Source organism: Xyrauchen texanus, chromosome 8, assembly GCF_025860055.1.
Source record: "Xyrauchen texanus isolate HMW12.3.18 chromosome 8, RBS_HiC_50CHRs, whole genome shotgun sequence".
Taxonomy (NCBI): Eukaryota; Metazoa; Chordata; class Actinopteri; order Cypriniformes; family Catostomidae; genus Xyrauchen; species Xyrauchen texanus.
The window spans coordinates 26,169,405-26,225,126 of record NC_068283.1 but is presented as its reverse complement, the minus strand read 5'-3'; the positions used below and the strand labels follow the sequence as shown (position 1 = coordinate 26,225,126).

At 38.3% G+C, this 55,722-nt stretch overlaps 1 protein-coding gene across 1 annotated transcript; it reads left to right on the top strand.

Moving 5' to 3' along the window:
• The first annotated feature begins 22,464 nt into the window (after positions 1 to 22,464).
• On the top strand, positions 22,465 to 45,045 carry mylk5 (myosin, light chain kinase 5). The gene is made up of 17 exons (XM_052131310.1): positions 22,465 to 22,747; positions 27,812 to 27,961; positions 29,359 to 29,511; positions 30,594 to 30,803; positions 31,193 to 31,228; positions 32,813 to 32,940; positions 33,314 to 33,467; positions 33,550 to 33,861; positions 38,980 to 39,079; positions 39,634 to 39,837; positions 40,412 to 40,629; positions 41,688 to 41,811; positions 41,911 to 42,063; positions 42,187 to 42,319; positions 44,000 to 44,084; positions 44,191 to 44,313; positions 44,651 to 45,045. The coding sequence occupies exons 1-17, from the start codon at positions 22,564 to 22,566 to the stop codon at positions 44,869 to 44,871; spliced, it is 2,688 nt and encodes an 895-aa protein (XP_051987270.1). The 5' UTR covers positions 22,465 to 22,563; the 3' UTR covers positions 44,872 to 45,045.
• The last annotated feature ends 10,677 nt before the right edge of the window (positions 45,046 to 55,722 follow it).

The window sequence follows — 55,722 nt, the reverse complement described above, 5'->3', positions numbered from 1 at the left end:
CTCATGTTTGTCTCTCTGTTTCACATTAAAGTTGATGTAAATAATAAGCTCTCCTCTGCTATCTCTCCTAAACCTTATGCAGTAAACCATTGAAAGAAAAAGCCTTCCAGTGTTGTCTATGTTGCATATAGATTTGGGATAGAAGTGACAGATTACTGTTATGCACATATGTAACTCATCTGTATGTAATTTACTGTTATTAAGATTTCCGTGAGATCCTAGACCCTGTGTATCAGAGGGTCACAGTTCAGGATGAGTTTGGAATGTGTGTGTGTCAGAGAGAGAGAGAGAGTAATGTTTAAACAGACCTTATTTTGTTTCAGTGTGGTGTGGAGCAAGTAGTCGTCGAAGAGCAAATGGTTCTCGCATGGTCCTGAGAGCTAAGGCATGTGAAGAAAAAAAGCACATGATAAAATGATTCTGTGTATCTAGGTCAAAAACCTGCTTTATAAAACTTTTATTACACTCTTAAGTTTAATATCATGAAAACCATCTGTGTCAATGTCTCATCAAGAGAGAAAATATAAGTATTGAGTATTGAGATATATAAGTAAAGGAAACCATTACAAAACCATTACATCATCAGGCTATTTACATTTTAGGTATACCATGCTGAATTCCTGTATGTGTTTGTTTTGGAGAAAGGGTGAGTTCCTACAGTAGATATTAGTCCAGATGTTATAAGCCTGTTATAGGAATCAAGCTTTGTCTTGAGTCCAGGGTTTTACTCTACTCAATTTCCTTGTCTCCTTTTGAGACCATGGTTTGGCCTGTGAGTGTATGTTTGTGATATCAGATTTCTAATCTATTGCATGCCCCTGGGCAGCCAATTTCATGCTCAGCCCTTCATACAATGTTTGCCTTCTCCCTTTACACCAAATCTCATTCAGTTTACATATACCACTTTCCAGAACTCAAATGTTCATGAAATTTCATACTCTTCACAAATGTTTACTCCAAGCATTTATTTTTTGTATGTCAAGGAGGTTTTTGAGGAATTTTGATAAGCCTGACATTTATATTCATGTTCTCAGTAGATTCTTTCTTACTAAAGTGAATAAAGAATAAAAAAATCACATAAGCTGAGACATATTGAGCAAGGTCTTAAAATCCAAGAAGCCCGCCATATTTGTGAATAGATTTGGGTAGCTGAGAGCAGTGTTCTGCAGTGTGTCACACAATACTTAATCTTAAAAAAAAATCATTGTATAATTGGTATTACCTCATATTAATTGAGAGTTCATTTGAAATGTTTGTTCTTAAATACTGTAAAAAAAAAAATAATTTAAAAGTACACTAAAGGGTTATGTGAACTGCAACCAAAAATTGTGGTTAAAAACTTAAAGTGGTGACCAGTTGCAGCAACTAAAATATAAGCTTTCTCTTCAGTCTGAGGTCTGGCATAAGCCTTTTTTCTTATTACATTCCATTTATTCCTAGAATAAAAAAATTAATTAAAAACAGAAAAGTTTTGACCTTTATCGAAGAAAAAATATTCAACATTCTGCACGTATTAATTGTGAGCGAATTGTGAAATATTTTAAATAAATAAAAAACACCTAAATTCTTGATGTTGAGGAAAAGGAAATTGAGATATTAGCAGTGATTCCCACAGGATTTTATGAGATTATTTTGTACATTTTAAAGTTAAATACTTCCATCTGGTGTAATTTTAGAGCAAAATTAAGAGGCTAGTGTTGTGCTCTTGTAAACAATTTTGTGTTCTTAAAGCTACAGTAGGCAACTTTGAAATAAGAAACAGCTCCCCCAATTCTTTCCCATATACATGATACTCTTCACCCCCAGCCAGGGTTTAATTGACAGAGCCAAGTCCGGCCTCGCCAAAAACGATTGGCTACAATTTTCTGGATTGACACTACCCGACCCACAATTTTTACTCAGAGCTAGAGTCTGTGGTGCTAACTAATCTCTGACAGGGCCTCATTTAACTTAGACACCATGTCTCTTCCTCATCTGGGGTTTGACATCTCTTAAAATATTTTTGTATGCTCATTCTGAAAAGCAGAGTAAAAACTAGGGATGTCAGTTTAAGCTTTTTATCTTTTAATGTTACCTCAGACTGCTAACGATAGCTAGCTATTGAAGCCATAAGTAGTGTAATGTTATGCCAATTAACCTAGTAACACATAACGTTAATTTACATTAATCATCATGATTGTAACTTCGGTAATAATATTATCTATTTGCTCTTGTACACTGATGATAAATTGTGTGTGGAGTAGTGTATAAATGCATTGGATACATTTAATGTTAGTTAACATGAATAACCTCAAAGATTACCTCCTCAACCAAATAATGTTAGACGGATCCAGGAATACTCCTGTGCAGATAACTGCGAGTGTGTGTGAGTGCGTTTACAGCAGCGGATGAGGAGCTGACTGGTGCGCGAGAGAGAGTGCAAAACACAACCTTTTATTTTATGTTATTATGAGACTGAGAAGTGCAAAAATATTTTAGATGTGAAGTGTAAAAATGTTTTCAGTTCATTATGAGACTGGCGGGCCGCCAGAGACTAGTCAATTAATGGGAAACACTGTATTAGATTAGATATTATTCTTATCAGCTTCCCATTAGGCAACTAATGAACCTTCCAAACTAATACATACAGTACATGTAAATATGTTACAGCCATTAAGCTACAGCACGGTACATATAGTTTTTGTAGATGAGTCTCCAGAGATGAATCAAGGCAACAGGCTCAGGGCATTTGTGGTAAAGTTTTAGAGATCATTATTTTTTGTTAAAAACATGCGTTTCATTTGAGGTAATAAAGAATATTGCCTTGAGGATGTATGTGTGTTCCACCAAATATTTGCTGTACATCGATAAGTTTATAAACTCATGCAGACAGCTCGAAATGTACTCTACACATGCACACCCTCTTCATTACATGCATCTGTTAAATACACACACTCATAATTCTGGCTCCACAGATGATGGAGAGCACAGATACCTGAAATAGTATGGTGGCAAACTAGAAGACCCAGTGACGACTGTGTGTTAATGGAAAATGTTGTGTGAAGATATGTGTGTTACAGTAAAATGATATGCTCTCTCCCTCACAGAGTAATCTCTCCAAACGTTTAGTCAAGCACAGACACATATATATACACACTCTCAATGCTGGAATCCCCCTGGAAGATATAGAACAGTAATTCAACTCCCCCTGGAGATGATGTCATGACACAGATGAAGGGGAGAAGAAAGTAGATCCACCCTAAATGCTAAACAAGTACAGAAATTGTGCCACAGACATTTATAAAAGTAATGATCCATCATCAAATTCACCTTTTCTCTGTCCACAGCAACAGCACAGAATCGTGGTTTAGAAAAGGGCTACTGTCCTTATGTACATACATTTTATATGGATTTCAGAATAAAATCAAAATATGCATTTATTGGCCAGGTATGATTGCTTTTATGAGGAATTTGACTTGACATTTTGGTGACACTGGAAAGACATTAAATAAGAAATGTAAGACATATAGGACAGAAGATGACATACATTCTCATGTACTTCAATACAAATGCATAAAAAATAGATATTGAGGTTGCAAAACAGTCTCATTGACAACTCGTAATAATCCGTACGAGATGGTGAAATCATAACATATTGTACAACAAAAAGTACGACTTATTCCTATAGAGATCAATTAATCAACAAACAGTATTTAAAATTGATAGAATACAGGCACTATATTTTTGCTAGCATCCTATACATCACTTTATTTTAGGAAAAGATATTACAGTGAATATGGAACAGTAGATTGAGTCTGACATTTCTTGAGTTAAACTCGGTCTCAAAATTTGAAGCACTTCCCCTTGTCACTGATCATGCTATGCAATTACTTCCTGGTTTCAGCCAACACAGGATGAGAATCCAGTTCTCCCATGCTGCTAACGCAACGTTTTACCAGTCGCACAACAAGAGAAGGTAAAAACCTTTGAACCGATACATAAATATCTGATGGGAGATGCCGCTTGTCAGTAGCTTGGCATAATGGGACTGATGTCAGGGTAATGTACGCTGACTTTCTGTGAGATCATGTTGACCCTTTCCGTATTGAATTATGCTAAATAAATAACTGCTTTGTGTTGATAACAACGCTTTCCCTTTCACATTCCAAACCGTGATGTTTGGTACACAAAAGTTACTTTTCTGTTAAAATTGTGTTTTGATTTAGGGTTTTGTGTAATGGGGTAGGTGTAGGTGTAGGAGTGGATTAGGGGTTACATTTAGGAAAAAAGCCTAACATTCAAATTTTTTTTCAATGGGAGTAAATCTGCCACCCAACTTTTTCTTACGATTTTGCCGTCTCATATGACTTGTCATATGACTGGGTCAGATAATGAGAAAAATAGAGCAGATTCCCTGGGAACTGAACCCATTAACTTGGGGGGAAAATGGCAAAATACCATTTGAGCTGCATGAACTCTATATTAACATTATTTTTAAAGGTCCTTGCAACATGGGATTGTGCAGGGACTCACCTCAATACCCACTTCTTCTCTAAACCAATCAGAGTTGCTCTTTTGTTTTTTATAGCTGACTTCTCCGAAATTCTCAGAGATTTGTTGTTATAATGTTGAAAGCTCCACAGTACTTTGATACAGATCTACGCAGAAGGTATTCATATCTGTCTGAAGATATTTGTGCAGAGTCTGTCATCACTTTCATTCTTCTTGTAGTAGATGACTTGATCCCTCAGGGGAGTCGGAAGAGATGTAGGTTACATAGAACAGATGTACCAGATTTGTTACTGGTAATATAGAGGTGTCTTATGACAAAAAAAAATTAATTCCAAATGGTAATGCTATGTACATGCTCTTGTTTTGTGTTAAAATCTGGATAGAAAGTTATGAATACCCTTGTGACATTTTTATTATTTTATATTTAAATGGCTTTCCTGACTCACCTTAAATTGCAATGCTCTCCCAACTCCCCCCTCTCTCTCTCTCTCTCTCTCTCTCTCTCTCTTTGCTCAGATGAATGCAGTGAATGCAGTGAGCCAATGGCCAAGTATAGAGCATTGCAATCTATGAATTTGGCTGGCTCAGGGACAGCTTATATCCTGTGTGTTTGTGTGCATGAGACGGCTGACTTGCCTAGGGGCTTGCTTTGTGAGCATGGTTCAAGTAGATGGCAATCCCTGTTTGGATTTTCTACTGAAAAAAGCAGAGGAAGGGATATGTGTGTGAAAAAAAATTACAAAAAAAACAACCAGACAATAGAGTAATAAAAAGTTTGAGATGGATTTGGAGAGGAGGTTAAAGTGTGCTTTCCATGATGGTTTCGTTAGATGTGAGAATTGTTTAGAGTCAGCTAATGTGGAAAATTCATTAAAACTGTAAATTCTTTATATATTTCTTTCATGTAGTCCAGTATAGACAAGCACAGAAATCTCAGGGAGAAGAAAAGGGGATTGTTGTATGCTAAGTTGAGAAACTGTGTTGTTTCCAAATTGTCTGCTGAACAAAACATTGTGGCATTTTGACCCAGGGCTAATAATGAAAACAACTACCAATGCCTTTCATTTGTGCAACACTGACACACCAGGCACTTAACCAAACAGCACTAGAGTAGCTGACATGACATCCTTTTGAGAAGGTGACCTGTCCTGCAGTGAAATGTTCAAGTAGCATTAGATCTGTGACAGTTGGCAGTAGATCATGTAGTTCCTGTAGTATGGTGCTAGCATGGTGCTAACAATGCCAAGGCAGAGATCTTTTATACTGACATAACAACCTCTGTGTTTTTACCATTGGAGAGCACGTACGGTTAACTACCATGTTCCGACAATAATGCCTCCTACACACTACACAACTTTCAAAGACATCGGATTGTGGTACTACTCATATAACACAACTGTCTGTCTTGTCATATAAGTCATAGCGTTTTCAAATTACACAAGGAATCGGCGACATGGGTGAACACATTACAAGACATTTCACTGTTGACGAATCCCCGACAGCTCTGCCTGGACTCCAAAGAAGTGATACGAGATAGAAAACAAATGCATGATCACATGTTATGCATTTCAGAATATTATGTGTATGTTTTTAATCGCCTAAAGGCATCATATATTTTATTGGTTACATTATGAAAAAGTATCTGAAAAAGTTTACCTGACTGTCCAAGAGAATTGCCAATTTCTCTCCAACTCTTCTCTTTCTCCTCCCAGTTGTGGTATAGTTCTGATGAAACATCAAATCAAACATCAAATCAAATTTTTCCTCCATTGCTTCGGTCCAATGTGACTTTCTCGATACCACAGCCTGTTGCAGGTACATCTGGACTCACACTGAAACTTCCCGTGCCCCTTCTTGCTCTCTCTTTGGCTGTAGGTCAACGCTGCAGTTGTATTCAGTCAAAACATATTTCACATTGGGCGATTGTCTCCGATCATTTCTTTGATAATTCATACATTGCGATCGTCGCTCACAGGAGCGAGCTCTGATTTGACTACAATTTCGGGCTTTTTTCGGCGATCACCACAAAACTGTCGGCGAGCAAATATCTGGCTTAAAATCGTGTAGTATAAACTCTGCATTAGTAACTTACAAGGTCATAGTTTGGTTCCCAGGGTCAGGGAACACTCATAGTAAAAATTTTAAATATTGAATGCACTGTAGATCACTTTGGTGACTGCCATTTGTGAAAAGAGATTTATTTAAAATTAATTTTCTTCATTCTTATTCTGAAGAGCTTTTTATTTGACAAATATTTGTGTACAAATTTCTCTTGCTGAGAGAATAGAGTCATCAGTATCTTTGGTCCATTTTCCTGGAAGAGAAAATATTATGACTGTGTATTTCTGCTAAAAAGTCTATTTAGTAAATGGCTTAATAAAGATGGCTTTAAGCTAAAAAAAAACAAAAAGGAATAATGTCTATAAAAATCAATGATTTCATGGAGATTTTAATTTCAAAATGATATTACTGTGACAAAAGTCTTCTGATTTAGCTCTTCATGCTGTAGAAGTAGAGGCATATTGAGAGAATTGGCTTCATGTACTTGACAAAATCTTGATGGATTACAGTGTAAGAGTTTCAGCTCTAGTGTCAGTACTAATCTCCACTCTTCCCAGAATGTCTTTACCTTCAGTCCAAGCTTATGTTAAAGAAACATGCAGATCAAAGCATTTTCACAGCACATCTGATGTATGTCACTATTGTCACGTTCAGTCTGCACCTTTTATCAGGACTCTTATTTTGAAGTTCTCTCCCTCACTACGTTTCCCATAAGCCACTGCCCTGATCACTCCTTTATTGTCCCCACCTGTTTGTCATTCCCTCGTCTAATCCTTTGTGTATATATACCCTTCAGTTTCTCCTAGTTTCTGTCAGTCCTTAAAGTGTTATGTTTAGAGTGTTTGCTCCTACTCCAGTGTTTGCTCCTACTCCAGTGTTTGCTCCTACTCCAGTGTTTGCTCCTACTCCAGTGTTTGCTCCTACTCCAGTGTTTGCCATTAAAGAACTTAAAGTTCCTTCTCCTGCATCTCCTCTTGACTCTCCAGCACACCAAGCGTTACAGAAGGACTGACCCAGTACTATGGGTTTATCTGCTGTGCAAATCCTCCTCCTCGAACAAGGAGATCGTCCAGTCGAGGATCACGTGTGTGAGTTTCTCCATCTAGCGAATTTTTTGCACTATGAGGACAACTCTTTAGTATGTTTCTTCAGAGCTGGTCTGAATAGTGCACTGAAGGAGCAGATGCCTCCGGCGGGTCCTCACTGGACGCTCTGCAACTTTGTGGAGATGGCTCAAACTCAGCGGCTCACCTTTTACTGTGGGTGTGGAGGATGAGGACTTGGGATCTCCTCCCACAGTGGACCTTGTCAAGCCTTCCACGGGCCTGTAGCCTCGACTGTCCACGTAACCACGCTCCCTGTTGGCCAAAGGAGAAGTAGAAGGAAGAGGGCACCTTCCCCCCAGTTTCTGCCAGTTCCACCTTCTGCGGCTCCGCCCCCAGAGTCCTCCATGGCTCTGCCTTCTGCGGCTCCGCCTCCAGAGTCCTCCATGGCTCTGCCTTCTGCGGCTCCGCCCCCAGAGTCCTCCATGGCTCTGCCTTCTGCGTCTCCGCCCCCAGAGTCCTCCATGGCTCTGCCTTCTGCGGCTCCGCCCCCAGAGTCCTCCATGGCTCTGCCTTCTGCGTCTCCGCCCCCAGAGTCCTCCATGGCTCTGCCTTCTGCGGCTCCGCCCCCAGAGTCCTCCATGGCTCTGCCTTCTGCGTCTCCGCCCCCAGAGTCCTCCATGGCTCCGCCTCCCACGGCTTCTCCTGTCCTGTGACCATCTCTCAGGCCTCCAGAACCTGTCCCTGCCCTGCGGCCGGCTATCAGGCCCCCTGAACCTGTCCCTGTCCTTCGGCCGCCTCCCAGGCCCCCTGAACCTGTCCCTGTCCTTCGGCCGCCTCCCAGGCCCCCTGAACCTGTCCCTGTCCTGCGGCCACCTCCCAGGCCACCTGATCAGTCCCTGTCCTGTGGCCGCCTCCCAGGCCCCAATCATCCTCCTGGGATCATTCTTCCCCATTTCCTCACCCTCATCTGTCTTGGGGCGCCAGGAGTCACCCATTTAAAGAGGGGGGGTAATGTCACTTTCAGTCTGCACCTTTTTCCAGGACTCTTATTCTGAAGTTCTCTCCCTCACTAAGTTTCCCATAAGTCACTGCCCTGATCACTCCTTTATTGTCCCCACCTGTTTGTCATTCCCTCGTCTAATCCTTTGTGTATGTATACCCTTCAGTTTCTCCTAGTTTCTGTCAGTCCTTAAAGTGTTATGTTTAGAGTGTGATGAACTCCAGTGTTTGCTCCTACTCCAGTGTTTGCTATTAAAGAACTTAAAGTTCCTTCTCCTGCGTCTCCTCTTGACTCTCCAGCACACCAAGCGTTACAACTATGTTGTTGCAGCTTTTTAATGTAGATGTTTTTAAACATGTAATGCTAAGTTGCATCGTGAATGTACGATAGAGATAGAGCAGACATAGCAAAGGGGAAAACTGGACAAAATAACTTTTATCAACTTACGTTATAGAAGAAGGCAATGTTGGGTTTAGATCTTCTGATTTGATTATATGTAAATATAAAGTAGATTGTGTTCCTGTGTCCACTTACATCTGTGAGAATTACTTCATGTGTGGAATCATTGAGGTGTGTGCGGGTGGGTGGTTTATGAGGACATTTTTTTTTAGGCTGCAAACTGGTATTTACAAGGGTATTATGCTATAAATGTGTTTTATGAGGAAATTTCTAGTGTCTCCATAATTCAAATCACTTAAACACTAAAAAAATGTTTTTTTGAAAATGTATTAATCTGCTGAAAGTTTTTTTGTGAGGGTTAGGTTTAGGGGTAGGGTTATTGGATATAATCTATAGTTAGTACAGTATAAACATCATTATGTCTATGGAGAGTCCTCATAAGGCTAGCTGCACCAATGTGTGTGTGTGTGTGTGTGTGTGTGTGTGTGTGCACGTGTGTGTGTGTGTGGGGGCATGTTATTGTGGTTTACAAGGACAATATTTTAGGTTACAAACTGGTAATTACAAGGGTATTATGCTATAAATGTAGTTTATGAGGACATTTCTAGTGTCCCATAATTTAAATAGCTTAAAAAAACATATTAAACGATGTTTTATTGAAAATGAAAAAATGCAGAAATGTTTTTGTGAGGGTTAGGTTTAGGGGTTGTGTTAAGTTTAGGGGATAGAATCTATAGTTTGTACAGTATAAAAATCATTATGTCTATGGAAAGTCCTCTTAATGATAGGTAGACCAACATCATGTCTCAAAATACACCTGACTCTGCGGGTGGATTTACCAAAGGGAAGTCTTGTGTGTATGCATTTGTGTGGCAATAGCATCTTCTGCTACCAACTGCTGTTGAGAAAAGTGACGACAGCTGTGTTATGACTCTGTGTCAATGTGTGAAGGCTATTTACAGATCAGGACACCCAGCAAGGATAATGATGGCCTTCTGTGTGAGTGTGCAAGTCTGTGAGATGAAGATGGAGACTGACAACAGATTGAGAAATGGAGATCTGGAGATGATCAGCAGATTTTAGTGAGTTCACCATGGTGATTAAAGTAAGTGCTGGATAACAACAGTGTAAAAATGACAGTCAGTTGCAAAAACTTCTAACATTCTTCTACACCTCTTAATTAAGAAACAGCATTATTGCAAGTATGACATATCCTTTTAAATACAGCACTTTAACAAAATAAGTAAATATTGAGTATTTTATTTTAAATACAATATGGCCAGGTTTTCTTGTTTGCTCCGCTAATGAAAATAGTTTCAAACGCAGCCAAAGTAGGATCAACCATATTGTATCACCGTGTCAGGTGTGGGAGTAGACAGGCGAGGACTCAAGAGCAGATTAAATGATGGGCTTTTATTAGATCCAAAAATAAACAAAAATACAAGAGAAACCACCCCGTAGGTGGAAAACTATGTTCCACAGACACAGGAACTTGGTGGCAGGTCTGGAGAAGGGGAGCCTTGAGGTCTGTGCTAAAAACAGGAATCTCCAGTGGCACAGACAGACAGACAGACAGTCAGACCGAACACCTATACAGGGAAAACTTCCACAATGAACTGGCATGGGACAGAAAAACAGGGAGGTTAAATATGGAAGGAAATGAGGAGGGTAATGGAAGAAGGCAGGTGAGGAAACTAAACTGGTGACAAGGGGGCTGGGGTGGCACTCATGACTGAACTGACACGAGTGCACATGACAATGAGAAAACACAAAGCCAAGTGCACTCACTCAACAAATGACAAGACACAAGAACACATGGCAATGAAAACCAAACAAAGCCACATGTTCACAAAACATGACACAAAACATGTGTCAGAATTCCAACAGAAGTGGCTGAACCCTGACACATGAGCAACACACAGACACAGCCTGTCTGGAATATAGAGAAGTAGATTTATACAATGAACTGTCCCAGTGCTGTTATAAGAAATATCAGAAATTTAGGAACGTTGCTCGTCCAATCAGATTAGAGGACCGGAAATAACTGTTGTTTAAAAAGAATCATTAAGGTTTGCATTATTTTATCCCATCTCAAACTCAATCCTATGTAAATAACTGAACAGCAAGTTGATAATTTTGTTAATTATTGTGTCATAAATTTGATATTTTTTCGAACTATTACTTTAAGCATTGGCAGTGACTCATTATATACAGTAATGTTAAGTGTAAGACATTGTTTATGCAAAATGCATGCATTTGCTACTAATCTATGACAAATATGCAAAAAGACAATGACTAACTTCGATACCTTTGTAAAATCTATTGATCCACGTATTGTTCATAGTACTTAGTCTATAGAAATCTTAAATCAACTATTTTAAATAGCTTTATAATTAGTAGTTTATGCATAACAAAAGTTTTTCAGTTTGAATCAAATTTATGCTTTCACTTCATTTTAAAAAGTCCTACATAGTGCCAAATTATTTTTTTTTAAGTAGAAAATATTCCATGTAGTTTCTCAGTTAATATGGGATAGTAAAAAAGCATAAATAATTCTAAGAGAACTAGCAAAATACTGTTTAAAATACTTTACTTTTAGATGAAGCTTAGCATGTTGCCAAGCATGTGAACTTTCCAAAAGTACTTCATGTCGCAACCCAAATGTCAGATATTTTCTTTCTTTCTAAGCTTATGCATACAAATACTATACATTTTCCTGAATGGTGTGACCATAAATGTTTGTTGTTTTACTTGTTGTCCTCTTTGTATAAGTTGTGGTAATGGTACTCCCCTGCACAAACAATAAAAGTTACTTGTGAAAGCTAGATAGGATTTAGATAGATTTAAAGAGTTTTTGGATCATTCCGCTGACAAAACATTGAAAAATATCTTTCCAAGGTCATTCAGTAGACAAAAAAACTCTAGACAACATGAGTTTTGGAAAATCATATGGGATCTAGGAGCTTTATCCAGCTTTGTACCATTTGTAGAAAGTCTATCCCTCACAGCCTCATTTTCATTCCCATTTAAAATCAAAGATGGCACTACTGTGATTAAAGTCTATAGACTGGCACAAGCTATCCTGGGGTGGAGGCTTTGGCTTTGGGTGGAGCTGTAATGCGAGTTCTGGGTCTGCAGGCCGGCAACCTTCAGGTAATGAGTTACGACTCTGGCTCCTGACAGGTTGCTTTGCATCAGGACTTTAATAGAGGCCTTTAAAATGGTTCATCCTAAGGAATTTACAATCCTGCTCCCACCCACACACACTCACTGAGAGGAGAGTATGAGAGTGGGTGAGACAAGGTGGCTAGCATACCGCCACATTGTCTCGACAGAGACTGGAGCGGAAATATATTGCTGGAGGCAAAATGACAGCAGTGATAGCATACTGTTTGCATGTCTGTTTGAGTGTGTTTGTGATTTTTACCGCTAGAGAGAGTAGACGTTGTTGTCTGTCTGTGTGTGTGTGTGTGTGTGTGTGTGTGTGTGTGTGTGTGTGTGTGTGTGTGTGTGTGTGTGTGTGTGAGCGTGTATTTATCACTTTGTGGGGACCAAATGTCCCCATAAGGATAGTAAAACCTGAAATTTTTGACCTTGTGGGGACATTTTGTTGGTCCCCATGAGGAAAACAGCTTATAAATCATACTAAATTATGTTTTTTGAAAAGGTAAAAATGCAGAAAGTTTTCTGTGAGGTTTAGGTTTAGGGGTAGGGTTAGGTTTAGGTTTAGGGGATAGAATATAAAGTTTGTACAGTATAAAAACCATTATGTCTATGGAAAGTCCCCATAAAACATGGATGTGTGTGTGTGTGTGTGTGTGTGTGTGTGTGTGTGTGTGTGTGTGTGTAAAGCTGATGTGCTTTACATTTGCTCTGTAATTTCTCCCTCCCAGTGTAATCACTTCCATCTGGGACCTGCCCAGAGAAAGAGGCCCCAGATTGTAGGTGAGGGTAACATACACACACGCAGAGGCTTACAGTATGACTCTCTACTCACAGATCGCTGAAATGTAAAACACATTTATTCAGACTGCATGATTAAATGAAAGCTCATATTTTAGTTATTGGAAAAGCATGAAAAGACATGAGGATATAAGTTACAAATAGAAGAGGGAGAAAGTACTTTAAAGCATAAAGCAAGTTCATGTACAGGAATTGAGCACAGGAAGAAAAAATCCTAGCAACCCCTCGAAGATATTTGTGGAAAGATTGCAGAAAACATGTCAAATGACCTGAACTTCCTCTCCTACTGTACTTACAGTAGAGTTAACAGCAACATAATGCCATCTGCTGGACACTGTCATTACATACCTGCTTCTCTCTGCAGGCTTAGTTGTGACTCACAGAGTTGAGGGAGGTGCCTGACCTTTCATTATGTCTCAGGAAGTTCACATTCTTCTGCTATTTATTAGAGAAAAGATGTTTTGGATCAGGGTTGAATCCATGTGCTGTGTATCAGTTTGGCATGTCTGTTTAATACAGTATTAAGAAATTAAATCTGAGTGAGCACTTTTTCATTCCACAACATCTTTGATCAAGTTGCTAAATACACAGGCTGCACACAGGTTAATAACTCCTGAAGACTAGGTAGCACAGGAACAGTATATGGCACCCACTTTAAAGGGACTGGTTACTGACTACTTAGAGGTTTTATCATGAAATAAATAAATAATAAAATGAAATAGTTAATAGTAAAGAAACAACATGTAGCTCCACAACTACATTAGTACATGTAAATGTGGACTCAGTAATGTTTTGTTTGTGCTGGCAGTCATCTTAGAATGATCCTGACACCTAGTGGTGCAGCTGAATAAAAGCAATAGTTTTTGGTAACTTTGCCTTTGGTGAAGAAATGTGCTATTTGCAGTCAGTTATTCCTTTTCTTCACCTGCCATATTGGGTGTTCAAATTTCTTCCATTCATTTCAATGCAAGTGGTCTCTCTCAGCTAAACTGTCTCTGAAAGCATTCAGCTGGTCATGTGATCTCAACATGAAGGCCCACATCAGGCAGCCCTTAGGCCACTGATATGACTGTAGACTAGTCTACATCTCACGTGAGTCTACATCATTAAAAAATTCCCATCAAAATTAAGAATCAAAAATACAATTAATATTTTTAGGGGTAAAAGTCACATGACCCTGAAGCTGCGAAACAAAATATAAACATTGATAAAGCCACAATAGCAAAAATTGATTGATAGCAAATATTATATTATATTTAACACTACAAATAAGACAACATACAGCACTTTCACAAAATACCTGAAGATGCAGAGAATTCAGATAGATTTGTTTCCTTTTTAAATGTGCAAACAAGGCGAGCCCAAAGGAACACATCACTTTATTAATTTCGATTTCATGCATGCACCTACAAAGTCAATAAAAGCTGCAAGAGAGACAATGATGCCCACAACAATGAGCACACAGGTGCATGCTAGATAGTTGTAATGGTATGTGAACTTTACTTTGAATTAATGAGTACTTTGAATTTTAATCCAGGTAATCCCTACAAAGGGTCCCTACATTATGAACAGTACAGGTCTGAATTTTGGACAAAGGATTCAGAGTCTCAGAGAATAAAGATTGCACACATTCATATGCACGTACACAAATTATCAGATCATCTGGCTACATGCACTACAACTGACACAGTGCTATATCATCACATACATTCATACATACATACAAATGATCTTAGATGGTATTAAATAAATAGTACAAGTCGTAATTTACTCACCCTCATGATCTTTCCAAATTGTAAAAGGATGTTTTTTTTTTTAATGAATACTACGGTCTGTTTAATTATTATTTTTAAACAATATGGTACTGGATAATGCCTAATTTTAAAGCTTGAAAAAGGACCCAAAATATCATCAAAGTAGTCCATTCAAATCTTGGTAAACAATAGATTTTGGTGAGAAACCACCTGAAACCCTTTTCAGTTAAAATCTTGACATCTGTTGCTTGTTCATGAGTAGCCTACTATGAGAGAAGTTTGCTTTTTCATTCATTTTATACAACTCAATTCACATAATCTTTTGGACTTGTTAGGAAATGTTCAATGTAATTTAGGTTATCTTGCTTCCCTCTGAAAATGACCTTGAACTATTGAAGTTAAATTTACTGTAAGCACACACATAGCCCTTTTCCACCAACATTGCGATGGTTCTCTTGCCGAGCCTGTGCTCCACTGGAGCCTTTTGTAATTCAGCTGCGCTTTTCCACTGACCTGAGAGCCGAAAGGTGACGTAATGGGTTACAGTCTACATGGTAGTTTCACATGACAACCTCAAAGATAAACAAACATGGTGTGTCTCAGTGTGTTTGTATACAGGTTTTCCTCTTGTTTTTGAGGACATATTTAAACATACAGATTAATGCAATCCATCGTTATTACATTGCTCAACAAGATTGCCAGAGACAACATCTACGCTAAAGATAACAGGTAATGTAATTACACTATATGGTTTGATCTATGGCTTATCTTGCTAAGTTCTGTAAACTGTTACAGTGGAATCATTATTAACATTGGTGTAGCAGATGGTTGTATTTGGATTTTTGCCATAGCATATTAGATTATTGATTGAGAATCCCCTAGTTTTACTTAACAGATAGCTGCAATCTTCCAGACTTAGTGAGTAGCCCGTCAAATTCCCCTTACAGAACAAAAAACTGCACAAAATATGATGACAACAATGTAAGAAAAGCTAACAAAGTTGGCAAATATAACTACTTACTGAGATCAGCTGCAAAGGACTCCGGCAGTTCACTGTTTATCACGAGTGTTACTGGCATGAATTCAATGTAAGTTAGCAGGCTGGTCGGTGTCTGGATCCAAAACATTGTCGCTCCGTCCACTGTCGTTTTGCTTATGTCCTTCATATGGTCCCTGTACTCCCTTAAGCATTTTTCAATTTGATTATGATTTGGTCAACTGTTGGAGCAGAGTGCATCATTTCATGCTGTATCTTCATTCTCGTAGAGTATTTTCTTTCCTTTGCGATCTCTCTAGTTTATCTCGGATCTTCGTTAATACCATATCGCAAGCAGAGTAATCTTTTCGTCATGTTACCTGAATGCTTTTGATGTCTGATAATTCTGTGTTTTTTTTTATTGTTGTTATAGAGCGAAGAAGTACTCCTTGCTGCAGACAGTAGCTACTGTTGTTGTTTGGGAAAACTTTACCATGGTGACAGAACATTATCCTGCCCTCCTTATCCTGATGTAATCAGTTCCTTCGTAGAGACCATCAAGCTTTTGGGGCCAGCGGAACGAGGTTTTCAGCCCCGGAACGGCCTTTTCTGCAGTGGAAATGCGTGGAACAGTTCAAGAATTCGCACCGGCCCAGGAACCTGAACCATGTTGGTGGAAAAGGGCTAACAATGTGTCAGTTTTACTATGTTATTCCTCATTCTTTCCACTAGAGTGTGCAAACATCTCACTCAAATATAGTGAAAAATTCACTGATTGTTAGTTTGGATAATGACAACTTTACAATGGAATAGCAACATTTCCAGATTAAAATAGCTGAGGGTGCTTCTGAAAATAGTGGGGGTGCTTTGCATAAAGTGAAGCAACATTTTGGGGGAATGCAACAAAATCACATAATTCACATGATTACTTCAATTCATATTTTTCAAAGATTCAATGCCATTAACTTTGCAAGCTTTGGCAAATCTAATAAAAAGTTTTAGACTAGTGCTTCCAAGGCTCTCATTGTAGCAGTGTGGTAACTTTTAAACAAAACGTTGTTACCCGATGAACTGATAACGCTTGTGTCTCACAAGAGTTGCCTAAAGCATAACAGCCAGTCAGAATGTATTTTCTTGCAAAGTGAATTATACTTGCAAGTGAATGGTCTGTGGGCATTCCATAGGCAAGCTGTATAAGATTACCTTTAGCATTGAGTAAATTAAAATGTCCTTGAAACTTCTTTGTCTTAATTGTGATGTTTGGTGTTTTACAAGTATAGCAACTACAATATATGGGAGAGCAAAATACATTATCAATCACCTTTTAATTAAACCCATATCCATAGTATATTTTGATATATTAATTACATATTTTATAACTACTATTATACAGGTTAAGAGAAATGATGTGAGTATCTGATGGACTGAACTCCAGGAAAGTGTCACTGACAGAGAATGCTTGCAGGTCCCCAACCCTCTTGATGGAAGCAAGCACTATCAGGAGGGCCGTCTTCAAGGAGAGGGCCTGGAGCTCAACTGAGTCAACCGGCTCGAAGGTGGGACTCTGAAGGCCGAAAAGACCACCAAGAGATCCCAGGAGGGGAACAGGCTTGGCCGGGGAGGATTCAGCCTCTAAGGAACCTGATAATCAAGTCGTGCTTGCCCAAAGACTTGCCGTCCACTGCGTCGTGATGGGCTGTGATAGCGGCTACATACACCTTCAAGGTGGAGGGGGACAGCCTCCCCTCTAACCTCTTTTGCAGGAATGAAAGCACTGACCGAACTGCGCATCTCTGCGGGTCTTCAGACCGGGAAGAACACCAATATGCGAACAAGCGCCACTTTAGGGTGTAAAGCTGCCTGGTAGAGGGAGCTCTGGCTTGGTTGATCGTGTCTACGACGGCAGGTGGTATGTCACACAGATCTTCCACGTCCCGTCCAGGGGCCAGACGTGGAGGTTCCAGAGGTCTAGGTGTGGATGCCAGAGGGTGCCCTGTCCCCTGACTTGTTCCTCGTCCTCCCTAATCTTGCACAGCAACAGTGCAAGAAGGCTCACTGGGTGAAATGCGTACTTGCGCATCCGGTGGTGCCAGCTGTGTGCCAACTCGTCTGTCCCGAGAGGGGCCTCTGTCAGAGAGTACCAGAGCAGGCAGTGGGAATTGTCTTGTGAGGCAAAGAGATCTACCTGTGCCATGCCGAACCGGTCCCAAATCAGCTGGACCGCCTAGGGGTGGTGCCTCTACTCTCCGCCGGGCGAAACCTGTCGCAACAGCACGTCCGCTGCCGTGTTGAGGTCGCCCGGGATATGAGTGGAGTGCAGCGACCTGAGTCCAAAGGAGTAGATGGCGGGCAAGTTGTGACTTATGACATGTCGAGAGCACACGCCGCCATGGCGATTTATGTACACTACTGTCGCGGTGCTGTCTGAACAGATCAAGACATGCTTGCCCCGAATCAGTGGGAGAAACCTCCGCAGGGCAAGGAATACAGCCAGCAACTCTAGGCAGTTGATGTGCCAATGCAGCCGGGGACCTATCCAGGGCCTCGGTCAGGGAGTATCCAGGTGCCAGCGGCTGCGTGCCCATTGAACACGGTGCACCAACCCCGTTGAGAGGCATCTGTGGTGACCACGACACATCTGGACTTCTGCTGTTGGGGGACTCCAGTCCGCAAAAAACAGAAGTCTGTCCAAGTGTTGAAAGTCTGACGGCAGGAAGGGGTGATTAACACACAATATGTGAGGTGAGCCGCACTAACCTCGAGCCTGGATGGAAGCCACAACTACAAACGCTGCCTCAGTGTGATCGCTATCCAGGCACAAGAAGCAGCGTCTATGACTGTCAGTCTTGGAGAGATTTCGACCGAATCCAGGAACCACACAGAGGCGGAAAGACATCTTTAAAAATACATGTACTGAAAAGGATGTTCAATGCCTGCTGTGTATTGCTCTTTTGTGAGTAAAAATGAAACTCTTTTACAGAAAATAATCTCTTTTAGGAGAAAACACTCTTTTAGACAGAAGCGCTGTCAAAGCACCCAGGGGCGTGGCCTGCACAGCGTGCAGAGAGGGAGAAAGCCGCTGGTAATGCGCCGTAGATGCAACAGCAGTGCTTTGCCAACAGAGGTGAGTGGAACAGTAGTGAACTTCAGCTTGCTGCTGCACAACCGCTTGGCTCTGAAGAAAAAATCTGACTGACAGACGCATGCCCGCTTCCCTTTATACCAGTGGGGATTTCTTTACGACTGCAAGGGAAGCTCAGCTTCCCCTATAATATCAAAAAAATAATGGTCAAATATGTACTATTGTGTAAACAATTTATTGACTAAAAATGCGTTAGAACACGTTCATCTCGAAGACGAGTTCGTTCAGAATCAGCTACATTACATATAGCAGGTCGGCTGACTCGATTTACTTCTCATACATTCCCGTAGCGTCAGTGCATTTCCCTGTTGAAGCCGAGCGTCCATTGACTTCAATGGGGCTGCTCTGAACAGTTTTTTTCAGTGCTCCGAAAATAGACGGTCATTGGATAAATGCTGCGATTATGTCCCGCCCACGGACACTCAGCGTCTCTGGGGGTGAATGAGGAGTGGGCTGGCCCGGACTCCGGGCTTCCGCGTGATGATTGGAGGATCTGTCGAAAGACTGCATCTCCTTTTGATTGACAGCAAATCTGTACTATAAGAAGTCACTGAAGCTATTTCGCGCTCAGTCCCATCGTGGATTTCTCAAGTGTAGTCTAAAGACAAACTGCTGCAACCTATTTCTTTATATTTGTTTGGCGAAATTGCTAGTCAATTTGCATAATACATTTCACACAATTATACACCACATTCCTTGTTTCAGTTTTACCAAGTTTAATATATTTTGTTTTAGAGCGTTCGTTCGTTCGTTCGTTCATTCATTCATTCATACAGTAGGCTAGGCTAGCGTCGTACGGGTGAAACTGCGCACGATGGCAGACGGTGCTAATATTGTCGACCTGATTTTGGCGAAGCCATTTGAAAGTCTTCCTTACGAGGAAAAAATTAGAATTAAACAGCAGGGCAGATCAACACCTAAGATTGATTTAGTGCAAAAAATAGGGTAAATAAGTTTATAATGTAGGCCGAAAATGAGCTTCCCCTCTTTGAAAGACCAGCAGCCGCCACTGCTTTATACGCTTATGTCCGGGGGCGGTACATGCAAATTCTGTCTGCCAATTTCTCATAGGCCTTTTCTCAAGTTCAGAGGTACATAAGGCTCTCAAGAAAGACCCCTTGTGTCACTACATTCGACACAACGTCGAGTGAGTGACAGAAGGGGAACCCCATATCTGTCGACCACTTATATATAAGACTAATTGCACTAATTCTAGTCCTAATACATTGAATCATTGTGCATGTTTTTATTGCAATGCTCTTAATAGGCATCACATTTGCAGATTTTCCAGTATTCAATATTCCATATTCAACTGAGGGTGCTCCGATGTTCATTTGAGTGTACTCGGCACACTCAAGCACCCATGTAGAGCAACGCCTGCACATGAAATCCATCTTTATTAGCACTCATGTCATGAAACATTCAAATAATTAGTTAATTTGATCTATTAATATATGATGCGTGTTCCAGTGTTATATTGTTTCGATTTTTTTTATTTATAATAATGCTATTGATGATTATGATTATTATTATTGTTTAATTATTTCGAATTACTTTGTTTGCTCATATACTTTTGGAGAAAAAAGTTTAGTATTTTCCAGGGCTTTTTTTTTTTTTTTACTACTATTTCAACCACATTCTATAATCCTAAAGTAACAGAAATCCTCCACCAACTGTGATTTAGAAGTCAAATGTTTAATTGTCTGCAACAGCTGATTTTTGTTTTTTGTTTCCAGACATTCATGAATTGTTTTTCCAGGATCTTCCTGTCCACATTCCAACCATAACAACATTTACACACAGATGTGTTGTTAATGAATCCCTTGATGGGCTGATTGTTCTTGACTACCTCTTTAAATAGTTATCAAACTGTAATTTGTCAAAATTACCTTATAAAGAATATTATCTAAAGATTATAGAAAAATTTATTATTATCTTTTTTTGTCTATTAATCAAATTACACATACAGTAATGGTGTTTTCCTGCATTATTGATTCTACATGAGCCAGTTTCCATTTTCAAGGTCTTTAGCTGGATGTTAGGTTATCTCTTCAGACTGGCATGTCCAAAGCAAACAGCTCCTCTCTGCACATCACTGCACACACACAAAAAGATGAGACCATGAATCGTGTTCTGCTTACCTGTCTGATTTGCACATTAATTATTTTTCATTGCACTCTTAGCAAAATGTTTTGGTAACACAAATGCAATTCCTGCTGTTTAAATACATAAAAAGCCTTATTCTTTAGCATCCTAGAATTCTTTAGCCCAACATGCCATCAGTGTTACAACTACACTAAAAAGTGGTAGGCCTAACCTGCAATTGTTACCTTATGGCGCTATCTCTACCTGATCAAACCCTTTAAATTAGTGTTGTTGGTGTAACTTACAGTAGGATGGTAGATTCAAAGTTCAGACATGTTAAATAATATTTTTGACTTGAATCAAACCAGTTCATTTAAATGTTACCACATGAAACACATACCTAGGCTAAGTCACTAGCTAAATAAGCTCTGGGCTTTTCTGGTTCAGGCACACATAATAAGTCAGGTAACAAGCTGTTTAAGCCATTTCAGCCAAGCAGGCCAATACACTCCGTGCACATGGCACTTTGGAGCAGCAGCAGTACACAAGTCTTGGCTGTAGATCTTCTTGGTAGGGAATACAAAAATAATGCATTTATGCAGCATCCCTGCTTTGTTGGGGGATTGTATTTATGTCTTAATGTGTAGCATTATGCCATACATGCTTATTGCAGCATGTCTTGTGTTTCCACATGCTTAATTTTGTATCTGTTCAAGCAGAAGCAACTCTCCGTACGTGCTCTGCAGCAGCAGCACTCCACATGAACTTGCAGGCTCAATGAGATATATTTTTTAGTCCATTGAATGTGTACACTTTAGTCAGGTAACATAAAAACGTTCTTTATATATTATAAAAATATATTTTATAGTCTCACTATATCAGCCAGACAAATTAGAATACACCAACAAATGTCATTTTTATGAAAGAAAATAAATAGGAGTAGATTCTTGAAGTAACAATTGCATTTTACCACTTTTTTCAGTGTAGACACAATGAATTACAGACATTTCTCTTGAGCGGGTACAGTGGAATACAAACACACACAATCAAAGTTCAACTGATAACATGACAGCAATCACAGAGGGAGAGGGAAGGGGAAATGCCTGAACTTTGACTCAATTTATAATCACTGTTCTGTTTGTATCTTTCTTTTCTTCTCCCTCAAAAAAAATAAATGTATTGACATGATACACAGTTAACATTCCCAAAGATTTAATACATCTAACATTAATATATATACCATCTCCCTTTCATTAATATTCTAATTTTCTCTCTAGTTTCTCTCTCCCTCTACCAAAGTCACAGTAGTTCTGTGTGAAAAAGAAGCAAAGATAGAAGGTGTAATGTTGTAATTGTTGTGGGTGGGGCTGAGGAGGTACTGAGACAAACCCAATGAGAAGATGGCATTCTGCAAACCAAATTAACAAGGTAGCCAGGGCTTAAGTGGCTGAAAAATAAAAAAAATAAAAAGGAAAGAAAAAACCCCAGCATGGGGTGGAGTCAGATTCACGCAAACTAATGAGAGATGCAGAGCAGAATAGAACAAGAGAGAGGACAGAAGTCATGTGTGCCTATAAGGAAAGACTGTGTGGCAAAGGACGAAAAGGAGCTGTCTTATAAGTAGTCTGGGAAATGAGTTTGATTTTATGAAACTCTGCTCAACAGTGACAGGAAAAATGAGTATTAGTGAGGGGAAGACACTTTATGTGTCCACTTTCAGGATGCAGCTGTCAAGTTCCCAGTCCAAGTGGTCCAATGGACAAGGGCCACAACCTGCACACAAAACCACAGCCACAGCCGTGAAGAAGATTGAAGAGACATCAAGTGCAGGCAAGTCAGGAAACTTCTTGGATCAGAATTTGCGTATGTGAAAGAGCCTATGAGTACATGTGTTTGGGTTGGATATTTGCCTTTAAAAACCTGTTGAGGTCAAAATGTTTCTTAGTAGTGGATAGATGCATGATCTTTGCAGGAAGTATATTGCTAAGATAAACCCCGTCAGGAATCGTCATGGTTATTAACCAGTGTTTCATAGAGCATTCATCAGAGCTTGACAGACACTGTTTTTACTTTCTCTGTATTTATAAGCTCAGATAACAGAGGATGTTCTTGTATTGCAAAGCTGCATTCACTCAGGAATAGATTATTAAGGCACACAAGAGATGTCTCTCAAATATTGGGTGAAATTCTGTTTATCCTTATGTGTGAATTCCCCAGGATTTGTTTACTTTGTTCTGTCTGAACGGACATGTTTTTGCTAGTCACTGCATTGATTTCTGATAAGAAAAACAGTTCAGCATTCTCTAGATTTCTCCATCAATCACTGTATAAATGTATTATATATTCAGGGTTTGTGATATACAGATAAACAGTGGGGTCCAAAAGTGTGAGATCACAGGTGAAATACAGTACTTCTTTTTTGCATGTTTTATTTTTTATAAATTATATTGTCAGTATAATAATTTTAGTGAAATTTTAAAATATGCATGGATTTCAGAAGTATTTGGGATGCCCCCTATTTACTCTAATGACAGCATGTACTCAAAATTGTTCAATCCACAAGTTTGTGCGAAACCTGATTATGTTTGCATGATGTTTCAAAGAGCATTATGTCACAAATTTGCTTTGATAGTTGATAAGTTACCTAGAAATTGTGTACAATCTTAAAAATTTCTTCTTCGTTTTATGCCACATCTTTAAAAATGTAAAGACTTTTTGTCTACTTCCAGGTTTCAATTAAAGAAAGATCATTTTTAATGTAGACTCAGAGCCCATTGTATCTTAGCCTCAGGATGAGTAGGAGAGAGGTCACTATTGGCATGAGATTCCTTTCTCACTAATTTAAACTTGTGTTTTGTCTTTCATGTCCAGGTTTGTGTGGGAAAGTGTGTTTTTGGTAGTAGTGCTCTCCTCAAACCTCCATTTCAACAGTGAATACCACTCTTAAAGGAATATTCTGTGTTCAATACAAGTTAAGATCAATCGACAGCATTTGTGGCATAATGGTGATTAATACAAAAATTTATTCAGACTCGTCCCTACTTTTCTTTAAAAAAAAAATAAAAGCACAAATCTGTGTTAGTTAGGCACTTACAATGACAATCTGGCCAATTGTTGGAGGTTTAAAGGCAGAAATGTCAAGAATATAATTTTTTGAAAGCTCTTACATTAATGCGTTAAAAACTCATGTATTTTTTGAGCTGTAAAGTTGTTTAAATTGTTTTTACAATAATTTTAGTGTTTGTTGACATCATCATGGCAACGAAGTTGTAAAATTGGCTATAACTTTACACAGAAAAGGTTAGTAAGTGTTGTAATCACACTAAAATCATATTTACATGCATTTCCTTTATGTCTTGTGGCTATATTGAAACAGTGAGTACAGGGCCGCTGCTGGCCAAATTGATGCCCCAAGCGATCATCTGTGTTCCGCGACTGCTTTCTGGTCCTTGAGTAACGTATAACATGTGAGTAAGGGCAGCGGTACTGAGAGAGTAATTTAATGTTCAAAAATTGGCCCCATTCACTTCCATTGTAAGTGCCTCACTGTAACAGATTTTTACTGTTTTTATAGAAAAGGAGGAACAAGTCAAAATAAATGTTTGTGATTAACATTATGCCACAAATGCTGTCGAGTGAGCTTAACTTGAATTGAACCCTGAATAAAGTTCCTTTCATTTCCTGATCAAATCTCCTGATACAAGACAGGCCACAATGTTAAAATACCAACAATGAGACTCAAATCAATTCAGTTTGTGCTCCTCAGTAAGGTGCATTTACATTGTACTCACCCTCCTCTTTTTTCACATGTGTGTTGCTATAACAACCAGTGAATAGTGGTTTGCATGAGCAAACAAGGATTACATTTGCAAAGGCTACATGAGGCCAGGTCAAAGGATAGTGGATCATGAGACCTACCAGGTCAGTGAGAACAAATGTTAGGAAATCAATGGGGCTAGAATTAATTGTTCCCTTTATTGTAGATACAGTACATGTGGTTGTCTGAAAGAGACCTCATGAATTTCTCAGGTAGAAATGTTGTTAAGAAATCATAACTTTAAATCAACATGTATATAGCCTGGAAACCCCAACAATCATGACAAATTAAAAAACAACAACAAAGGAGACCTTTCACTTATTAATGCCACGATGTTCAAACACACCTATACACTTATTCATAGGTTAATCGTTTTATTCAAAGCTACACCCAAGGCCTTGTATACAAAGGTAAGTGGCAGCATTTTTAAACAGAAACAGGTTTGTTGAAGCTCTGTCAGATGATATCACAGTTCAGCTCAAGCTCTTGATCTACTTTGAATCTGTTCTTTTGACTTTCAGTATTCTTTGTTAGTTGTACATTCTGTTGGCTCTTTTTGTCAGTCTTTAGTGGCATGTAAAATGAGCACTGGTGTTTCTAAATTGACCAAAGAGAGAAGGTGTGATAGAGGATGTTAAAAAATGTGTCAAAGTGGTTACATACCAAAATACATCTCAACATTTGCATCTTTTATAGATTAACTGTTTCTTCCTGTGTGATTTCTCAACACAATTACAAGACTATACACAGAAAATAGTTATAATGTTATACTGTAAACAGGTCCATGGTACAAGATTAACAAAATCTAAGATTAACTTGTTGTCATTGTAAAGGACATGTAGTAGTGGCACCAAAATGTATTTGAAATTAGCACCACATTTAAAAATATCTGAATGTCTTTGCATTATAACAAAATATCAAACCAAGTGACAATTATTTAAAAAAAGAAAGAAAGAAAAAGAAACACTTTTCAAGCAGGACATTTCACACAAATAAGCCTGTTAGATATCAAATAATAAAACAACAGCCATATTGTTCACTAAGTATTTAGCTACATTCTAGTTTTCACTCTGTGTGGAACTCGTCCACAAAATGTGATGAACTACTTTTGTAATTACTCTGCTAGAACACTTGTGTGAACTGTAGGGGGAATTATTTAATTCACTAAAATGTAAATCAAAAGTTGATTTTAATGAATTGCAACAATAGCTAAGTGAATTTAACACGGAGGAAATCTGTTTGCAGATGACACTTGGTTTTGTACCTATACGCCTATGCACAGTACAAATTCGGGACGCCTCTAGGTGTCTGTATAGTAGCAGGTTGACTAGGTATTATCTTAGGAAATGTATTTAAAGTCTTCATGTATGTGCAGTTATTAAGAGATGGCTTTAAAGCATAGCTTGTCAAGCGTTTTGCATTCTGCTCCTAATGCCACTAACAGAGTTTTGCATTCTATTTTAAGTCTCATTGGTATGAAAGTGTCTGCCAAGTATGTAAACATAATCCAAATGTCATGTAGGGTACAAACGGGGCTAAAGGCTCCTTTGATTGTATTTTCTCCCAAAACACTAAATAGCATCAAACATTACCACATCACTTTCCTAAACACCTGTTTGCCAATATACACTGCCAAATTTACCTGATCCATGAGATCTTTGCATGTAATGTGTTATGAAGGCAGACGAGGAGTGGGGATCTAGATTCAGTTTATTGAAAAGAACAAGACAAACAAGACTGGAACAAACAAAACATCCACGGGGGATATAAACAAGGGAAAACATCCACAACAGGCTCAGGCAGGAACACATACCAGAATCTACAAAACATTATCATTTAACAACCAACTACGAATGGAGAAACAACAGGGTTTAAATGCACAAGGATAATGATGATTACATGACATAGAGGTGAGAACAATGACTGACTGGCAGTGATGAGGGCAGGGAATTATGGGAAGTGTAGTTTATGACAGGTGACAAGTGAAACACAGGGCAGACAACAGGGGATCGTGACATATTGTCTAAAGGTTGATTCTGAGGCAAATTTATCTCATTTTTATAATTTTTTGAAAATCCCTGAAATTCAAAAGAAGAATTTTTTTGTTTTGTTAAAAATAGTTTGCTTTAAGGTCATTAACTGTCCAGTAAGTGAAAAGTTAATATTTGGGGGGAAAACAAAACATTGCAGTGGCAAAATGCCCCCATTAAACACAATGTTTTCTTTTTTTTTAAGTTGGATAAATAGATTTGTAAGAGGTCTTAAAAAGCAATTATAGACAAAAAAAAAGTATTTAAGATGCAATAAAATGCCAAATATGTTTGAAATGATCAGGAAATGGTTGACTTTTTCTGAAGTGGTTATTTTGAGTAAGCATCATCTTAATTTGTTACTCAAAAAAGTTAGTTGACAAATTGTGCCCTATAACTATTGCCCAGGTATCTACATATCATCACTTTAAATCACCTAGGGTCCTTTTACCCCAAGTGAGGGAGCCTTTTACACAATGTGGGGGGGTAAAAGGCCACTTTTTTGTATTATTTTAAACTGAATTTAATCGAAACAACCTTCCGTTCTTATTTCTTTTCACAAAACTGATGTTGCCCCATCAATATTCAATAAAAATACATATGTTTTTTACGTATATTTATACATTTTGTGACCAGAAAAAAAGCTACATTTCCTTAAGGAGTGCATTTAGCCCCATTGTATCCTAAACGTAATGCATTGAGCCTTGTCATATCAGCATTACTTTCTCTCCCTTCCTTTTAGGATTATCTCAACCCTTCATCAGTAGTTTTTACATTAGAATAACTGACATTTAGACAAGCTGGATCTTGGTGTGATGCACTAAGCATGCAGAAAAGTCGTTCTTAAAGAAGTTGAATCTGAGCACAGAGGTGCATGTGTATCACCTTGTATTATATACAAATCATGAGACTAATGTATATTCCACCTGTCTGCTTTTCTTTCTCGTAATTCGGTCATACTCTATTCATTCGTATCAAAATTTTTATGCTGCTTTCAGCACAGTGCGTAACAGCATTTCCTGTGCCATCTTTCCTCTGTCAAGCTAGTGAGCGAGAAACACAACCATACAAGGGGTCTGGATTCACCCCTTTTCACTGAGCCCCTCCAGGACTGTATGGTGGATGAAGGAAATGACATCATATTGCAGGGGATTATCACAGGAAGCCAGCCAATAAATGTTTCCTGGCTTCATAATGGTGAGTCTGTGGCAGATGGTCTTACAATTAATTACAATCTAAATCAAATTCTTTCAAGCGTTCTGCTTGTGTTGCTCTATCAGACTTTCCCTGACAAGACCAGAGTAGACCAATATGAATTTCCATGCTGGTCCTGGCTGATGTATACTGGGTAGGTACTAGTCACCAGCATAGGTGAAGCGTGTGTAAGACTGGGGAAGGCCTAGCCTCCCCCTGGCCATGGGCATGATGTGTAGGCTACATTAATGAATATATGAAATTGACAGAGAATTCCAATTGCCAATCAGGGATGATACTGCTTGTAACTGCTTATATAGGATCAGTTTCACCACCAAAATTCTAAATATATTGCTAGTGAGAACGGAAAGGCTGACTCTAGATCAGTGGCTGCGGCTGAATTTATCTTACATTGCTTGAGTGGCTGCGGCTGTACGCTGCATGTGTATGGAGAAATAATTTTTAAAATTTTTGAACAACATTTTAAAATATAAAATGTAGTTAAATTCTGTAAATATTAAATTCTTGTATTAAAACATATTGATTAGATTTGGATAAACAAACTCATTGAAAAGTAGTTCATCCAAGACTGTAGTGTTCTTTTTTTTCAAAGCGGTATCCAAATCAAATATGAAACGAGCCAGCACAGAGATGACTTCAATGAAAATAAAATCATCAGACACATTCCTTGATCTCGTGAAGAAGACTTTATCACAACTAGATTTTATCTTAATGCCTCAAGTCATCGTCTCATGAAAATTCATGTCGTTGCAGGACCGCTTATTATTATGCCGTACGCAGGTCCAATTCAAGACAGATCTTATTTCTTATTATTCAAGTTTGCAGTTATGCTAATTAAATAACCCCAATCAGGAATATAGTCTATACTCTTGCTTTTGTTTAAATAATGATCAATGAGTATGAACACTGTACAGTAGATTGTATCTGCAAAAAAATCTTTTGTATTTAATGTATGGCTCCAGATTGAAAGAAATGTATTTTAAATGTTTTAATTATGATCACTATTATTATTATTATTATTATGTATAACCTCTAAGTAGGGTTGGGGTGGGGGTGTTTCACCAACAAAAAACTGAAGCAATGCTTGATCCTTCTGGTGAAGCTAGTTGACCAAGATATGCTTGCGAGTTAAGTTGGTTAAGAATCCTGGCAGGGATACCATCCTACATTCCAGCATCCAAAGCATTAGCTGGGAACCAGCAATGCTGGTTTTTTCAACAGGGCTGAGATTTAGCTCCATTTGTAAATGGCAACTCAAATCAAATGCATTCCTTTAAATATGATATCTCATTGTATATGAATGATGTCCCCTCTTAGTTTTATAATGTCATACTTTTATCTCCCTCTTTCTTTCCATCAATTCCACACCCTTGTCTCAGGAATGGTTGTTCAGTTTGGTAAATCTTCATTAGAGGGAGGAGCGGTGAGACTGGTAATTAGCGAGTGTCTTCCAGAGGATGCTGGGGCTTACACCTGTGTAGCTGAAAACACTGCAGGAAAAACATCCAGCAGTGCAGCAGTGTGTGTAAGAGGTAATACAAGAACACTCATAGACAAACGCACACATTCAGCATCATCACACTGATACATCAAAAATCCAAGCTTAGTCTGCATGTACAGAACAGTAGTTTGACAAGAGTGATGAATGTCAGTGTAAACGCAATCCGATTTGTTGAGAAGTTGGGTTAGATTCCAACAGAAGGGCAGTTAAAGGGTAGCCTACACCCCAAACTGAAAATTCTGTCATCATTTATTTACCCTCATGTTGTTCCAAACCTATATAGGTGAAATGTTAGTCTCAGTCACCATTCACATTCACTGCATCTTTTTTCCATACAATTAAAGTGAATGGTGACTGGGGGAAACATTCTGCCTAAAATCTGCTTTTGTGGTACACAGATGACAGAAAGTCAAACAGATGTGGAACAACATGAGGGAGATTAAATGATGACAGAATTATCATTTTTGGATAAACTACTCCTAACATGAGAGGACCCTAACATGAACACACTAAAAAAAACATAAAGCCTATTTTTAAGATTTAAATTACTAAATTAAAATACATAACAAAATTCCATCAAATTGTTGAATAGTTAACACACACAAAAAATATATTTCTCAATTCAATTTGATGGATTATATATATAACTTAAATGCGTAAATCTTAACACTATGTTTTTGAATGCAGGAGTCTAAAGAGGTGTGGAGGTGTTTCTGTCTACATAAAATAGCCTAGCTGTGTTTAGCCTGTGTGTTGTATGTAAGATATAGTTTGGGGACAAAACCACCCTTTGGGGACATTTAGGTACATCCTCATTTGTAAAAATCAATTAATAATAAAGGTTAATACAGATAACCCTAATAGTAACTATAATTAGCCTAATATGAAAACAATATGGTATGGTATGTCCCCATTTAGATACCTAAGTAAACATCTATGTGTGTGTTTTTGTGTTGCTTGGACCATCAATGTTAATTTCCCTATCTAATGTTGTTTTTGTTTGTCTCACTCTTTCATCCTCTCTCACTTTTTTGCTTATTTACATAACCATTACTCCCTCATTCTAACATGTAAACACAATAAATTGTCCCTCTGTCAAAATGGACTTTGAAGACTATGAAACGATTCTTGGGGTCAATAACAATACCACACACAACTCTCATCCTCTTAATTCCGCTAATCCACACACTTCTAACATTGTAAACGAGGGGTTAAACTCACCTCAGAACATTCCAGATGACATCAGTGTATTCAGAGGCCCACAGTCACCTGTGACCCCCCAGACAGGAAGCCCTGTAACATGCTCCCCAACGCAAAAGAAAGGTATGTCACAAACAACCACCTCTACACGTACATATGAGGAGGAAATATAATTTAATACATGACACATTTAATTCAGGCTAATCTCCAAACTTCTGTGTTTTCTAGTTCTACTTTTTGTCAGGAAAAGAATTAACCCAAGCATTTAATTATTTCCTGACTGCTTAGCATGCTAATGGTTATGTCGCACTATATGTTGAGCACCTCCTCTATTTTATCTGTTGCATGTTTTTCTTAGACACAAACACATATGGTACCTGTCCTCTTGACTCCACCCCTGATGATAAGCGATGATTATCTGTTGCATGCTCTTTAACACAAATGCACCCACACACACACCAGATTCCTCTCATATTTGTGCTCTCAAGTGCTCTCTCTATCTTTTGTTACAGACGTGCTTGTCAAAAGGAGGAGCAGCTCAGGTACAGGTAAGTTTATCACTATGTCTGTCTTACACTTTCAGTTCTTCTTTTAAACCTTTTAGCTCTTTGACTAAAAATGCTTCATACCAGCAACCTAACAGTATTAAGAAAATACTGCTCAAATTGCTGTGTTTTGGAACATGGTAGCTGATTTCCAGCTGGTCAAAGCTGGTCAATCTTGGGCATGGGAAAGTTATTTTCTTTCCTTCCTCATTTCTTCTTTTTAAGGGGTATCTGATCTTTAGCCTCCCACACCTATAATAAAATACAATTAAACCATGTCTTTTTAAGGGGAAGGTTTTTTTGTCTATAATTGCAAGTTAAAGTATAACCACTGTGACCTGCTTCAAAGTCATTTGGCTCTGAACGGTAAGGTCTGTGTTCCACTCCGCAGATTTTTACTTCCAGACTTTATGTCTCCTTCAAGGGCTGTTAGTGTTGTATATACCAGGGACTGGTCTGTTTGCATCGTACCCACTGATATTTTCCTTAGACTTTTCTCTTTTCAAATACTGAAACCATTGACATCCAAAGTAATATTCCTGATTTATTTGTGCTTAAGTCATCCATATACTGATAAAACTGAGACATAAAAATAGAAATTTGCTTTAAGTTACTTTTTGTCATGTAAGTGTCAGATTTACTGTGACAGCGCTGGCCCTAAACAGTTTTTGGACACATTAGCCACACTTTAAATTGTATGAATATTGTAATATAACAATATATTAAGCCAAGTGTAATTTTTTTTTAAAGAAAAATGGCACAAGCACACTTTTCAATGAAAACATTTTACAAAAATAATTTTGTAAGTTTTTAAAATTATGAATCAATAGACAAATTGTTCAAAGTATTTGAAGACTGTTTGATTGTCAAACACTTGTGGAGCATGTCTACTTCACCTGTGGTTACTCTGCTGAGACACCTATGTGAACTTGAGGGGAATTTACTTCATATAACAACTAAAAATAGGCTAACCTTGTGACCAGTTGGTTAAAAGTAATTAAAAGCCGAACAAGTCGGAATTCATTTTTGTGTTAATCAGTGTTAAGCCATAAATTCAGTTGCTTAAGCTTAAATTGTATTGAAGCCTGAATATTCTTTAAATTGAGTGTCTAAATTCTTATTTAGGGCCACTGTATGTAACTAAAACATATGTTTTCAGTCCAGACTGAGAGGTGGGTTTTCTTTGTAACTGTGGGCTGGGCTTTCATGCACCATATGATGGGTGTTTGTTTGCAGTCTTTTGATCTTTCATGTAAAACACACTGCTATCTGTGGACATTCTCTATGGTTGGTCTGTATTATAATATATAATGACTGGTCTTGTCAAAGAATATGAGGTCATCATGCATAAGCAGGTTTTATCAGGCTCAGTCAAGTGTGTTGATTTGAATAATGACAGTTTTTCAGTCCACTTTCTCAATATCTGTTACTCTAAGGAATACATACAATATGTGAGCTTACTATGTAGACTCATATTCTGAAGAGAACAATCAGACTCCCCCTTTGGTCTTCATTTAAACTCATTGTGTCTAGGCAAAACAATTGAGATGTTAAAGAGGTCTAATATGTGATTCCCCCCCTTTACAGCACCGCCTTTGCAGATTGTAGCTCCATTAAATCGTCTGGAGGTCCGTGTTGGAGAGACAGCCGAATTGACCTGTGCATTCAAAGGCAGCTCTCCTGTAGTGTCCTGCTGGATCCGTAACAAAGAGGAGGTATATAAGCACTTAAACAAACAACTTCCATTGCTGTACTTTTCTAGAGTAAAATGTTTTTGGTCAAAACATTAGTCAAAGTTAGTTATACTTTAAAAATGTAAGCGTTGTCATTATTAACTCATGTTGTTTATCCAAACCTGTATGTCTTTCTTTCTTCTGTGGAACACAAAAGAACAGATTATTAGCCTCAGTCACCATTCACTTATAATGTATGGAAAAACGATGCAATAAAAGTGAATGGTGACTGAGGCTAACATTCTGCCTAACAACTCCTTTTGTGTTCAATGGAAGAAAGTCCTATGGGCTTGGAACAACATGAGGGTGAGAAAATTATGACAGGGGAGTGATGTCACTGTCTATCTTTCTAAAGGTGTTGGAAGACTCCAGGTTTCGTATAGAGAGTTGTGATCAGAGAAGTTCCCTTGTGATCTCTGAAGCTTTGCCTGAGGACTCTGGACGTTATACTATATTTGTGCGAGATCGCAAAAGCTCCGCCCAACACACAGTGACCGTATGTGTTATTGGTAAGTTCCAATAGCCCTCACATTGAGCATACAACTTCTACACTGTGCATTTGCATAACATTTTTGTGTGTGTTTTCTCCAGACCGGCCCCAGCCGCCTGCCTCCTGTCCTGTGGCCTGTGTTCTCTCCTCTCTCTCTCTGGTGTTGTCCTGGTCAGGTCCTTGTTATGATGGAGGAAGTGCTGTAACAGGATACGTGGTTGAGGTTCGGTCACAAAGCCTTGGTGAGACTGACTACTGGAGAGAGCTCAACACCCAGTGCAAGAGCACCTCACTCAGGGTGAACTCAGGGCTTCAGCCACTGGAAGAGTACTGCTTCCGGGTCAGAGCTTATAACGCTGTGGGGGTCAGCGAACCGAGTGAAGAGTCGCAGCCAATCAGGATGGACATCCCAGGTGAGGTGGACATATACTTTAACATGAGTAAGGGCAAATATGATTAAAAAAAAGTTCTCTTTTGATTAGACAATTTAGCCAGTTTAGCTGTTTAAATATACACTACAGTACATTGCCAAAAGTATGCAGACACCTCCTTCTAATTATCTACCTGTAGTTTGGCAAGGCCCTTTATTTCCATTGAAGACAAATCTTAAAGGGTCATGAAACACCCCTCTTTCAGCTCAAACTTGCATCGCGGTATTATCAACTCTCTCAACTGACACTGAGGGGCTTGAGAGTTTGAAGCGCTGGTCATATGGTATAATGAATTGTCCTCCAGGAAAAAAGGGTTTCATAAAATGAAACTACAAAAGGACTACAAAAACCAAACAGGAACTAAACTTCAAATGCACAAAAACAAAAAGACAACAGTGAACATGACAGAGCCCCCGCTTTGAACGGATTCCAGACGCTCCAAAAAGCAAAAAAAAAAGAAACAAAAACAAATTGTCCAAGGGTTGCAAACACACAGTCCAAGGGGGCACAAGGGGCAGACGGAGCAGTCCACAGGACGGGGACTGGGTCAGGGGGCCTGGGAGGTGGCCACAGGACAGGAACTGGGCCAGGAGGCCTGGGAGGCTCGGGAGGTGGAGCCATGGAAGGCGGAGATGTGGAAAGCTCTGGGGTGGAGCCGTGGAAGGCCCGGGAGACGGAGCCGTGGAAGGCAGAGCCGTGGAAAGCTCAGAGGGTGGAGCTGTGGTAGGCAGATTGGTAACGCTGGTAACCTGGTAACGCTGGCTCTGGGACGGACGAGGCTTCCAGCTCGTTGGCCGTGGCATGCGTGGGCGTTGGCTCGTTGGCCGTGGCAGGCGTGGGCTCGTTGAGAGTACCCTCAGGAGCAAACCTCTCAAATCATATCCACGTATGCCATCCAAGTGTACTCACCAGTCTCCGGCAACTCCTCCCATCCTTGGGCAAGGAGGCCGATCTGGTAGATGGACTTGGTGTCGGTCCGCATATCCAGTGTATCTGGCAATGGTGCAAAACATACATGAGTATTCAATTAATCCATCTGGGGTTGGTTCTTCTGTGATGAAGGCAGGCAGAGAATGCAGATCTAAGTGCAGCTTTTATTAATTAAAACCAGGCAAACTCTGGCACAGAGCATAGTAACACATGCAAGAACCAGCAAAGCAAACAAGAAAACTAAGGGCTTAAATACAAAAAGGAACAAACAAGGGAATTAGAAACACCTGGGGAAACAATCAGGGAATGAGAACTAATCAGGGAAAACCAATCATAAAATGAAACTACAAAGGACTACAAAAACCAAACAGGAACTAAACTAAACTTCAACATAAAAGCAAAAAAACAAAAGACAACAGTGAACATGACAGGTGTTCCCAGTCAAAAATGACTTGCCTATTAAAATTGCTTATAAATCTCTCATTATACTTTATTATCACCAAAAATTGGATTAGATCTTTTATTAACTTCCTTTTTTTTTCAATTAGTACAGGTTTTGTATTTCTTTTTGGAACTTACTGATAGTAGGCCTCCCTGACCTGAGCTTATGGTCATAATTTTTGAGTGAAAAAGGTTTGTGAATCATTTTTTCAATATGAAATAATATATGAAAACATGCTGTACTATTTATCACACTAGTATGCTTTAATGTTTAAACAGGAAGTATATTTGAAACAATTTAATTTAGTAAATTATTGCACAAAGTCACACTTGAGGTGTTCCGAAGACCGGCCTATTAAAATTGCTTCTAAATCCCTCATTATGCTATATTATCACCAAAATGTGATTAGATCTTTTTGTCAACTTGTTTTCTTTCAGAGTTTATGCACTTTATTTTTTGAGTGAATAAAGCATTCTTTATGGGTTATTCTGACTACATGAAATACCATAAGAAAACATCTATGCTATGAAAATTACACACTATTTTATTTTAACGTTTCATATGGAAGTTTGTTTGGAAGTACTTCTATTTAGTTAAAAAATGGTAGAACGTCACACTTGTGGTGTTCCCGGTCAAAAATGACTGACCATTGAAAATGAATTGGGAAGTTCATAAAAAAACAAGACGTTTATTTTTAAATGAACCAAGGCAAATGGTCTAGTGTCATGTGATCAAGAGCCTCATGCACAGAGAACCGCTTGGCCATTGTGCTGCCACAAAGTGTATGATGAGCAAGGCCTTATGAGGCCTTTACATATCTTAGCTGTGGGAAAGCTTCTTTATATTAGAAAACATTAGTCGCGTTTCGACTATCAGGGCAAGTAAGGGCATGCTCATGCATGCCAGGGCCTGTTGCATTCCAACTGTCACTTCTAGGGCTTCATCGTGCCTCCTCAGGGCTTTCTCGGGGCCAGTGGCCGATTACCCTTGGGACAAACAAGGCCAATCAGGGATTAAGGCGGTTACAATGTCAAAGCACACAATGGTACAGGATCAGGAAAAAAAAACAAATCAGGCACAGTATGAATCCATCAAAATGCACAATGGATGCAGCGGTGCCCAAATAAATGACTTTCCATGGCTCTGTGAACTTTCATAGACAGTGTGCTGGGACATCATCCCACTGTTAGAGGAGAGACCCCTACGGACATCATGGCAACTACAGTCAATGAGTTGTTATTGCTAATTTTTCTTGATAGCTAGCTAACTAATGTTTACATTCGAAATAAACTCAATTGTCTAGATAACTAGATAACATGATATCTCAGCTTGAGCTTCCCTTTTGCTTGTGAAATAGATAAGGTGTGTGACGCTGGCACCTGGCTCTCAATTAGCACGAAAATTCCAAAACACGTTGTCATAAAATGTGTGTGTTTGTGTGTGTGTGTGTGATAATATTGGATAGATGTTGGATGCAGTTCAGGGTAGGGTAAATTTCATCCCTTTGGAAAGCAGAGTTTGTGCCTGTACTTGTGCATGTGTGTTCGTGTGTGCACGAATGTGTGTGTGTATGTGTATGTGCACAGGTCCGAGGCCTTTATGTTTGCAAGCACACATGCACATATGTGCTCATCTAATGGATGAACATACTCCTGAACACTAAACTTTTATCTCCCCCATTCATTTTCAATGTCCGGTCACCACCGGGAACACCACAAGTGTGACTTTGTGCCATTTTGTACAAAATAAAATCATTTCAAAACAAACTCCCTGGTTAAACAAAGCACACTAGTGTGATAAATAGTACAAAATATTTTCAAATTTTTCACAAATAATGCTTCTTTTTTTCACTCAAAAATTTGATGCATAAGCTGCAGGTCAATGAGGACTACAATCAGTAAGTTCCAAAAAGAAATACAAAACCTGTGCTAATTGAAAGAAAACAAGTTGAATAAAGATCTGCTAAATTTTTTGTTGATAATATAATATAATGAGAGATTTATTAGCAATTTTTAAGAGGCCAGATATTTTTGACCAGGAACACCAAAAGTGTAACAAAGTGAAAAAATTACAATCAATTAGCCCTGTGGGAACAAAGTCAAAAAGTTTCAGTCCAATAAAATAACATTAACTAGCATTTTCAGTCAAAAGAAAATCCTCTTTGAGTCAAAATGAAAGGCATTTGACACAACTGAACACACATTTTTGTTCCACTGTTTAAATGTTTTTGGTTTTGGAAGTAAATTTGTTCGAAGAATGTTTAATGACGGTATTAATAGCTCAGTTATATATCAGTCCAATAATTAAAAAGTATTTTTCATAAACAATTTTTTATTTTATTTTTTTGTTAGTAGTGGAACTTCTTTCGACAAGCTTAGTGCAGAATTCTTATATTTGTGGTATTTCATTATTTCACAGTTGGCTGACAATACAACTTTATTTTTGAAAGATAAAAAACAAATTAGAATAGCAAATTATTTAGTATAAACTTTCTCCAATGCCACAGGCCTCCAGATAAATATGCAAAATGTGAAATAATTTGCCTACATCAATCAACAGAGCTATCGTTGTTTAATATTCCAGTTAAAGAGTGTATTCAATATTTGGGAATTTATATATCCAAAAACATATACATTTAGACAGCAACTTAAATTTAATCCAAACTTAAAAAACTAAATTAATTTTTGATAACTGGTTACAGAGAGACCTATCGAATTTAGGGAGAGTCCTATTGTCTTAGGCAAAAGGTTTATCTATATTACATTTACATTTATGCATTTGGCAGACACTTTTATCCAAAGTGACTTACAGTGCACTTATTACAGGGACAATCCCCCCAGAGCTGGAGTTAAGTGCCTTGCTCAAGGACACAATGGTGGTGGCTGTGGGGATTGAACCAGAGACCTTCTGATTAACAGTTATGTGCTGATTAACAGTTATGTGCTTTAGCCCACTACGCCACCACCACCACATAAAATGTTGTAATTTGTTATTAAGGATACTCACTTTGTCTTCTATCATGTGTAACACATAAATATCTGGTAACAAATCAGAAAACGTTGTTTTAGTGTTTCATGACCCTTTAACCCTTCAAACAACAGAATTGTGTACTTTCAACTTTGCGGATACTGTTTGGTGAGGGCCCTTTTTTGTTTCTTCATAACCATTTCCCTGTCCACAAAGCGAAGTCTATAAAGAAATGGTTTACTGAGTCTGGTGTAGAAGAACTTGTTTGGCCTACACAAAGCTATTGAACATCTTTTGGATGAATTTGAATGCAGACAGGAGCTAGGTATAATCACCCAACATTGCCTGACCTCACTGACGATCTTGTGTATCAATGGAAGCAAATTCCATGTTCCAGCCATGTTCTAACATCTAGTGGAAAGCATTTCCAGAAGAGTGAAAGCTGTCAGGGAGAACCAATTCCCAATGAATGCCAGTGGTTTGGAAATTAAACGCTCAACAAGTATCTATGTTGGTGCGTTGTTCATGTCCACATACTTCTGGCCAGATAGTGTATCTTTTGTGTTTGTTCAATAGTTAGTTTTTGTTTTTTGCTTTTAGTCATAAACCCAGCTTTTCCCTCAAATTAGGGGCACAAAGCTCAGTAACCAGATTAAAAAATTGAAGAACGTGTTTAAAATAATAACACAAAGCATGCAATCTGTGATAATGAGGCTTTGACATGATGGATGTGATGGATTCTGTGATGTTCTCTTTCAAAGGAGAGCCCAATGAAGAGACACCAGTGGAATATGTAAATGTGACAATCAACACTGAGCATAAAGTTTCTGACCACTATATTGTTCAGGAAAAACTAGGAGTGTAAGTACTTATCCACAAATAAACACACACACATTCAACAGGCCTCATAGCTGTTGTTCATAGTACATGTCAAGTTAAAAGAAACTTCATCCCTGTAATGAGTATGTGTGTATGGAAAGTGTACATGTTCCTGCATGCATGCTTGCATCAAAAAGAGAAAACAACCCATATAACTGACCCTGTTTCCCAGAAAAATAGCTAGCTAAATAATCACGTTTACACAAAGACATTCCAAGTTTGATGATTCAAAACTAAAATTAGAAGGTCAGGGCTGCTCAATTTTCTTTGGAAATGGCATAATCGTTCACATATTTTGAAGTTGTTCATGCACTTAATAGTTAGAAGTGTTTTCCTGAACTGCATCCAAGAAATCCAGATTTTAGGCAAAAAATAAAATGTAACTAAGTTCACTTAACAACTGAATAGACAAAAAGCTAGGACATTGAGAAACAATGATCACTTGATATTGGTCAAATTTCAAAATTTCATATTACATATAGTTACTTCTGGTTTGTAAGCATGTTATAATTTTACCATTTTGATTCTCTCAAAAGAGGGAAGTTTGGACTGGTGTTTCGGATGACTCACAAGGAGACAGGTCGTGTATGCGCTGGAAAGTTCTATAAGGGACGGCGAGCAAAGGAGAGAGAGGCGGCGAGGAAAGAAATAGAGCTAATGAATTTCTTACACCACCATAAATTGGTGCAGTGTCTCGCCGCGTATGACAACAAACCTGAGATGGTTATGGTGATGGAGTAGTAAGTATCCTGATTGTGGTAGGTGGTAATGAGTGATTGGTTGGAACAACACGCTTAATACACATGTACAACATTACATGTAATCTAAATCTAAGATGAATAAAACAGTCAAAATGTAAGCATTATGAGATTAGTAAAATTTTGAGAATAAAGCAAATTAATGATGGTAAAGTCGAAGCATTATGAGATAGTGTTCATTGAGTAGTGTTTTGAAAATAAAGTCACAATAAAATGAAGATAACTTTGTTAAGAGACGTAATGTATACGGCACTAAAACGGCATTGTACAATATAGTTTTTTTGTGCATATTTTTCTATATTTTTTGTATATGTGTGTTTTAAAGACGCCATGAAAATGTTTAATTGACAAGTTTGCCTGTCCATTTAGTCCTTGTAGTTGATATTGATATGAAGCAGATCATTTACTTTGTTGGTTCTGATAAGAGTAATATACAGATATGAAGAGATGCCAACAGGTTTTATGCATTAACTTCTGCAACAATTACAATATTTTGGTCATTATAGTATTTTGTTAATTAACACAGCATGATTATATTATGTTTCTGTATGTGTAGTGTTGCTGGCGGTGAGCTGTTTGAGCGTATTGTAGATGATAGTTTTGAGCACACTGAGGCTTCCAGTGTGGGCTACATACGCCAGATTCTGGAGGGCATTCAGTACATGCACCAGCAGGACATCATCCACCTGGACCTTAAACCTGAAAACATTGTCTGTGTGGACAGAACAGGCATTCAAATCAAAATCATTGACTTTGGACTTGCTAGCAAGCTGGGTAAGAATATACTCATATGTCATTGTCCAAACAATATGTTAATTTTCAATATTCAATAATAAAAAATTAAAAAATTGGGAGCACAGCTTCCCTTATCCCCTTATACCCAGCTATGCCTGGTATTATCCTGTTTGTAGTTGTTGAAAATGGTACCATGATCATAGGTGTCGTTTACAGATGGGATATGTCCCTACCACTTTTTAAAGTAGCTTTCTTCAGGCAAGTGTCTAATGTCAAAGAAACATATCTAATTCTTGAGCAGGAGATTCCATTTCAGTCATGTGTAAGTCATAAGCAGCGATCCAGCACCGAAGTTTGTATTTTTAATGAGTGCTCATTGCGGCTGTTATCAGTGGCGTTGAGTGAAAGCGGGCAGCGATGTGTGCAACAAGACATACACTCAACTTAGGGGCGCAACTACACATTTCCGAGCGGGTATGCAAAACAAAATTTTTATGTTATGTTATGTTAAGTTTTATGTTAGAGGTGTCGATGAGGCCGACTGCACCACCTTTAGTGAGCCGCTGGCGCCCCACTTTACAGGCACCCCCATGCATTGTATCTGCTGCTCATGATCCTTTCTAGATAAATCACAAAGCAAAATGCAAACAGATGTGTCCCTGCACATGATATACATCCAGTAACGTGCAGAAGCACTCTTCGTTTATTAAAATAATACGATTATATTACGGCAGATTAGAACTTAAAAATTTTACCATGAGACCAAACAGTCATTCTGAACTAAAATGTCATTCATCTATGTCCCTACCACTTTTTAATACAAAGTGATGCCTAGGACCATGATAAATAGTTTGTATTACATTATATTTAGGATGGTAATAATACAATGGTTTTCTTTAAATTATATTGGAGGACAATCTAAAGACCATGATTCATGAATATGGCAACCATTCAGTAGAGTGTATTACAATTTGATACCATCACTGTGTCATTGTACTGCCACAGTGCTTTTTGTTAGGATGGATTCTTGAAGTAAAGTAAGTGTGTGGGCGTGTGTGTGTGTGTGCATGTGCATATGCATTTCTTATATACCTTAGACCCCTCCACACCTCTGAAGGTGATGCATGGCACTCCAGAATTTGTTGCTCCAGAAGTCATCAACTTTGAGCCTGTCACTATGGCCACTGATATGTGGAGCATCGGGGTCATATGCTACATCCTGTGAGTAACAACACCACTGTTGCTTGCTGCTGTCGTGCTGAAGACTGTTCTTGCTGCCCCCTAGTGTTGAATCATGCAATGGCATTTGTTCCCATATAGGCTGAGTGGTGAATCTCCATTCCAAGGGGAAAGTGACACAGAGACTCTGTCTCTCGTAACAGCAGCACAGTGGGAGTTTGATGAGGAGAGCTTTGAAGAGATCACTGACCTGGCAAAGGATTTCATTAGCTCTCTGCTCAACAAAGATATCAGGTTCATCAATATCCATCACTTCCCTTCCCTTACAAATATGTTCAGTATTTAAAAAATAATGAACCTGGGTCGACACGCTTTCATACTCAGCTTAGTTGTCTATTTACTCTGTGTTGGTAACAGACGTAGGCTGTCATGTGAAGATGCCTTGGCTCACACCTGGATGGAATTTGTGAGTGTAGACAACACCAGTAGCATCAACAAAAACCTCTCCAAAGACAAGATGAAGAAATTCCTGACAAGGCAAAAGTGGAAGGTAATCTAGTAATGATGAAGTGTTTAATTACTATGTGCATACGAGACCATCATTGTAGATTTAAATGAGTGAATGCAAGAGATAAGCCATCAAAATGTCTTGAATTTTAAATGCGTATCTGCAGTGAGTTAATCATAGCAGATGAAGATGTCCGAAAAGCAAAAAGACATGGAGTAAACTACATGTTCCAAAACATAGTGAGCTGCCTTGCAGCCTCCAGCCTACATAGACAGATGCCTTCTATCATGGCAGCATCCTTACTGACATGGAGCCTTGTAAGTGAGCGATTCATAGGCAGCAATTCATTTATGCATTTATGCATTTGGCAGTACCTCACAATTGATTTCAGTACAAGTGACCCAGGAGGAAGGGCACGACTCTCTAATGGGCATAAATATGGTATTCATAGCAAACACAGATGATTTTTGGATAAAATAATACATTTTCTATTATTTTACATTTGAAATGTGTAATTTCTGTGCCACATCACCATCGAATGGCAAAAATAAATAAATAGCCTTCATACTTTTTAAAACAGCCTTCTGAATGAGTGCCCCATCTACCGTTGATCAAACACACCCATAGTTCAGCCCCTGTCTCAGGCTATTGGTTGAGTCAATGTTGCTGTGTCGGGCTGGACGGGTCGCTCAAAACAAACTTTTAAATGTTTACAGAGCTACAGAGACAGTGTTTACAGGTTTTGAGAAAATGAACATCAAGTAGCTTACTTGTTTTGGCTTACAACCAAATGTCTCTGCATACTGTATTAAGTTGGGATAGGAGAAAGCATTTTTACACCGAAAAATCTACACACTTCAGCTTTAAAATATTTTCATTGATAATTTTAAATAATTAATGGATTAAAAGTATAATTATAATAAAAAAAATATAGCTGCAAGCAGCAATCACTGCTCAACACTAAGCACAACCCAAAGAGTACATATGACGTACATAGCAAGCACAAACCACAAATCGTCCCAAAATGGATTTAATCCTATGACTTTAAGTTCCAGAGTTCAAAGGAAAATCCACTGCACCACAGAGCCACGACTTTATCAGTCACCAAACGGCCATACCAGCTTCGAGCAACACTGCCATGCGAAGCAGTCATCGTAATCAACTTCGTATTCATGTAAATTTTCAACAAAGATGAAAATCTTAATTGATTGGGGATAAGCCCAGCAACCATTTAGTAAGAAAACACTAAAATCTACAGAACTATAAAACTTTCTAATATTTGATTTGATGAGGTGGGGTTTGAACCAACAGCCCTTGGCACTATTGCCAAAATCTTTACATGTGCCACTCAGTCAACATGAATTAGTCATGGCAAAGAGGCATAGCATTTTTAGAGTAAGTACACAAGTGTGGGTTATCTTGCTAACTATAGGTGGCGCTGTCTCCAAACAGTTCAGGTGTCCTCAGGCCATAATGTTGATGATGCATAACAATTTTGTTTTAAATTCAAGAATACGTTCAAAAGATATAAATGATTTTTTCACAAAACATATGTATCAGAAGAACAATAAGAAGAAGAAGAATAAAAATAAAATGCAAAGATCAGGGATAAGCGCTGCAACTATTCAGTATGCACAATACAAAGACCTCCAATGCAATATTAAATAAACTGTACTAACTGTCCCCCTTTAACTTTCTTACTCTCCCAATTCTGGCTTTCAGAAAACAGGCAAAGCTCTGCTGGCTCTAAAGAGGATGGCTATATTGTCTAAACCAGAGGGTGCTGCGTGCCTGAGCCCTGTAGATGGTGAGAAAGAAAACTAACTTAAGTGTTTAAAAATGTGATTTTATATAAATATTTTAGTCTTCATACACACTGTTTCAGGCAGTCTTCTGGCTCTTGTGTATTGTAGAGACAGAGCAGGCACTGCATTCTTTGGAGCTGAAACTTCAGTGTAAACCGGAGTTCAGTAAGACTCCATTTGACCTGACTGTCCCACAGGGCTCCAGTGCCAAACTCTCCTGCCACATCACAGGTTAGGACACACTGATAGAGATCATTTACCTTCTCCAGCCTCAAATAATTTCCAACTGGTATTTGTAAGCTAAACTGTGTAAAATGTGCAGTAGTGTTTATATTTTCATTCGAAATATGCAGCTGAAAATAATACCAAGTATATTATAGTGGCAGATATTTCCGCTTAATTAAAGGAAGTTACATTCTGTCTCTTCCCGTTTAACCCACTAAATTATATCTTCTAAAATGACATGTGCATTCCTCCTCTTTCCTTCACTGTTCTCACATTTACTGTTCCTGGACATGTTCCCTTTCTCTCCTTGGAACACTTTTGAACTGCAGTCTTTCTCTTGCAGGTTACCCTGACCCTGAGGTGGTGTGGTTAAGACAGGGTGAGCTGTTGGAGTTGCAGGACGGGCATGTAACAGTGGATTATGAGGAGAATGGCAGCTGTACTCTCACCCTTGAGAATGTCTCTCTGCACCACAGTGGCCTGTATTCCTGCAGAGCCACCAATGTACATGGGGAGGTGCAGTGCTCTGCTACTCTTGCAGTAGTAGAGAAAGACAGCTTATAGGTTCTTACTTGCACACTAATGATTACAGATTTACTATGCATTGAAATGTGTATATACATAACACACACACACAAAACACATTTTGTTTACACACACAGATAGATTCAAATATATTGATGGAATGAATGTACATGCTGATATAATTGTGGATTCAGTGTTAAAACTGTAATAAAAAAAATCTGATGTTATTGTCATTATGATTATTGTTCATGAACATGCACCGAATATCAATTTCTCAAAGCCAGACCTCTGAATTTCAACATACAGTAGCCCTAAAAAGTATTTGGATGCTGTTAGAACACTTAAGACACACAATTCTTAATGTCATTGCATTAGATCATATGTGACATCTGCAAACAAAAAGTTCACACAGGTTTACATTAGGGCTGTAACGTTTAGTCCATGTTATCGACAACGTCGACAATAAAAAATTGACGACAAAATATGATTGCTCATGATGTAGTGAATCATAATATATGTCACGTGTACATCTTATCGTGAAGGAAATCTGCGATTCAAGCTCTATTAAGAGGAGGGAGTTTGTTTTTTGCGAATTTAATACAACCTTTTAAGTCGGGCACAAGCTGAATAATCGGTTAAGAGCTAATGATTAATAGTTGCAATAATCGTTGAATAATCGTTCTAATAATCGTTAGATTAATCGATGATCAAAATAATTGTTAGTTGCAGCTCTAGTTTACATATCACACAGATTGAGAATCTTTAGGGGCTGGGACCACAATGTAAAAAAAAACATACTTTTATACAAAAGATGTCAAGACAGACAGTTGAAAGCCTAAATTCCATGTCAATTTAAAAGAAAATGAAACATTTAAAATCTTTGGATGCTAAAATAACATTGCTAGATATATTTGATAGCAATTTCCTTCTTCAGTTCAAAGACATAAATGTATTTTCCTGCCAGTGAGTAATTATGTATGTCACAACACAACACAGGGCCATTTAACAATCATGATTTGCACATAAAGCCAGACACTAAAATGTTGCATTCCCTTGTTACCAAAGTATTTGCTTGAGATGGAAAAGTGCATTAAGCGGACCATTAAGAGCTGTATTTTGTGACCGTTCTGGTTGAACAATCGGCATCAGAAAATAATCAAATGAAACCATACATTTTCATAACCTGATGGATGCTATGCATGGAAAGCTGGTTTTAAAAAAGGTGTTTATTTCATTTCATTTTTAACATTATTATAGCACATAAGACATATGGTTTGTTACATAAATTGTGTGTTTACATTTTCAAATAAACACATTTTCACACAATTCTTCAATAAACTGAAAAGTCCCTCTCATTTTATACTTCATGTTAATTTTCCTACAATTTGCATCTGAAATGTTCAGAAAAGTAATAACCTATGGACTATTAAATATCAAATCTCCCATTTTCATGTGAAACATGCAGTGGCACAGTGTGTGGGCAATATGCCACGTAAAGGAAAAAAATTTGAATCATTGTCAATTTTAAACTAACAATGAAAAGTGAAAATAAATGCAAATAAACAAATTATTGTAACTAATAACTTATAAGATCTACCTCCTTACACTAAACATTTAAACTTAACCTAACGTATAGTGACATAAAAAGCAAATGTGACACAAAAAACAGAATAGCTTAGGCAGTCACACCATTTTGTGGTGCATCTATGACACTTGGGTCATGTGTTGACTTGTGTGTTCTTTAAGGTCCCCAATCCATTGTATAACAAGTGCAACACTCTAACACCCAACGGTACAAAAAAGCTTGTCAATGTAGTTGATTATTTAATGTAAATGCTAAAATATATAACTTTACAAGTCATGCACTATTAAAAGTGTTTAGATGTTGTAAGACAGCACTGTGTGAGGAATAGGGTGTAAAATAAATGTTTATTAATTGATAATCTGCCAGTTTACAGAAGATTTGTGTGAAAGGGAATAAAAGTCATAAGTCGCTTTCACACATATAGCCTTTTCTAGAAAATTACATGCAATTTTTTAGAGGTGTCTCATTGAACCAGGGCGTGTGTTTTCACATGAGTTTGTGATCAGATCGACTTGACAGCCAGAGTATCAACAGTCAATGTTTATTTTGATGCTGATGTGTGAATGGTCGCAAAATGGAAGAAAGACAGAGACTGTTGGATGTGTGGTAGCAGATGTGGTACATTTACCAGTAAAGGCAATCCAACAATTTTACTGCAATTTATCAGTGAAAGGGGCTATTGAGTGTGTTTACTTAAATTATCTAAGATCAGCTATGCTTGAAAAGCAGATAATGTGTGTGGTCATGTGAATGCCTAAACGACTTGCTTTCCTCTATCAGCGGTGTGATTCAGGGGCAGATCTAGTGGATAAGTGGATATTCACTGCAGTGGATACGTATGGCCTTCCTTTGATGAAATATCGAAATATAATATACTTTATTATTAAAGTTTAAATGTTACATATGTGAGGTCTAATTTATATAATAAATATTTAAATATTACTGAAACATACTGAAAGTTCGGGGCAAGAGAATAATTATTCTGGTAAGGTCATAAACTGTTTAAGCAAAAATAATTATATATATATAATATATATATTATATTTAAAAATGTATATTTGGTCTCTCCAGTATTGGATATTTGGTTACATCCTTGATATTCTGGGCACAAGTGTCATCAGAATAAGTGGTATTTGTTACTTACTGTAATCAATTTACTTTGGCTGAAACAGGTGTTATGAGGCATAAAGTAGCCTTCATCTGTTGGTTTTGAAAATGCTCAGTTGACCAATTAAATGCAAATATATCACACATTATAGATGTCACAGGCAAAAATCATGGACAAAGGTCCTACTATATAATCGTATAAAATTCACCAAGAGCACCAGACTCACTTATCTCAGGGACAAGAAATGGAGACATGGGTATCAAACACCACCTCATTTCTCAGTTCAAATGGGACAAATGTCTCCAATATTTTATACCACAAACAGCTTTGCACGGTATCTTACAAGACAGATTTGTCCATCCCTGGTATCCTAATGGTTGCCTTTAATCTTCCGACATCTCTCTATGTGATTGTGGAACTAATTCTGAGACAATATCTGGCACCTCCAAGTCCAGGAAACTCATCTTCCTTTTCACCGAGAGAGCTCTTCCTTATTCATATCATCTGTATATATGTTTTCTTCTCCATTGGAATTCTGCTGTCCATAGTTCGGAACCTTGGTGGAGTAACCGGAATCAAAGAGGAATACATTTCAGCCTTTCATAGTTGCAGTTTGATTGGAGGGTCCTCCTTCTTTGTTGCCATGTCTATAGATTTGTATTTGGCTGTGGCTCATCCGATAGCATATGCGGCCTACAAGACTTCCACAAAGTGAAAAATGGTACATATATGCTACATGTATTTATGTGTGTGCCTTCCCCCTGGGGATAATTATGGTCTTCTTTCATATGTGTAGGTACTACCCATTTATTATTGCTTGTTTTTGTGTCACAGTGCCGATTAGTTTTGTCTGTTGCACGAATTGCTTTTTTTCTCTTCTGCTATGCTATGTAGGCCTATTTCATACAAATAAGCCATGTATTGCATATAAGAGACATTACAGGTCATGCTAGCTACTGTACAACACTCATGTCAAAACAATTTAGTAAACAAACAGGTCTTCACATCATATTTATATATAACACGGAGCAGTTCGGCAGCATTACGCCCGTTTCACACATACTCCGTGTGTAGTGCGTATGCGGTGCGTATACAGTACAGGAGCAGCACGTGCTATAGTGCTTTCACATGCTGCGTTTGCAGTGCGCTACTGATCCGCAGTTTGTGTGCCAAGTAATTTTCAATCCAAACGTTAACTTTGAAATTGTTTAAGGCATTGAAACAGTATGAAAATTAATTTTAATCATTGTGATTCTTTGTTTTACATGTAGTTCGAGAGTTGAAGATAAGCTATCGCGCTATATCTGTTGCTAAGGAGAAAAATGAGACGCATTTGCGTTCAGTCTGTCTTTTTTTTTAGGGTAAATAAATCATATATGATGGCATTTTGCAACATTTGGGACTATCATACTTTTTTGTTTTTCTTGACCCTGTAATTTAGTAACTGTAGAACACATTAACTGTAATTATGCGTATATGATGAAATTATTACAGTTTCTTGTCAATCTATGTCTATTTTAATGTGAACAATGCGCTGCCACTTTAATTCAGTGCGGTGCAGCACAGCAAAAATAGACTTGGTCCATAAACCATCGCTGCACTGCTGTATACGCACCGCAACTGGAACAGATCGACGGACTGCATCCGCGTGCAGTGTAAAAGCTCTAACCTGTTATCATGGGTACGGAAAAAAAATACGCACTGCAAACGGAGAATGTGTGAAACGGGCGTGAGTCAGTGGAAGACTAGTCTACTAATCCCTCTGCCTAAAAGCTTTTACACACTGGCTTTTTAATGCAGTGTGTATTAACATATGAATCAATCGCGTTTCACTCAACTGAATAATGACCTCAAAATTACGCTAAAACACGCGGTTTTCCCGGCGTGTATAGCTAATGCGCATACCATACGCATTAGCGAGTTGAGTGATTGGCTCTTTTACTTGCAAGGCAGGACTTCCTTTCTACATCCATTGACTGTTGGGTGCTAGGGTTTCTTGGTTGGGCATTCCAATTTCTTCCATTCATTTAAATAGAAGTGACTTGTCTGTGCTAAATAGTCTCTGGCCTCATACTCTATAAAACTACAAATCCCATCATGCACTATGTCTCCTCCCCGAAGTTTGCACACTTTTACCCCTGATTTCTCACAAAACAAATTTAAAAAGTAACTCCAATATTATGGTCTAAAATTAAAAAAAATATTGTGTTACTGGAGAAAGTAATCTGATAATGTAAAATGTGTTACCCCAACACTGCTTATGTTCAAAATAAAATAACTATAAGCCAACCTAGTAATAGTTTGAGAGTAACAACTGTTCATAGTACATATTGTTATGTGGGTATACTGTATACTGCATGGCCCATGATAAATGTATTTTAAATGTCTACACTGTAGCCTTCAGGAATTCATATTCAATTCTTCCTTGCCCTACAAATGAAACATTTCACTTAACAAAATTTGACTGTACTTTGTCTTTTCTAAATATATAGAACTTCACATTTACACATTAAAGTGTTATCTTTAAATTGCGTATCTATTTTTTAAATGCATTTTAGAACTGAATAGCAGAAATTTAAAGACAAAACTGAAATGAAGTGAATGTGCCATTCTGAAGATGAAGACATTTGGGGAGAAAAACATATTAGACATGTTTTCTATGAATTATTTTTGCTGCCTCTTTAACAAGTGTTATAGAAAAAAGGGTTACAGCCAATGTTCTCGCACAAACATGACAAACTCTTCATGGAGGATCTTTAATGTAAAGATACATTTGAAATTGCACCTCTATTAAATATGTATAAAAGAGTTTTTGTTTTACTTCATATATTCGAGTCACGGGTCAATGCCCATGTTCCCGGATGAAGTATGTCCGGAATCTGCTCATACTACTCGCATGCATACATAAAAGAACATACTGTTTTGGCAGCAGATACATGCGTCCTTCATCAAATACAGTACATACTGTGAAAGCAAGCAGTTTTGGACACAGCATGTCTCTGTGGCACTAAAAATATTCTTCTGTTTGTTTTGAGCGTCCCGTCCATACCGACAGAATAACATTGACTCAACCAATGAGGTGGGTTGGGGGCGGGTTCAGAGGTGGTTCTAGGGTCAGTGTATACTCGGGGCTTAGCCCAGACCCCTGCATATGGGGGTACTTCATCCTTTGAAAAGTTCCCACCAACTTTTGTCCCAGCTTCAGATTTGCTCAAAGATCATGAACTTTAAAATGTGATTAAAAAAACAACAACTATATTGTCCCTTTTGTCTTTCCTTAGTTCACCGCACATGTGCACATTTTATTTAAGCAATATCTGCTGATGTAGGCCCATATAGCATGATCGCGTGTGTGATGCTTACAGTATATACAACAGTTCAACGAACAAGAACATTTAAAAAAGATTGGCAAAACTGAGAACGGTCACAAACATACAAAATAAAATACATTTGTGCATGGAACTACTTACACGACGGATCAGACTCTTCCGTTGCTAGTTCAAACCAAATGATGTGTCCAAGCCTTTCTAAAACGTCACTTTATAACTAGTATCACGGCTTGGGTTATTGGAAAAACAAGGATGTGTGTGTGTGTGTAATAGAGAGAGAGAGAGCATATATGATTAGGACTCTCAAACAGAGATGTTGTAGTGCAGGGATGACCAACCCTGCTCCTGGAGAGCTACCTTCCTGCAGAGTTTAGCTCCAACACACCTGCCTGTCATTTTCAAGTAACCCTAAAGACCTTGATAAGCTGGATCTGATGTGTTTGATTAGTGTTGGATCTAAAATCTGCAGGAAGGTAGCTCTCCAGGAGGAGGGTTGCTCACCCCTGCTGTAGTGTGTTAGTCAGCTTTCTGAAGAAAATTTCGTTTTGGTGAAATGCATCCTGTTTTCTCTGTGGAAAAATCACCATCCATGCAGGGGTATTCCTACATATTTCACGTTAGTTGGTGCAAAAGAGTCATTCACTATTGAAGCCGCAATCTCCTCCACCATTTTGAAAAGTATGTCCTCTCCAATGTGGAAAGTCAGGTAAGAGGTAAGCACCTTTAATCAGTCTGTTGTGTCTCTCTGTTCTGATGAGCCTTAATGCTGAAATTGTTCATTTATAGCCATTTAAAGCTACTTCCTTGCTTTAGTAGTGTAGTAGTATTATGAGTGATCACAGAGTGCTGATGAATGAAAACACTGACTGACACTGACTAACCTACTGTAACGTCACCTGTCTCATTTTAAACACAAAAATGGCCTTTTGCCACCACCTGCTGGCTAAAATATGTAATGTTACAAAATTAAATATAAAGAGACACATATAGCTCTTAACACGTATGCACTGCTCTAGAACTTTAGTTTAGAATGGCAGGAACACAAGCAGAGGAATACAATCAGTAGAACAGTGAAACAGCGTCAGAGTGCTAATGGTGTGAGACCATCAGTACTCATGGAACATCTCTTGTCCATTCAGGTTCGAGGACCGGAACTAACTGTCGTGTATAAGTATATATATACAGGTGAAACTCGAAAAATTAGAATATCGTGCAAAAGTTCATTAATTTCAGTAATTCAACTTAAAAGGTGAAACCAATATATTATATAGACTCATTACAAGCAAAGTAAGATATTTCAAGCCTTTATTTGATATAATTTTGATGATTATGGCTTACAGCTTATGAAAACCCCAAATTCAGAATCTCAGAAAATTAGAATATTACATGAAATCAATAAAAAAAAAGGATTTTAAATACAGAAATGTCGGCCCTCTGAAAAGTATAATCATGCATATGTACTCAATGCGGCGTGGCATGGATGCTATCAGCCTGTGGCACTGCTGAGGTGTTATGGAAGACCAAGATGCTTCAATAGCGGCCTTCAGCTCTTCTGCATTGTTTGGTCTCATGTCTCTCATCTTTCTCTTGGCAATGCCCCATAGATTCTCTATGGGGTTCAGGTCAGGCGAGTTTGCTGGCCAATCAAGCACAGTAATACCATGGTCATTGAACCAGGTTTTGGTACTTTTGGCAGTGTGGGCAGGTGCCAAGTCCTGCTGGAAAATGAAGTCAGCATCTCCATAAAGCTTGTCTGCTGAAGGAAGCATGAAGTGCTCTAAAATGTCCCGGTAGACGGCTGCGTTGACTCTGGACTTAATAAAGCACAGTGGACCAACACCAGCCGATGACATGGCTCCCCAAACCAACACAGACTGTGGAAACTTCACACTGGACTTCAAGCATCTTGGATTGTGTGCCTCTCCATTCTTCCTCCAGACTCTGGGACCTTGGTTTCCAAATGAGATGCAAAATTTTCTCTCATCAGAAAAGAGGACTTTGGACCACTGAGCAACAGACCAGTTCTTTTTTCTTTAGCCCAGGTAAGACATTTGACATTTGAAGCCCATGTCCAGGACCCGTCTGTGTGTGGTGGCTCTTGATGCAGTAACTCCAGCCTCAGTCCACTCCTTGTGAAGCTCCCCACACATTTGAATGGCCTTTTCCTGACAATCCTCTCCAGGCTACGGTCATCCCTGCTGCTTGTGCACCTTTTTCTTCCACACTTTTCCCTTCCACTTAACTTTCTATTAATGTGCTTTGATACAGCACTTTGAGAACATCCAACTTCTTTTGCAATTACCTTTTGAGGCTTTCCCTCCTTGTGGAGGGTGTCAATGATGGTTTTCTGCACAACTGTCAGGTCAGCAGTCTTCCCCATGATTGTGAATTCAACTGAACCAGACTGAGAGACCATTTAAAGGCTCAGGAACCCTTTGCAGGTGTTTTTAGCTGATTAGAGTGTGACACTTTGAGCCTACAATACTGAACCTTTTCACAATATTCTAATTTTCTGAGATTCTGAATTTGGGGTTTTCATAAGCTGTAAGCCATAATCATCAAAATTATATCAAATAAAGGCTTGAAATATCTTACTTTGCTTGTAATGAGTCTATATAATATATTAGTTTCACCTTTTAAGTTGAATTACTGAAATTAATGAACTTTTGCAGGATATTCTAATTTTTCGAGTTTCACCTGTTATATATATATATATATATATATATATATATATATATATATATATATACTAGTTAAGTCCTGAATCAACGTCATGCTGCTCTAGTTACCAATACTGGTTAAAATTAAAAGAGAATTTACAAATTTAATTAACCAAAATTTTAGATGTCATAAGCCTACACTGTAAAAGAGGTAATTTTTACATTGAGGATCAATACCTGATCTACCTGTGTAAGACTTTTGTTGGTATAACTTAAAATAATCAGGATAATTTCGTTTTTCAATTTTAAAGAAGTTAATTTAGATGTAACCATATGAAGCACATTTTTACCTAACACCAGCTTCTTAAACATTTTTAGATATGCAGTAAATATTAAAATTGGTATTAAAAGTGTGCTTTATCTGTTAACATCTAAATTACTGATAACTGCTTTGATTGAAGTAAAAATATTATTTAACATAACTGAATTAACTTAACTACAGTATGGTTACACCACAAAGAATTCGTTTTAGGGGTTAGATCAAGTAGAAATAGCTCCTTAAGGTAACAGTTAAAGGTTACCACTTTTTACAGTGATCAATCCTGCAACTATCTTAAGATTCAGAGAAAACGAAGTGTGAAAACTTGATAAGAAACATGGTAACACTTTAGAATATCTACAGTATGCAGGTTTACTGCAGGACAAATGAGTAGTACTACATTAACACTTAAGTCACTACTATTAACTAAAATGGACACACAATTAACTAATCAGTAAGTAATTAAAAATTGATGACTGTGGTAGTTTACTATTAGCTAATCAATAATTAATTAAGTTTATTTGCCTTATTGAGAACTAATAACTAACTATGGCTAAAATGTGAAGGTATATACTGTATGTATGCATAATCCATATCTATATATATACATACTCAGCAAAAAAATAAATGTCTCTTTTTCAGGACACTGTATTTTAAAGATAATTTTGTAAAAATCCAAATAACTTTACAGATTTTTACTGTAAAGGGTTTAAACAATGTTTGCCATGCTTGTTCAGTGAACCATAAAAAATTAATGAACATGCACCTGTGGAATGGTCGTTAAGACTCTAACAGCTTACAGACAGTAGGAAATTAAGTTCACAGTTATAAATTCTTAGGACACTAAAGAGACCTTTCTACTGACTGAAAAACACCAAAAGAAAGATGCCCAAGGTCCTTGCTCATCTGCATGAACATGCCTTTGGCATGCTGCATGGAGGAATGAGGACTGCAGATGTGGCCAGGGCAATACATTGCAATGTCCATACTGTGAGACACCTAAGACAGCACTACAGGGAGACAGGAAGGACAGCTGATCATCTTTGCAGTTGCAGTCCACGTGTTCCAAAACCTGCACAGGATCGGTACATCCCAATATCACACTTGTGGGACAGGTACAGGATGGCAACAACAACTGCCTGAGTTACCAGGAATGCACAATCCCTCCATCAGTGCTCAGACTGTCTGCAATAGTTGTAAGGCAGGTCCTTACCAGACATCACCGGCAACAATGTCGCCTATGGGCACAAACCCACCTTCGACGGACCAGACAGGACTGGCAAAAAGTGCTCTTCACTGAAGAGTCATGGTTTTGTCTTACCAGGGGTTGATGGTCGGACTCACGTTTATCATCGATGGAATGAGCGTTACACCAAGGCCTGTACTCTGGAGCGGGATCGATTTGGAGGTGGAGGGTTCGTTATGGTCTGGGGCGGTGTGTCACACTATCATCGGACTGAGCTTGTTATCATTGCAGTCAATCTCAACGCTGTGCGTTACAGGGAAGACATCCTCCTCCCTCATGTAGTACCCTTCCTGCAGGCTCATCATGACATGACACTCCAGCATGACAATACCACCAGCCATACTGCTTGCTTTATGTGTTATTTCTTGCAAAACAGGAATATCAGTGTTCTGCCATGGCCAACGAAGAGCCCAGATCTCAGTCCCATTGAGCACGTCTGGGACTTGTTGGACCATTCTCCCCAGAAATGTCCAGGAACTTGCAAGTGCTTTGGTGGAAGAGTGGGGTAACATCTCACAGCAAGAACTGGCAAATGTGGTGCAGTCCATGAGGAGGAGATGCACTGCAGTGGCTTAATGCATCTGGTGGCCACACCAGATACTGACTGTTACTTTTGACATCCCCCTAACAGAATGGTAATTAT

Bases quoted from the DNA above. Each gene is read 5' to 3' on its own strand.
- mylk5 (XM_052131310.1), top strand. From the start codon at position 22,564: ATGAAACTCTGCTCAACAGTGACAGGAAAAATGAGTATTAGTGAGGGG. The intron at 40,630-41,687 runs GTAAGAATATAC...TATATACCTTAG, and splicing joins TGGACTTGCTAGCAAGCTGG to ACCCCTCCACACCTCTGAAG. The intron at 41,812-41,910 runs GTGAGTAACAAC...GTTCCCATATAG, and splicing joins GGGGTCATATGCTACATCCT to GCTGAGTGGTGAATCTCCAT.